Source organism: Ursus americanus, chromosome 21, assembly GCF_024610735.1.
Source record: "Ursus americanus isolate L20-20 chromosome 21, mUrsAme1.1.p, whole genome shotgun sequence".
NCBI lineage: Eukaryota > Metazoa > Chordata > Mammalia > Carnivora > Ursidae > Ursus > Ursus americanus.
The window spans coordinates 28,154,402-28,213,837 of NC_142147.1; the positions used below are offsets into that span (position 1 = coordinate 28,154,402).

The 59,436-nt window shown below is 42.2% G+C and overlaps 1 protein-coding gene and 1 pseudogene across 3 annotated transcripts; both read right to left on the reverse strand.

Annotated features, from left to right (window-relative positions):
• Positions 1-2,195: 2,195 nt before the first annotated feature.
• RFWD3 (ring finger and WD repeat domain 3) lies at positions 2,196-52,285 on the reverse strand. Of its 3 annotated transcripts, XM_045795984.2 has the most exons (14): positions 52,113-52,285; positions 50,575-50,792; positions 39,124-39,649; positions 28,489-28,691; positions 23,679-23,746; positions 21,804-21,995; positions 21,613-21,704; positions 14,331-14,445; positions 13,600-13,825; positions 10,875-11,025; positions 9,523-9,699; positions 7,611-7,825; positions 6,749-6,960; positions 2,196-4,670 (listed from the first exon to the last, which is right to left on the reverse strand). In XM_045795984.2, the coding sequence occupies exons 2-14, from the start codon at positions 50,576-50,578 to the stop codon at positions 4,527-4,529; spliced, it is 2,325 nt and encodes a 774-aa protein (XP_045651940.2). In that variant the 5' UTR covers positions 50,579-50,792; positions 52,113-52,285; the 3' UTR covers positions 2,196-4,526. The 3 variants fall into 3 exon arrangements, with proteins under 3 accessions (XP_045651940.2, XP_045651941.2, XP_045651938.2); XM_045795985.2 differs by lacking the exons at positions 50,575-50,792; positions 52,113-52,285 and adding an exon at positions 44,300-44,427; XM_045795982.2 differs by lacking the exons at positions 50,575-50,792; positions 52,113-52,285 and having other exon boundaries at positions 39,124-39,772.
• On the reverse strand, positions 28,699-32,339 carry LOC123791441 (small ribosomal subunit protein uS17 pseudogene; annotated as a pseudogene).
• Positions 52,286-59,436: the final 7,151 nt, after the last annotated feature.

The window sequence follows — 59,436 nt, forward strand, 5'->3', positions numbered from 1 at the left end:
TGCTGGCTAATCTAATGATTTTTTTTTTTTTTTTTTGAGAGGGCACAGGGCACCCAGATATGAACCAGGGACCTCTTGATGAACAATCGATTTTCTACACCATGTTTAAGAGAAACAATTGAGCCACACCAACATGCAACACCCCTACCATAGCTCAAGCCTAGGCATTTACCAGGACCTTTCTCGAAGCACTGCTTTAACCTAGTGGTGGCATTTTATTTTATATTTCTTCCCCTAGTGGTGGTATTTTAATCAGATGGCAAGGTATTTATCCAGAGGCAGATATTCCCTCCTTCCTTCCAGGAACAGGTGGTCTGCCAAGCCCCCACTTTTATTAACCCACAGTCCGTCCAACCGTTGGCAGCTCACACACAACTTAGCTTATATAACAGAACCTCCAGGTCTTTTTACCCAATCATGTTAAGTTCTGCACTTCCCGTTTTCCTCTCAATGGGTAACATTTCGTTTTAACCAAACCCAGATATTGTTAGTTTCGGCCCATGTCCAGCTTCGAGGTGAGCCCTTCCTAGTGTGGCTGTATTTGGCTAAAGCTATTGTTAACTTTTTAGGGGCGAGTGAGGGTTCATGGCATCCCTCCTCACATCCCATCTCAACAGCAGCTTCCTTATTCAGCCGGCCCTGCACCTGCTTTCGAGAGCAGACAGAGCAGCTCCACCACTCTTTCCCTCTTCAGCTGACCTATGAGCGCTGAACTGAGCGGTTCTAGCCATGGGTCACGGACCCTTGTACCGGGCAGTGGTGTTCCCAGCTTCGGCGTCCACAAGAGTGGAAAACTATGATAATATTCGGGACTGTCAGCTTTATTTTCATTTTATTTTATTTACCTTTTAAAAAAATTTTATTTGAGAGACAGAGTGAGCATGAGCTGGGGAGAAGCAGGTTTCCCGCTGAGCAGGGAGCCAGACTTGGGGCTCCATCCCAGGACCCTGGGATCATGACCTGAGTCGAAGACAGATGCTTTACTGACTGAGCCACCTAGGAGGCCCTTTATTTTCATTTTCAATGTAGGAGAACTGAGATGTGGGGAACCAGCCGAGGCTGCTGTGGAGCTGGAGATGTCAAGAGTGGAAGTGAGCTGTCACCGCTTTCCCAACTCCTGCTTCATGATCGGTAACGCCAAATATAGGATGTAAACATGAGGACATGTAAAATTTAATTAAATGCTATCTAATGCCACTCTCCTTTAATAGGATTTTTAACTGCTTCTTTCCCTGTAAATTAGAATAACAATACTTATTCCATAACATTGTTTAAAAATTAATCAATAGATTAGGAAGGGACTTTATAAACCCTAAAGGGATAAAAAGAAGCAATTGTTACCAACGTACCAAAGTTGACTCGTTAAAAGACAAAGACACACAAATGTCTGTTTCCAGAATTTCACCTGACAGCCGATCGGAGATGGGAAACGAGTACTGTAGAAAAGAAAAAAATGGCGTTGGGGTTCTTAGTAATGCAGGGGTTCCTTCCACCCCAGGACCTCTGTCATTTACTGTTGGAGCACGAGGCTCCGTGACAAGAGCAAGCCTCCACATATGGGTCCGGTCCTCCTCGAGTCTAGTATACTCCATTTGTTGTTCAGCCGGAAAACATTTTCAGCCTTTCCAACCTAATCCCAGAAGCATGATTTATGGCAACAGAAATTCCTGAACTAAACAGAACAAAGACACTGAGGCAAGAGGCCAGAACTCTGCAGAGCAGGAACCCGGAGCCCAGGCTTGCCCAGAGCTGCTGTCCCTGCCCCAGTGCTGCCAAAGACTAAAAGAAATAAAAGGGTAAGTCCTCTCTTCCACTCCCCCCTCCCCCACATTATGGTTTTCTGGCTTCAAAGAAAATACCAAGGAAGCCAATGGGCAAAGGGAGTCTGGGAAATGTAGTTTCCAAGATTAAGCCCCTTGGATTTGAGAGCAAACGGACAAATAACCACTGTAGGTTAAGTTCTTAAGAAACAAACATACAGTTTCCCATTAAGCAACAGTAGAAAAGAACTGCCAGTTAAAGCACCTCACCAATTTAAGTAAGATGTTTACTTCAGTCCAGAGACCCATCCTGTGTAATCTGGACCTAGTACTGCATGAAATGACGAAATCTACCAGGCTGAGATCGTACCACTTTCCCAAGAGGCAGACATGCTCTTGCCTCTGGCAGTCCAAGAGACAAAAGACACCAGGAGCTAGTACACATGGCAAATGCTTTATTTTCATGTTAACAGTAACACAAACATTAAAACACAGAACATGAACAGAGATCCGACTGCCCTGTTTGTCAAAGCAGGTACAAGGATATATACATCAATAAGGTTTCTGGAGTCTGCTTAACTCCAAACCCTCAAATGGGAGAACTACCTTAGAGACAGGGGTGAGGGGACATGTTGGGGCAGAGCCTGGTGCTACACGAGAGACTGGAGCCTGGGTCTACAGAGGGGATCTCCTGCGGGCTATGGGGGGCAGGGGTAGGGTGGCTGGGGGCAAAGTCTTTTCCTTTGGAGAAATCAGTTGAAGTTACATAAATTGGTTTCTGAAGCATTCATATTTACAGGAGGAATGCAAGGATCGGCAAGACCTGAGACTGATCCAGCCTCCGTGGTAATTAGTTCCCTGGTTCCTATGCTTGGTGTGTGTGTGGGGGGGAATCAATCAGCATGAGCTGAGTGTACTTCCAGGCCTAGTCAAATCCTAACCCCACTCCAGGTTTGTCCCTGCCAAAGACAAAGGCAGCCAGGACCGGCCCGACCGCATCCTCTCTGACAATCTGCTGAAACCAGATGAGTTCCGCTTTCAATTCAAATCCCTTCCTGCCACTGATGCCCAAGGCCCAGGCAGTCATTCTGAATCACCGACACAGTGAAAGGAGTATCTCCTCTGAGAAAACAGGGCTCTTTCCCAGGCTCGGGAAGCTGGCTTTTTGAAAGACGTACTAAAATAGAAGGAGGCCCTCTTTAAAAAAAGGCACAACTAGAACTTGGAACTCTGGGGAAATCTGCTGCGATAAGCCTTGCTGGTGAGAAATGCTGGAAACAGCTCAGGACTTGTCAGGCCAGAACTGTGCTACAATAAAAATAATAACATTTCCAGAACAATTATTTAAGAAAGTCACACTGCTGGCCATCCTGCTTCTAAGAACAGGGCACTGGCCACCCACGCCTGAGGCACGTCCTGCCGTGGACTGCGGTTTAGCAGAGCGGCCTTGGGCAAAGCAAAGAGACACCAGCTGAACCCTCTCCTGGAGAGAAGTGCAGCCCGCAATGTTGGACAGTCCACGGTCGGAACGAAAGCTGGTGGGCTTCCCCCTGCAATCCACGCAGGTCTCCAACCACTCTTATCTTCCTGAGATTAACTATTTTTCTAACAACTTTTAAAAAGGTTAGGAAGGGAGGCAGATCAGAGGAAGTTGAAGCCAAACCTCAGTTTCCCGTGAGGAAGGTTTTGCCTGGGAACCCCAAACACGCTCAAGAACAGCCCCCACTCTGAGAGCTTGGCTTTATTCAGATGGGAACTCTTTCCAAGTGGAAGAGACAGGCCCTCTCCCGTTCTCAGCAGTGGCCTGACAGCTTCTCTTTTGTAAGCCTCTCCTGGTTAGCCCCTTGCTCTTGATCTCTTTTACTGGGAGAGACTCAAGTATGAGCTTTCACGTATCACTCATCTTTTCCTAGTGTCACGGAAAAGGAGTGGTTTTCAGAGCACTGGCTTATATAAAACCAAGTCTGAGATCCCAAGCTAGCTAGAAAAAAACGAGGCTTCCCCACTGCTCAAACAACCGGTCTCTTTCCTCGGCTCCCACAATGTGATGAACTTAATGCACTCAGCATTAGGGAAGGCTCATCAGCCGCCTCCATCGCTGGGCTTGCCAACATCCCAGCACTGCACACCTGGAATGAATCTGTCGCTGCCACAAAGCAGACCAGATGTGCTCTACCACACACTTCTGTGCAGATGAGACCAAGTCACTAAAGCATTGTCAACACACAGGGTCAGAAGTAGATCAAATCCTCACCAGGTTGTATAGCGCCCTCTTGTGTTCAAATGAAGATTCGCCTGCATCCACGCTGCATCCAAGCAACACAAAGATGGTTAGTCCTTTCCGGGATGCAAGCGTTCATCCGCAAGTCACATAGCTCCAGTGACAAGACCACTTAGGTGGGTGTCACATCCTTCAGAAAATGCCTGGTGTACACTCATATCCTAAATGACTGCTTGGAGGATATTCTCTCAGGTCCAGCAGAATGTCTCATCAGAAACAGAGATTCTCAACAGATTCATGAAGGATTTTACCCCAAGACATGAATAAGATGGGAGAACCAGTCACTTACTCTTTCGATGGACACTGCAAATACACAATCTGTAGTGTTTCAATGACTGGAGTCTTTGAGTCACATCAACCCAGAGGAATCATGATTCCAGAAGTTCTAGGCTACAGACAATAAGCAGGGATCTTGCTCAGGGCTGCTAGCTGCTGGCAAACATTTAATGTAAACCAGCAGCATGCCTGCCAAGTTCCAGACACAGTCACTCCCACCTATAGATGTGGACCATCTTCTCTGTTAAGGTAGCCAAGTAGCTGCTGTGGTTCGCCTCAAATGGGCAGATGTCCAAGACAGGCTGATCGGCCTGCAGTTCCTGCAGCAACGAGCCACTGCCAGCGTCCCACAGCTACAGAAGACAGAGAGAAGGGTCAGGAGTCATTCAGTTCAGCGGGGGGACTCGCTTGCTTGGTCATCAGACAGCTTTGTGGGTTTTTTTTTTTTAAAGATTTCATTTATTTATTTATTTGAGAGAGAGGGAGGGAGGGAGAATAAAGAGGGAAGGGAGAAGCAGACTCTCCTCTGATCAGGGAGTCCCACGTGGGGCTCGATCCCAGCACCCTGGGATCATGACCTGAGCCGAAGGCAGACGCTTAACTGACTGAGCCACCAGGCGCCCTTTTGTTAAGTTTTTATTTAAATTCCAGTTAGTTAACATACGGTGTGATATTAATTTCTGGTGTACAATAAAGTGATTGAACCATTCCATACATCACCCCGTGCTCATCACAAGTGCCCTCCTTAATACCATCAGACAACTTTGAGAGAGCTGCAGAGAGGGCACTGCTGGGGAGGAAAACTGACTGTTCCTAACCCTCACAAAGCCAGGATACGCGACATAGTTTAGGCGTGGCCTCTGCCACTGTGATAGGCAGTTAGTCTACCTGTGAGTGGATCTGAAAACCAAGCTAGCACTCAGCCCTTCAATCAAGCCCTTCCACCGAGGGACGGAAGAGTCAACAAGACAAAAAGTCCCTGTCTCTGCCCTCATGAAATTATCATCTTTTTTTTTTTTTTTTTAAAGATTTTATTTATTTATGTGACAGAGAGACAGCCAGCGAGAGAGGGAACACAGCAGGCAAGTGGGAGAGGAAGAAGCAGGCTCCCAGCGGAGGAGCCTGATGTGGGACTCGATTCCGGAACGCCGGGATCACGCCCTGAGCCGAAGGCAGACGCTTTAACGACTGCACTACCCAGGCGCCCCCATCTTTTTTTTTTTTTTAAAGATTTTATTTTATTTATTTGAAAGAGACAGCCAGCGAGAGAGGGAACACAAGCAGGGGGAGTGGGAGAGGAAGAAGCAGGCTCATAGTGGAAGAGCCTGATGGGGGGCTCGATCCCAGAACGCCGATCACGCCCTGGGCCAAACGCAGACACTTAACGACTGCGCCACCCAGGCGCCCCTCATGAAATCTTCTAACTAGTGCTTTCTTATCCTTTTCGCAAACTTTTTATTATGAAAAATTTTTATTATGAAAAAATTTTTTTCATAATAAAAAGTAGGGTAATACACTGAACTACCCATCACCCAGATCAGTAAGCTTTTTACCATATCTGCTTTACTGATTCTTTTTTTCTTACTTCATGTCATTTTACCTTTACTCTACAGTGGTGCTACCCAATAAGGTGACCACTAGCGACATAAGGTTAAAATTAAAAAAATATTTAAAATTAAGTTAATTCACACTACTCGCGTCTCAAGTGCTTACGGGCTAGTGCAGTGATACTGGTCGGCAGCACTCTAAAGCCTGATTAGGTCTGGGCTCAAGGGCATCTCGTAGACAGTGCCATGCGCTTCATAGGGTCTTACATTAAGAGGCACATTATTTCTTGTTAACCACTTACAGTCACGTTAAGGTTGATCAATGTGTCCAGGTCGTCGTGACAGACTGACCCCCCCCCCCACTGTACAATTCCCCATCAACCATTCATTTGTCGGTTTCACCCTGAACTGATGGAACTGGTACCTGAATCAATTTATCTATCTCTTTATTGTAAAAGATTTTACTTATTCATTTGACAGGGAGAGAGCACACAAGCAGGGGGAGTGGCAGAGGGAGAAGCAGGCTCCCGATCCTAGGACCCTGCGATCATGACCTGAGCGGAAGGCAGTTAATCAGTTGAGCCACGCAGGTACCCCTGAATCAATTATTTTATAGGGGTTTCAGTAGTTCCTTTTTTTAAAGATTCACAAGATGCCCCATAGGACACTACAGCTCACATAAAAAAGACTGAGGTGAATCTACAGATATTTAAATGGAAAGCTATCCAAGCTAGGAAGTTAACGGGAGAAGGATCAATTACAGAGCAGTATGTAAACTGTGACTTGTGTAAAAGTAAACAACCCTACACACACACGTACACAGATACGTGCACTTACGGACAACTTTGGCTTATACACTTCAGTATAAAAAATAACAGGCTCACCAGGGCAGAATTTGATGCTTCATCCCCAGTACACACCAGGATGCTGCCATCATTCTCTGGGTTTTGGAAAATGGCACTTTTGGTGAGTAGTTTGCAGGTGGGTCCGCCAAGGAATGTTTGTACAGGACGGCAGGAACAGACTGGCTCTCCTGCATCGTTCAGCTTGTAGGACATCTCCATCAGCACACTTCGTAAAGTGTTGTGATTTTTATCTACGGGACACAGACATCAGTGTTGCTCCATGGGGATAATCCAAAGAAATTAATGAAGTACCTGAACCTCAGGTGCTTACAAACTCCCTGAGTGGAAGGGCCACAGTTTATTAAACCATTAACAATAGCTACAGAGCAACCACAGTAACAAGTGACACAGCACACACGAAATTCAGAACCCCAGGCTAAGAGAAAGCAAGTTAGCTACAATAGATTTTTGCCTATGAGGGAAACAATTCTGAGCATAAGTTATCCTTTTTAGTAAAATCACTGTATCCTGCCAGACCCCGGCTCAGGTTTTCATCTTCCTTAAGGGCAAGCAGAAGACACGAAACTGCACTGGGGGTGACTCACTGGTCTCAATACATGAGGCCTCCTCATTCTATTACTGTTCTAAATCACAGGGGCTCCTCAAGTGGCTGACTCACTGCACGGAGTACCTGGCAGAATCCTCCGACAAGTGAGAAGCAGAGGCAGGCGCCAGGGAGGAATGTAGGGCCACCAGCCTCCATGCAGTAGCAAGAGCCACTAGTCTGTGAGGGCCTTCCCAGTGCCACCTGAGGGGTAGGGCAAGCTCTCCTTTCCTCCCCTGAACCAATCCGCTCCCGGACAAACCACAGGAGGTCCAACAAGGACATCCCAACACTCACCAGGCCTATAGGTCACAAGACAGTGCCGGGTGCTGCTCTCTGTCTGAAAGTCTACGCAGCCCCCTGGCTCCATGGGCAGCACATGAGGCCAATGGGAAAAGCCCATTTTGAGCTCCCAGAAGGAAGCGTTCTCCAAGGTTCCAGCCAACACCCCACCATATGGAAATGCAGCTGAGGCAGCTCTCGGTATGTATGACAGGGATACCAGCGGGCATCTGAAGGGGAAGAAAGGAAACCATGTTTCACATTCCAATACTTGTACTGCTCCAGACCCCACTGCCAGGAGCCCGAGCACAGTCCCACCTCTACAGAAGAGGTTGAAGACCTTCTGTGGGTCACTATCCTGTGACATTTGATACAAACTACCAACCCACTCTGCAGAAACAAAAGAATATATACCTATAATCTCTGCACTCAATTTCAGAGGAGATATCACATGTGTAAAAAACAGTTAAAAAAAAAAAAAGGACAAGGAAATTTAATAATACAAGATCACAAATACAAGGAAGAGTGACCGGTGTAAACTTTCTAGTAATGGGGTTAGCCACATACACAAGAAAGTCAGAAAGGAAATGCAGCTTACACATCTAAGAAAGCTTCCAAGAGGTAACTGACAGACCCTTCAAATATTGCCTGAAGCAACTGCTTTTTTTTTTTTTTTTAAGTAACCTCTACACACAATGTGGAGTTCCAGCTCATGACCCTGAGATCAAGAGTCACATGCTCTTCCGCTGAGCCAGCCGGACGCCCATGAAGCAACTACATTTTAATTCAGAAACAAGATGGTTCCTTTAGAAATTTTCTAAATCTCTCTCTGCAAGCGTATGACCAGAACTGTATGCCAAGAATCCTGTCAGAAGTGTCAGCCTGCCAACTCTGTTCCAACGAACTTTGTTGCTGCTGGACTTGCCAACGTGGCCACTTTGCCTGCTTTCCTTCATCGTCCTGTCACAGGGAAGCAAACTGAAGCAGAGATGAACGCTCCATACAAATACTCTTTCCTGGCTCGTTGCTGTTTTACTGCCTGCTCGGCCCGGGTCCGTCAACATCAACGGCAGTCCCCATGTTGGCCAGGAGCTCACATCTGTCATCTTCAGGCCCAGAGACCACATAACTGAAGTATGAGTCTACCCACCTGAATGAGAAGACCCCAAAGTGTGGAGCCGAGGTTTAGTAACCTTTATTGTATCATTACTATAGTGCTATCTTTATGTTTAGGTCCCCATGCTCCCTTTTTAATATATATTCACAGTGGAAATGTCAATTATCTTCTAAGATACTTCTCATTTTGACCTACGTCAGATTCCACTTCATCTTTTGAGAACTTTATGCCTTCAGGACAGTATTACACCCAAAAGGTACTCAACAAATTCTGAGTCACCATGGTCCTGGTGGCCACCCACCCTCAGAATCTGGGCTGACGCTATAAACCTCCCAACTCTGGAACTGCATTATAAACATGGCATCTTTAGACCAACTTGGTTTAGCTAGAGATTAGGGAAATTTTGAATCATTTTTATAGGCCTACCCTTCACTGCTCTCTTCCTGTGCGCTAGACACGTGGCTATTAAAGCAAGTCTCTGTAACAGGCCAAGAACCGTGACCAAGGTCACACAGCTCCTAAGCAGTGGAGCCGGGTTTTCAACACAGATCTGACTTCATTTTGCCACGCTGGGTGATGAGTGACTATGAGCCTGGCTATACTTGGCACCAGGGCTTTCTACCATGCAGAAATCTCACAGACACAGAGAAAAGATCTTACTGAGTCCAAAGTGAGAACACATCACTGCACGCGGAGAACTGCCCTCATGAGGAATTCTGTCTAAATGTGAAATGCTCTCAAACGAGAGGATTCATATGACGGTCCAAGAGAAAGCAGCTGCCTATAGGCAAAAAGTAAGTGGCTCCCTACCTGGCTTTCTGGGGTACTAATTCCTGGATATGACAGCTCGTGTTTCGAAGGTCATACACCAGGATCGAACCGTTGACCAGTCCAGCATAGATGTGATTACTTTCATCAAGACACCAGCAGCAGCTCCAGACAGGACGTCCAGCATTGTAAGTCTGGACCACTGTATTTGTCTCCAGGCTGTGGAGACAGAAGACTTTTACAACTATGCATTAAGAAAATCAAATATATAACAAAGATACAAAAATTATCATTTCAGTGATAATCTTTTAAGAATACACCCACACACCCAAACTATTTGGGATTCCCAGTTTCCTCTAGGGACTGCCCAGGTAACCCCTTTCGATTCCAAAATATTTGTTTTGGAGGACACAGGCCTTCCTCTTGAAATGTAAGGAAAAAAAAAAGAGTAAGTTAAAGTGGTATTTAAACAGTACATTCCCCACTCTACCCCAATTCTCCATAATCGTCTATTATACAGGGAATCAATATTCACTGCTGAAAAATTAGAACATACCTATGAGAAAAACAAAAACTAACAATCCAACCACCCACAGGCAGTCATTAATAATACTTTGGTCCTTAACCTGCCCTCTTTCCACCTATTTTTTAACACAACGAGGAAAAAAAATCCTTTTATACCTACGTATAAACATAATGCTATGTTGACTTTTGGGGCTAATTAAACCGAAGCATTCTTGAAAAATCAAAAGGCTTATGAGGCCTGATAGTGGTATCATGATGTCCCTCAGATTTAACAATGGAACAGGAAACCAACTATCAGACATCCGATCAGAACTACTTTCTAAGATGAAGGCACTGAGTGCATTCAGATCTGGTTCAGAGCAGTCGCAGGGCACATGAAGGATAAAATGCAGTAACTGAGGGTTACTGACGAGAGAAGTTGGGGCACTCCAGGGCAGGGAGCTCCTCAGAGAGCATTTCTGTTCAGCAGGATGGTCCCGGTAACAGACCAGGAAGAAGCAGGTCCAAGCTGGTATGGTAACCCCACGGTACCCAGTACCAAGGCTCCCTCCACATTGTCATTCGACCATCTGTAGGGTGTTCCTCTCCTCTACCTGGCTTACGATGTATTTTGTAACACAAATAATTTTTAAAGAAACAGGACATTGCACATACTGTTGTGTAGCCTGTTGTATCAAAATGTAAAAAGCAACACATTTTAAATTCAATGTACCTGGACCTTAGAAGACAATGCCTCAGACAAAAAACAAAACAAAACAAAACAACAAAAAAACAACAAGCACTCTAAGGCCATCCTAACACAGACACTAATTTCCATGCTGTTCAACACCAAGTGGCGCAGGCCCCCACTTCCTCCCCGAAGCACTCACCTGGTCAGTTTAACAGTGCTGTCTAGGGAAGCCGAGAGCAGTAAGCCTTTGGACCGACTGCTGAAAGCCAGTCCGCGGATCTGTTTGCCATGCATGGGAACGTACTGACTGCTTTTCATGTTGGCAGTACTCAACATCTTAACACCAAAGCCTGCCAAAGACAAGAGAGCGTGAAATCACTGAAAGTCCATTTAAGGCAAAGCAAACTACCTTTTCAAGTAGTTCCTTTGTTCGGTTTTCCTGGCATATAAACCCCTGGAAAACAGCTGGTCAGACAAAGAAAATAAAAATTCCCCAGGGTTATAATTATTTTACAAAGTATATTCCACTCCAAATGTCCAACAGGTGAATGGTTAAACCACTATATGTACATGTGCACAGAACAAACTACTCCCCAGGAATACAAAGAAAAACTACTGATACAATAATATGGATGAATCCCCACAACTCGATGCTCAAAGAAGCCAGACAAAAAAGTTAAAACCGTATGATTATGTAAAATTCGAGAAACTGCAAACTGATGGATACTGACAGAAAGCAGATCAGTGGCCACCTGGGGATGGGGAGAGGAAGGAGGGGCAAATGGGAGATAGATTATAAAGGGGATGAGAAAACTCTGGGTCAATAGATATGTTCATTACCTTGATTGTGGGGATGGTTTCAGGGGTGTTTACATGTATCAAAATCCACCCAACTATATTTTCAGTATGCACAATTTATTGTATGTCAGTCAAATTTCAATAAAGCCATTAATATAGAGATCCACAGACAGTGAAGATGCAGAGAGAGTGAACAGTAAAGAATGGAGATAGGTGATTTCCATGTCAGGTGGTCGAGATATGTGACGTTTGTCTGAATGGAATAAACACTTCAATTTGCATCATTCCTGAAGGGGGAAAAAAATCCCTCCCAAACTTATCCTTTTTAATTTATTTGTTACTCTGTTCTCTTCCTAAGCTCTAACAATGTATTTATTTTTACTAAGTATCTACTATTATCCAAGTCATCCACAAACAGGATTTGTCAAATCCTAGATTCAGGATAGCCTCGAGTCACACTTCAGCTTCTCTGGGAAACGAAGTGGGAAAAGTTCATTGTGTTTTCTCCTGAAACAGAATTAGGAGAGCTAGAGAGACAAACAGGGAAACCATGGGCTTTAAATCAACATGAACACGAATACTGGCCTAGTTACTGATCAAGGGAAACAGAGAAATTAGCATCAACAGGCTATCAAGGGCTGGCGGTGCCGTGTGGAATAGATGCATTAAGGAAAAAGGAACAGATCAGACCCAACTGGGGGAACAATCCAAAGAAATGAATATTTTCCCAGTTTGCAGGGAAGGTTTTATTTGATAAACCTTTTATTAAAGATGTGGATGAGACACAGAAACATTATAAACAATCCTTTCATATTCCCCTTAATTTAATATGAAATCCTTTCATATTCTTTCAACTGCCAGCTATCAATGAATAGAAAAATATACAACCATCTAGGAATTCTACGTCTAATCCTATATACACCTAAGTTTAGGGGGACACAGTTTTGAAGCATTTGAATGGAACTTCTAAGTGGGTAAACAGGAAATCAGGCTGAAGCAAAAGGACCTGACAGCTGGGAAAAACCATATGCTGAAGATCGTAGAAAGAAACACCTACTACAATTAGGAATGATTTAACTGGGCATGTGAGGAGGTTTTCAACGTTAAGACAACCTAAAATTAAGCTTTTTAAAAAGCACAAGAGAAAATTTAGAATTTGCTGTATTATCAGTAATTAATCAATGTATTCCAAATTCTTTTATTTGGAATTTGTCAATTTGAATACTGAAAATAAGTATTAAATCTTGTTTCAACTTGAATTAGCCCCGGGATAGTATTTTTTGTTTTTAAGATTTACTTATTTATTTTAGAGAGACAGAGAGCGAGCAAGTGAGAGAGTGCAAGCAAGCAAGGGACAGGGCAGAGGGAAAGGGACAGAATCCCAAGCAGACTCCCCACTGAGCACGGAGCCCAACATGGGGCTCGATCCCATGACCCTGAGATCACGACTCAAACCAAAATCAGAAGTTGGACACTGTGCCAACTGAGCCACCCATACACCCCCGGGATAGTGTTTTTAAAAATACTTCCAGTCTAGGGGCACCTGTCTGGCTCAGTTGGTAGAGCATGCGACTCCTGATGTTGGAGTTCTAAGTTTGAGCCCCATGTTGGCTGTAGAGATTACTTTAAAAAAAAAAAAAAAAGAACAAAACCTTAAAAAAATTTCTAGTCTAAAATGAATCTGTGACCTTATTTAATTTACATTAAAATTTTTTTTCTAAGTCATCTTTACACCCAACATGGGGCTCAAATTCAAGTCTCATACTCTACAGACTGAGCCAGTCAGGTGCCCCCATGAATCTGTGACTTTAACGAGACATACAGGGAGTGCTGTCCTCCTTGGACTGTACCAGTAACCCATGCTTCCAAGTACCCCATCTTCTCTTACTTTATCACAGTTATTAACCAACATTTCTGCGCTCTTGGTGAATACATTTACAGAATGAAGCCAACGGACACTGAAGGTATCTTTGCAGCACCTTAGAGTATCTGCATTAACACATTAGGAACGTGATTTGGTGCGCTGTGGTCAGCGTCCACCCACTAGCGAGTCTTGGATTCTACAAAGACAGGAGAGAAATGAAGTCCAATAATGAACATGAAAGCTGAGGTTCTGGATTGTTCACCTGGCAGGAAGGAGGCCTGAGGAGAAGGCTGTGATACCACCAGGCAGCTCAGAGCATCACAGTATGTCATGATTCGGCAGTTTCCTGTCGGAGACACCGTGAAGGTCTTCTGGAAATGGTACTTGCGCTGGTTCTGGATGGAAGGCAGGCAGTTCAGGAAACGTGCTTGGGAGCCGCTGGGTGACTGTGAAATCTGATCCCGATGCTGCACAAGTTTCTGCAAGTCCTACAATGAAAAAAAGGATGTAAATGTGAAGCCTTTTCGTGTGATATTGCCCTCATGCACAATTCCCTCATTTAAATGGGACATTTCTTATCCATTCTATGGAAATGCTGACGCAAATCCCTGAGCACCGCGGCCGTTCTCCCTGTATTTCAACAAGCAACTGAGCCAACGAGAGCATAGATCAGAAATAGGAGGGCTCAAAGTCTTTATGGTCATCTTGGCCAAACCCCTCATTTTACTGGTAGATTCATGGAGGTAAATGACTTAAAATATGAATTATCAGCTGGCTCTTTAATTTGTTCAAAGTTCAAATTGCAGAATTCATCCTCAAGTGTCTACACTTCCGACAAATGCCCTAATCAAAAATAGAATAAAGAGCTGGTCTTCCCTACTTCCTGAAAAACTCGGTAAATCCTTACTTGTACCTGGGATGAACCGAAGTTCTATTTAGACTCCTTTTCCTTTCCTACACCAAAGTCCTCTGGATTAGGACGGGCAAACCTACCTGGACACGACTATGAAGCTTACTGCATTCATCAGTGAGGACTTGAAGTTGGAGCCGGCACTGTGCTGATTCTAACTCAGCCTGCTTCCTCAGCATCTGCTCCTTCAGTAAGGAACTAGAACGGGAAGCCAGCAACAGGTGAAGATCAGGAAGGCCACAGAAGACTTCCCAACAAGATGTCAGATTAAGTTCACGCTGTGATACACACGCTTTGCTGTAAATATGTCATGACGGTGAATAAAATATAACAGAAGAAAAAATTTTCACATCCAGAAACACTACAGAAAAGTAGCATGCAGGGCTGAACTCACGAATCACTGGGATTCAGTGTTAACGCAAGCAGTGATGACCAGGAATTTGGCTCTTACTAGGGAATGAGACTAAAAATGCAAAAATGCCAAGCAAGGGCACAGAGCCAAGCTCAGTTCTCGAGTTAGGGCCAAATTATGAGTAAAATGACGATGTTAAAAGACCAAGGTTATTTGTTGGATTAAAAGAAAATAGTAAGTTACCAGCTGTTCATCAGATACTGAAATTAAATAACACTACAAAAGCAAGGCTGAAGTTAAGAAGAGAGAAGGTATATACTGGGAAAATGCTAAGACCGGTTAGAATTAAAAAGCATGAATAGGCATTAGGAGGAACAATGCATAATGAAAAAAACACATTCACCAAAAATAAAAATTACAAATTTGCATGTAAAGACACTTTCAAAATATGCAAAAAAAAGAAAAAAAAAGAAAGAAAGAAAGAAAGAAAGAAAGAAAGAAAGAAAGAAAGAAAAGATTTCCACTTAGTAAGATAGGATAGAAAAAAGATGAAAACTGGAAAGGAAGGGATAAAGCTGCCGTATTTATCTTCATGGAAAGTTCAAGAGAACCCACAAACTATTCAGCAAGGTGCAGGAATTAAGATCAAGAAAATTAGATTGGGGCCCCTGGCTGGCTCAGTCAGAGAAACGTATGACTCTTCATCTCAGGGTTGTTGAGTTCAAGCCCCAGGGTGGGCATACAGAATACTGAAGAAATAAATGAACTAAAAAAAAATTAGATCAATAGCATTTCCCATATGCCGCATAACTGATTAGTAAATGTAATAGAAAAAAAATCATTCACAAGAGCAATTCTAACAATAGCAACCTAGGAATAAAGTTAAAGAGCATGCAAGACCTTATGAAGCAAAGCACACTGGTAAAAGGCACACGAAGACCGTGAGCAAGTGGAAGGATATTATATAATGTTCACAGCTGGAATGACTCAAAACCATGAAGATAGGCCTTCTCAAGTTACTCTAAAAATTTAATGTAATTTCAGTCAAGATTTCAAAGGGAAAAAGTTCTCTTTGAAATCTTGATTGAAATTGCATCAAATGGAACTTAGGAAACTAATTTTAAAATTAAGAGCAAAATGCCAAGAATATCAAAATCAATTTGAAGAACAAGGTGGGAGGAGGTATTTTATTTATTTTTTATTTTTCTAAGATTTTATTTATTTATCTGACAGAGATAGACAGCCAGCGAGAGAGGGAACACAAGCAGGGGGAGTGGGAGAGGAAGAAGCAGGCTCCCAGCGGAGGAGCCTGATGTGGGGCTCGATCCCAGAACACTGGGATCACGCCCTGAGCTGAAGGCAGACGCTTAACGACTGAGCCACCCAGGCGCCCCAGGGAGGAGATATTTTAAAACTAAAATAAATTATAACTTCAGAATACTGGGGCAAGAATTAACAAAGAGACCATGGACCTAAAGTGGTCCATTCATACACAAAAACAATCTAGGATTGAGGTAGCAATGAAAACTTATACAGGAAGAACATATTACTTAATAATTATGCTATGACACCTGGTTATCCATAAAACTATACTTAAAAAATATTTAAAACCTACATAAAAGACAAAATTTTTAAAGAACCTTTAGAAGATGCTATGTCTTTACGACCTTGAAGCAGCGGAGACCAAAAAAACACAAAACGAGATAAATGACTGCATTAAAATTTAAGACTCACATTCAACAAAAGATAACATAAACAAGTTAAAGAGACAAGCCACAGACTGGGAGACGCTATTTGCCATATACACAACCAGCAAAGAATCAGTACAGGTGACCTGACCCCTGAGCAACATGGGTTTGAATTGCGTGGTCCACTTACTGTGGATTTTTTTCAATAAATACATTGGAAAATATTTTTTAGAGAGTTGCAACAATTTGAAAAAACTCATAGATAAACCTAGGAATGTGTAGCCGTGTAGCCTAGAAATGTGGAAAACATTAAGAAAAAGTTAGGTTTTATTTTAATGATAGAGTGCATAATACATGTAACATATAAAATATATGTTAATCAACTGTTTATGTTACCAGTAAGGTTACTAGTCAAGAGTAGGCTATTAAGTTTAGGTTCTGGGGAGTTAAAAGAGTTATATGTGGATTTTTGACTGGGTGAGGGGTTGGTGCCTCTAAACCCCCGGTCAACTATGTAAGTAAAACACAATGAACTAATCAATAAGAAATAAGTAACATATCTTGCACAATACAAATGAAAAAAAGATAAAAACGAAATTCATAGAAGAGTATGTCCAACTTCATTAATAATTGAGGATATACAAATTAAGTAAATATTACTTGACTCCGCGAAACTGTCAAAATTAAGTCTGATAATATAAAGCAAACGAGGGTATGAAAAAAATGAGAAATCTTACTTTTGCTGGTGGGAGTATAAATTGGAAACAGCTTCTTGGAAGAGCAATTTGACAGTATCTAGTAAAGTTGAAATTACATGTGACCTATGATAAAGTAATTCCATTTCTAGACCTAAAAAGACTCTTACCCATCTCTCTGCACCATGGCTTATATTCATAAAAACTGGAAACCGCCTTAACTGTCCACCAATACAAAACAGGTATAGGGAAATTCTAAATTAGAGAACTAGAACACTCTACAGGCGTTAGAATGAATAAGCTAGAGCTATCCCAACTAGGATATGTACCCCAAACATAATTCTATTTTTTTTTTTAAGATTTTATTTGACAGAGAGAGACAGCCAGTGAGAGAGGGAACACAGGCAGGGGGAGTGGGAGAGGAAGAAGCATATTCTTTCCTGCTATGTCAAAGATTGATTGTGTAATTGTGGATTCATTTCTGGGTTTTCTATTCTGTTCCATCGAATTGTGTCTATTTTTGTGAGAGTACCACACTGTTCTGACTACTACAGCTTTGTAATATAACTTGAAATCTGGAATTGTGATACCTCCAGTTTTTTTCTTTTATGATTCCATACAAATTTTAGGATTGTTTGTTCTAGTTCTGTAAAAAATGCTGTTGGTATTTTGATAGGGACTGCATTAACTGTGTAGATTACTTCGGGTATCACAGACATTTAAAAATACTTGTTCTTCTAATCCATGAGCATGGAATGTCTTTCCACTTGTGTCATCTTTAATTTCATTCATCAATGTTTTATAGTTTTCAGAGTACAGGTTTTCCTCTTTAGTTAAGTTCACTCACCGGTATTTTATTAGTTTTGGTGCAATTGTAAATGGCATTGTTTTTTTAATTTCCCTTTCTGCTGCTTCAATATTAGTGTATAGAAATGGAATGGATTTCTGTACACTGATTTTTCGTTCTGTAAATTTGCTGAATTCATTTAACAGTTCAGCAGTTTTTTGGTGGAGTCTCTGGGTTCTCTACATACAGTATCATATCATCAGCAAGTAGTGAAAGTTTTACTGCTTCCTTACCAGTTTGGATGGCTTTTATTTTATTTCTCTTGTCTGATCACTGTGGTGAGAGTGGACATCCTTTTCTCGTTCCTGACCTCAGGTGAAAAGCTCCCACTTTCCCCCATTAAGGATGATGTTAGCTGTGGGGTATTTCATATAAGGCCTTTAACTATGTTGAGCTATGTTCCCTCTAAACCTACTCTGTTGACTTTTTATCATGAGTGGATGTTGTACTTCTTGTCAAATGCTTTTTCTGTACCTGTTGAAGTGATTACATGGTTTTTATACTTTCTCTTATTGAGATGAATTACTATCACATTAATTTGCAAATAATGAACCACACTTGCATCCTGGAAATAAATCCCACTTGATCATGGTGAATGATTTTTTTTTTTAAAGTACTGTTGGATTTGGTTAGCTAATACTTTGCTGAGGATTTCTGCACCTGTATTTATCAGAGATATTGGCCTGTAGTTCTTTTTTTTTATGGTGTCTTTATCTGATATCGGTATCAGGGTGACACTTGACTCATAGAATGAATTTGGAAGTTTTCCTTCTTATTCCTTTCCTCTTCTATTTCTTTTTCTTTTTTTTTTTTTTTAAGATTTTATTTATTTATTTGACAGAGATAGAGACAGCCAGCGAGAGAGGGAACACAAGCAGGGGGAGTGGGAGAGGAAGAAGCAGGCTCACAGCGGAGGAGCCTGATGTGGGGCTCGATCCCAGAACGCCGGGATCACACCCTGAGCCGAAGGCAGACGCTTAACCGCTGTGCCACCCAGGCGCCCCTCCTCTTCTATTTCTTGAAAAAGTTTGAGAAGAATTAGGTATTGGGGTGCCGGGGTGGCTTAGTCAGTTAAGCGGTCGAATCTCGATTTTGGCTCAGGTCATTATCTTGGGGTCCTGGGATCAAGCCCTGCGTCAGGCTCCACACTCAGAGGGGAGTCTGCTTCAGGATTCTTTCTTTCCCTCTGCTCCACTCCTAAAATAAATAAATAAATCTTGCAAAAAAAAAAAGAACAGGTATTAACTCTTCTTTAAATATTTGGTAGAATTCACCTGTAAAGCCAACTGGTCCTGGATTTCTGTTTGTTGGGAGTTTTTTGAGTAATCAGCAAAGTTTTAAAAACAATCATACATTAACAAACCAAGCCTAAAAGTTAGCTTTTTCAACAAAATTACCCTGTTCACATAGCTGCCACGTAAAAACACTAAATATTTATTGGACCAAGTAAGTATTTGTTGGACCAAATGAGAAAAAAATAAGGACGAAAATTTAAATCATCTATAATTCCACCACTCAGTGACTACCTGTAGTATTTTTTCTACTTCACAAAAATATAATCACCATAATGTGCTTTCACATGACAAAGTATTACGTGCACTTTAACATCAGTTTAAATAAATGTGTAGTATTCTACCATATGGATATGCCAGAGTTTACTCAACCAGTTAATCCTTTCAGTTTGGATTAACAATGTTTAAATGAAAAGTCTCATGAAGTAAATCTTGTTTTTTAAAAATATGATTTCATTTATTTATTTATTTTTAAGATTTTATTTTTTATTTATTAATTTGAGAGTGAGTGAGAAGAGCCAGCATGAGTAGGGGGAGGGGCAGACTCCCTGCCAAGCAGGGAGCCCAACCTGAGGCTAGATCCCAGAACCCTGGGATCGTGACCTAGTCACGGTATAGGCTTAACCAACTGAGCCACCCAGACGCCCCTATTTATTTTTTAAAAAGATTTATTGATTCATTTTAGAGAGAGAGAGAGAGCACGTGCTCATGCAGTGAGGGAAGGGGAAGAGGGAGAGAATCTCAAGCAGACTCCCTGCTGAGTGCAGAGCCTGATGTGGGGCTTGATCTCTCCACCCATGAGATCACGACCTGAGGTGAAACCAACAATCAGTTGCCTAACCAACTGAGCCACTCATGTGCCCCTCAGGATTTTACTTTTAACTAATCTCTACATCCAATATGGGGCTCGAATCCCGAGGTTAAGAGTTGCACAGATTACAATCCTGAGATCAAGAGTTGCACACTCCACCAACTGAGCCAGCCAGGTGCCCCCCATTAATAAATCTTTGCACACATTTCTTCACAAATTGTTTCTTTAGAATAAATGCCTGAAGTAGAAATACTTTTAAATGCTTCTGAAGCATAGAGCCAAGGGTCTCTCTAAATATTTGTGTCAGTGTACATTCTTACCAGCAGCTTTGTGAGACAACCCATGTCCCTGAGCTCTCTCCGCGGATATTTTTATTTTTTAATGTTCTTCAAGTTTATTTTAAGCAGTGTTATTAGCAATTGTTCTTGGGCTTCCAAAATCCGGATACTTTCTTACATTGCACCACATGTGCAAAGCTTCACTTACGAATCTTCTGTGCAGCGTGCTGTTGTAGGAGGGCTTAGGGACACGAGGAGCAAAATAAGGCAACACTTAAGTAATGTGCCAGATCCTCTTTTTTGTTGTTGTTTTGTTTAAGGTATCATTAAGCCTATTGTGCATAAGAGGAGACTAAGACTTGGAAAATGTTCCAAGTGGTTATAAATTGTCTATAAAGAGTAAGACAAGGAATCCCTGATTAAATGTTCACGGTATTTAGAAGCAGAGGCAGGCAGTAAATGTAATCCCTAGGGAAGAATCTTTAAAAGCTACAAAAATTCCAGGGAACCTTTCTGCTTGGGTCCGCAGCCCACACCAGGTGTGAGGTATTACTGGAGGGCTGTAGGTTTTTCCATGACTTTTGATTTGGGGAGGCCGTAAAACACCACAGTCTCGGCTTCCCTGGGTCCTGTTATGGCTGGCTTAAGTATTAGAGCTGATTCTAAATTGGCGGGGGGAGCTAAGTGCTCCTGCAGAAGGAACAGCTGCTCTGTTCCTTCTCAATCTGCCTGTTGCAATCAGCATGCAGCGCTCAGGCTCTGAAAGCAGAGCCTTATAAGAGGTAGAGAAGACAAAAAGGAGTAAGTGGCACAGTCCACCACCTGTCATCCTTCTTCTATCTTTCCCTTCTTTCAAGGATAGAGTTTCTCATGACCCAGGTGTCAGTCTTCCTAGAATGAGAATGTTATGCGGTGAAACATCGGTCAGTACTCCCTAGGTTATATGCAGAAACTTCATTTAAGCTGGTAAACTAAAACTGAAAACCAACGTACTGACTTATGTAACTGAGAAATCCCCTGGAGTCTAACTTCAGGCATGGCTGAATCAAGGGCCAGGAATCTGTCTTTCCCCACTTCTCAGCTCTGCTTTCTTGTGCATCAAACTTCATTGTCAGGGAGGCTCCCCCATTCAATAAGCCTGGGGCCCACACTCATTGAGCTAGCTGAAGTCACACTTAGTTTTTACTGCAAAACCTCATTTTTAATGCTGTGTGGAGAGCAAACTATGCAGACTTCCTTCAGAAGAGAAGAGACATGTATTATAAATCACGATGTGAGACAGATTGCCAGTGATCCCCCAGACATCCCCCGTCACAGTCCAATTAAAGCCTTAAAACCACATTAAGAGTGACTCATACCTCCTTTTTCAGATTTGCCAAGTAGGTAGATTCTTGCCACCTACCTTTTCATGAGCTCATGTTCACTGGTGTCCAGAGCTCTCAGGGTTCGGGCATAAAGAACAACGATGTCACTGTGCTTGGCTTTCTTGTTGCACTAAAGAGCCCAACAAGATAAAATCAGTGTGGTTTTAGGAATCCTCCTGACTTAACATGTTGACTGTGCACACGCTCAGTCCTTATCTATGGTTCTTACCTGGGGACATTTTCGTGCCTGGCCCTTGAGCCACTTAGAAATGCACTTATACCCAAAGAGGTGCCCACAGCGTAATGCTGAGAGTCGGTGATCCCCAGCATTGGTCCAATGCTCAAAACATATTGTGCAAGTGTCCCCTTCTTCATCATCCATAGAAACAGAAGGTAGGAGAGGGTTGGTCTTCTGGGGAGACTGGATGGAAACCAGAATACATTCAAATTAGAGCAAATATAAAATCGGTCTTGAAGAGGATGTGCAACTCTATCAAATCAACAAAACCACACAAAAACAATATAAACCCAACTGAAGACACTGTAGAAAAACGTCACCTCCTCTGAATTGCTTCTCATTCTTTGTAAAATGCAATCTGGTCAAATGTTTTATACAAGCCATGAAAATATTACTTCCCTTTAATCTTATGAAATTCTTGGGATTTTTTTCTCATTCAAATGAAGAAAAGGAGCTACCTTAACAAATACATAAAAATAAAAAATAAAAAACTAGTAGTTACCTGGATAACCAACAACAGGGAAAAGTAGGTTTGTTATACATTCAAAATTAGGTTAATAATCAAGTCAAGTAGTTATAAAATACCTGAATAGAAAATAAATAAAAGAAACCCAGAAAAACAAAGACAGGCTATAAACAGCTTACGAAAACAACAACAACAACAAATGGTTCACAGGTGTTCATTTATAATTAAAAAATGCAAATTAAGTAAGAGACCATTTTTTCATTTATTAGATAGTATAAACTGATGTGTGATGACACCAAGCAATGTTGAGGGTTAAGGAAGAAAGAGGCATGCTTCTATATTGTTGCTGCAAGGAGAAAGTGACACAAATTTTCCAAAGGGCAATTTGGCTTTATCTTATCAAAACTAAATACATCTATCTTTCCTTTCACAGAGCAATCTCTCTGCTAGAAATATACCCCATGAACAGTCACAAGACAACTGTACAAAGATGCTTATTAGTGCAGCATGATTTGTACCAGGAAAAGAACGAATGAAAAGAAAGGGAGAAAGGAGGAGGGAGGGAGGGAGGGGAACAACTCTAGTGTACACGACAAAATAAGAGTTAACTAAAAATTTATTTATGATTGAACACTAGGCAGTGATTAGTAAGAATGAGATTCCCTTTTGTGTAAATTTAAAAAAATAGAACATTTATGTACACAAATAAATTTACATGCACACAAAATTTTTCTAGAAGAAAAACATAAAAACATGGAGGCCATATAGAAACAAGCAAAAAGTAGGTCAATGATGTTTTGAGATTGGCGGAGTCCATGGCCGATATAAATAACTCTTATTAAAGACTATGTGTTGGGGCGCCTGGGTGGCTCAGTCGTTAAGCGTCTGCCTTCGGCTCAGGGCGTGATCCCGGAATCCTGGGATCAGGGAGCCCCTGGGATCCCGGAATCAGGGAGCCCCACGTCAGGCTCCTCCGCTGGGAGCCTGCTTCTCCCTCTCCCACTCCCCCTGCTTGTGTTCCCTCTCTCACCGGCTGTCTCTATCTCTGTCAAATGTATAAATAAAATCTTTAAAAAAAAAAAAAAAGACTATGTGTTATCTTTGTAAATAAAAATTGTTTAACACATAGCAATCATATTGTACCAGATATTTCATAAACTGCATTCATATCCACTATTTTAATCAACACTTAACTTTGTTAGGTAGGCAAGACAAGTTATCCTCACCTCTATCCCTGCTTTTCTAAACCTAAGAGGAAGCAGTCACACAAACTGCGTAGGATGGACGGGACTCACGCCCTGACCGCCTGCCTACAAGGTCTGCAAGCTTTCCACTTCAGTCCGCAGCCTCTTCTTCAAAGGCAAATCCAAACATTCCATTCAAAAGGATGTTCATATTACCTGTTTGGGGAGGGTCTCTCCTCCACCGACACATGTAACTTCTTGCTCTGCTGCGGTACCTCCTTGCTCTGCCAAGTCATTTCCAGGAACGGTAGAACAGGTAATGCACAAAAGAAGACAGAAGTCAGGTATGAGAGGCTAGCAGGAGAGCCTAGCTCACCATAGCTTTCCATTTCTAATTGGTAATAATGCCGTAAATTTCCCCAAGTAGTAATAGGGAATTTATTTTTTAATTTATTTTGGATACTTTCAAATATAAATAAAAAGTAGACAGAACATTATAATTAACACACAAGTACTCCTCACCCAATTTCAAAACAAATCAGTATTTTGCCAATCTTGTTCAAAGCTCCCAACCTCATTATTTTCTTTTGTAATGCTTAATAACACTCTAAAATGTCATTTCACTAATAAAAATTTTTGTAATACTGGTAAGGATTTTTTTACGTAAATACTATCATTGTCATACCTAACGAAAGTAACAATAACCCCTTACTAATATCCACGCAGTTCATACTCAAAATTTCCCAATTGTTTTCAAGCTGCTCTTTACGGCGCATTTATTGCAATCAGAATCTAAGCAAGGCCTTCGCAAGGAGCTTGATTGTTGTATCTGGTTTTTTTTCACTCTAACAATTCTCCTTCATTCATTTTTTTAAAAAGATTTTATTTGTCAGAGAGAAAGAGAACACAAGCAGAGGGAGTGGCAGGCAGAGGGAGAAGCAGTCTTCCTGCCGAAGAAGGAGCCCAATGCGGGACTGGGATCATAACCTGAGCTGAAGGCAGACGCTTAAGTGACTGAGCCACCCAGGTGCCCCTCCTTCATTCATTTTTATTCCCTCCTTGTCACTGACTTGTTGCAGGATCCTACATCCCACATTTGACTGACTGCTTCCTTGAGGTATTGCTTACTTATTTGTTCTATCACCTATATTTCCTATAAACCGGCAGTTAAATCCAGAGGCTTCAGTAGATTCAATTTTGTTGTCTGGCAAGAAGAGGGGCAGCAAGAATCCGTCTCTGGTTGTTTGCTTCTGACTGCAGCACGTGAGGCGGCTCACGCCGGGTTCGGGTGGTACCAGTCTGACCCCTGGACTGATTATCAGGTGCCTCACCAACCTTTCAAAACTTCCATTAATGGTCAAGGAGGTATTAATTTTTAATCATTTTGCTTTTTGAGGCTCAGTGTATCCTCAGTATTTCATTCAGTGAATTCTCACAAACTGAACTATACACCAGAACATTACCAAAAACCCCAAGGGTGCCTTTTATACCTTATGATCTCCTTACTTCTTGGGGGTAGAGGGAAGATGATTTGCCCCCACCAAGGGTAACCACCTTAATAAATTCTAGGATCATCTACTGACTTTTGCCTGTTTCTGTTTATAAATAGCACTTCAGCGTTATCCAACTTTTTTGTGTCAGCCACTTTTACTTTACATTGTTCGTACAATTCTTCCACAGTAACATATGGAGCTGTGGTTCATTGATTTTCACAGCTGTATAGTGTTTTATTGGCAAATGTATCAAGTTTATCTGTTCTGTTGCTGATGCGTATTTGGGTAGTTTTCAGTTTTTTGCCATTACAAACAATGCTGCTACATTGTTTCTATTGAACACGTGTACTCCTTTCGTACATACCTAGAAGTGGAATTGCTGAGCCATAAGTTTTATACATACAGATGAGTTTGTAAAAATACCACGTGAATATTTGTACCAATTTACACTCCCACCAGCAGCATACGAGAGGTCTGGTTGCTTTATATTCTTTCCAATGCTCGATATTGTCCGTCTTAAATTTTAGCCCTAGTGGTGAATGCTTATTAGTTACCACACTGGGGTTTTAATTTGTATTTCCCTGATTGACTAATGAAGACTTTTTACATGTTTAGTGGCCATTTAGCTACCCTCCTTTGGAAGTACCTTTTGCCCATTTTTCTGTTAGGCTGTAAAAGTTATTTATACATCCTAGATATACGTCCTTTCCCAGATGTATGTATTATGAATGTTTTCTCCAGTCAATGCGTTCCCATTTCATTGTTCTAATGGTGTCTGTCGATGAACCTAAGTTCTAAATTAAAATTCACCTCATTTGTCCTTGATTTGTTTGAGAAATCTCGTCATTTGTCCTGTAAAATGTCTACATCCTGGATTTGACTGATTGCTTCCTCGCAATATTAACTTTTATTTACAGTAAATTTACAGAGTTGTGCAACCAATACCACAATCCAATTTTAAAACATTTCTATCATCCCCTAAAGATTACTCATGCCAATTTAGAATCATTTCCCATCTGCACCAGCAGCCACAGGCAACCACTCATCTACTTTTTCTCTATAGATTTGCCCTTCCTAGATTTTAGGTAAGTGGTATCATAAAGTGTCTATGCTGGCTCACTGTCATGAACTAAAACAGAATTTTTTTTTTTTGAAGATTTTATTTATTTATGTGACAGAGAGACAGCCAGTGAGAGAGGGAACACAGCAGGGGGAGTGGGAGAGGAAGAAGCAGGCTCCCAGCGGAGGAGCCCGATGTGGGACTCGATCCCGGAATGCCAGGATCGTGCCCTGAGCCGAAGGCAGATGCTTAATGACTGCGCCACCCAGGCGCCCCTAAAACAGAATTTTTTAATGCAATTTTCTTATATTGCCTCTAAATTTCAAAGTACTCCTTACTTTTGGGTTTTATCACTTACATATTCTCCTAATACTAGGATGGTTTTTTGTTTTACACTAGGTCTCTGAGCCACTGGTATCTTATTTTCTAGTATGAGGCATGAATCTAGTTTTGTTGTTTTCCAGTTAGCAATCCAGTTTTTATAACAGTACTGATTTAAAAGTCTATCTTTTCCCCACTGATTTGAGATATTCCCTTTACAATATATGAAATTTTTTTTCTAAGATTTTATTTATTTGAGAGAGAGAGTCTGTGTGTGCAAGAGCAGGGTGAGGGGCAAAGGGAGAAGCAGACTCCCTGCTGAGCAGGGAGCCCAATGTGGGTCTTGATCCTAGGACCAAGGATCATGACCTGAGCCGAAGGCAGATGCTTAACTGATTGAGCCACTCAGGCGTTTCATATACATTTAGATCTTTTTCTAGATGTTCCATTTGTAGACTGTCCCACATTTTTAGATTTGAATGGTTGCATCTTTCACTTACTTACTTTGTTCCTCTACTTCCTGTACACTGTGCGACCCGGTTAGTATATCTAGAGTCTTAAGTAGATGCAGGATCTTTTGGGGGGCAGCAACAGTACTTCCTAAATGCTATGGATATTTTTCTTTTTTTAATTTTATTTGAAGTCATCTCTACATCCAACGTGGGGCTCGAACTTACAACCCCAAGATCAGGAGTTGCACGCTCCACTGACCGGGCCAGTCAGGCACCCCTCTGGATATTTCTGATTGCAACACATCAAAATGCATGTAAGGTCTGGTGGCGCCAGCCTGGTCCCTCTATTAAAAGGAATCCCAACAACCTTTCAACCTAATGGTTTTAGGATCCACTGCTGATCTTTGCCTAGATATGTAACTTCATTAGGAGTCAGGAAATTACGACTTTTTCCTATCATTCCTGCTCTAATACTAGCTGGAATTTTTCGTTTAAAAAAATTTCCCGAGCAGTAGGTGGGAGGAAATAGCCAGAGCAAAGAGAATTTTTAGGGCAGTGAAAATATCTATATAATGATGGATTATGTCATTATACATTTGTCCAAACCCATAAAATGTATAACCCAAGGTGAACTCCTAAGGTAAACTATGGACTTTGAGTGATTCTGCTAACAGATCACCATTCCGGTGAGTGATGCTGATAATGAGGCAATGCACGTGTGGAGACATGCATGTGGGAAATCTCTCAGCCTTCTCAATTTTGTTGTGAACCTTAAACTACTCTAAAAAAAAAAAAGTCTTAACAAAAAAACAAACCTCCTTCATCAACTATTTGGTTTTCCTGAATACAGTTCACACAGGAAAAACAGGATAAATGCTCAACCCTTTATTTACCAGTTTCCGGAGTAACGAGTCAGGGCTCTAGTAACTTAGGATGCTGATAAATGAGGTTTTAAAAAGTACATAATTAGGAATTCATAGATTTTTCACAGATTTGATGCATTTTAACCTACACTTCAATCCATAATCCAAAAATACATTCATTATTCATTTTGATGTTTAAACTGTCCCATCTTAAGCCACAAGGAGCCCTTTTAAGGTTGCTCCCATGCCTATGGACATGATGACTCCATGAGAGATGGCTTCCTTGCTTTCTGGCACAATCAAATGCCCTAGGCTCACCTTGTTTATCTCCTATCCCAGACTTGGAAAGCCGTTTCTCCAAGAAGCCCTGGGTCCTTTAAGTGGGTAAAGACCACCATCTGGGGTATCAGAGGACATATGCTCTAGGGGCTCTGCCCACTACTGCTAAACAAAGTTCTACCTGCACAATACATAACATTATACAGGACTTCAAAAGTGGCAGACTAGACAGGGTACTGAATTTATAAAGCTTTTCTTTTAAATAAAGAAGCTATTTCCTGCTCAGACGTTCATTCAAAGAAAATGAAAGAAGATGTAAAATGCCATTACAAAGTGACCAATTCACTGGGTCACAAATCACATTAAATTTCAAGTTAAATCAAATCCTCTATATAGGACTATGGCCAGTGAAAGCTCTGTACTATATAAAGCAGGAATCTATGACATCTGGGGGGAAAAGGGAAAGTATCAAAACACAAGTCGAGAGTTCCTAGCCTTCTGGAGGCTAAGCTTCCCGGGTGTTAGCCTTGTGAGTCCAAAACGGAATAAAACACTCACCTTCTGAAACAACAGCTCTAGTGTCCTCCGCCTGGACAACAACCTCTTCGTACTCTGCGGAGCTCTCACTGTCAGAGCTGGAACTACTTGAGACCTGCAAGTCTTCAGAGACAGGATTCCTGGTCTCTGAATCCTGAGATGTGCTTGGCAAATGAGGCTGGGTCCGGCTCACCTGAAAGTAAGCATCCAAGGGTGCTCTCGACCTATGTAGAAAGACAACAAAATGACAGTACAATGGACCATCATCACAAGAAAAATGCACAGTAATCCGAAGGTAAATCCTAGTCACTTCAACCCATCTCCAGGCAATTAAATGCTGCCTTTCAACACTGACGCAGAAATAGCAGTTTCAGGCAGAGCTGGCTAGTCTGGATATTCTCTTTTCCACTCAATTATTACATTAGCCACATTGGAGATTGACTCTTGCTAAAAGCAAATTCTACTTTATTGGCTTTTGGCCATGTGTCAATATCTTTTAAAAGACGCAATGCAACAATCTGTCTACTGGTGTTAGGGGGTTGAAAGAGAGTGGACAAGGAAAAAAAGGGGTCTGTTGATCAAGTATGGCCTCATAGGATTCTGCTGCTGCAACAACACAGACCACGGTCTTTCCGGGTAAAAATGAAGTCTGGCTTCAGTCACCATTGCTTTACCTCTCACTTTAAAACATTTTCTTTTTAAGTTTAAATAATGTCATGTTTAGGTTAAAAACACAGCATGATATCCAAAAATAACTCAGGATGAGAAGAGCTGGGAGCAGATTTAACACTTCAATCTCTTCTGGCTGGCTGAGTTTTAACCACACCCACTACCTTTTTGCAGTTACCCCGCACATTCAAGCTAACACACCACACCCTGCTTCCTGCACAGAATAACATTCAATATTAAAAATCAAAAAGGTGTTCTGTACTTTAGAACATACTGCCTAGCTATTAGTTACAAAGTATTACCGAAAGGTGACCTACTTTTAAGTTTTAATAATTGTCTTTATAACATTAAGATATTCCCCAGAAACATCGATGGAGACTGTTCATACAGAAAAAAATTGATTTCTCACAGTTTGGCTGCAATCTATGGCAAACCAGGGCTTTCTATTAAAAAATGAGGATAGAAAAAATAAATGTTATTTGGTGTCCAATTCAACAGTTAGAAGATTCACCTTTGTAAGAAAAAAAAAAGAAAGGTGAATAAATTGAAATGAGAAGTAGCAACTGTGAATCCTTTTTGACTCACAATTTAAGTGTACAATTCAGTGGTTTTTAGCATAACCGTAGGTTATACAACCATCATGACTATATTATTCCAAAACATTTTCACCACACCTAAAAGGAACCCTGTACCCATATTAGCAGTCTTTCCTTCTTTTCCCCTTTCCCCGACCTCTAGCAACCACTAATTTCTTTTCGGTCTCTATGGACTTGCCTATTGGACATTTCATAAGGATGCAATCATATGATATATAGCCTTTTGGGTCTGACCCCTTTTATAATTTCATGATATATACAAAGACCACGTCATCTGTCTATAGCTATAGTTTTTCGTCCTTTCTAACTGGAATGCCCTTTTTTTTTTTTTTTGCCTAACTGCTCTGGCTAGAACCTCCAGTACAGCAGTGAATAGAACTGGTAAACAGACATCTTTGTCTTGTTCTTGATCTTAGGGGTAAAGCTTTCAGTCTTTGTCCATTTAGTATGTTAGTCAAGGGTTTTTCATTGGTGGACTTTATCAGGTTGAGGAAGTTCCCTTCTGTTCCTAGTTTGCTCAGTGTTTTCTTTTTATCATGAAAGAGTTTTTGTCAAATGCTGCTTCTTCTTCTTTTTTAAAAGATTTTATTTATTTATTTCAGAGAAAGAGAGAGAAAACGAGTCATGGGGAGGGGCAGAGGGCAAGAGAGGCAGACTCCCCACTCAGCAGAAAGCCCAATGCGGGGCTCGATCCCAGGACCCAGATATCATGAACTGAGCCAAAGGCAGTCACTTCACTAAGCCACCAAGGCTCAAATGCTTCTCCTATATCTTTTAAAGGATATGCTCAATCAAATGCTTCCTCTGTATCTATTGAGATGTTCATGTTTTTCACCTTTATTGTATTAATATGGTATATCTCACTGACTTTTTTATATACTGAATCAGCTTTGCTTTCCTAGAACAAATCCTGTTTGGTTATAGTGTATAATGATTATTCAGTTTGCTAGTACTTTGTTGAGAATTCTTTTATCTATATTCATAAATGATATTTGCTTGTAGTTTTCCTGTGATGTCTTTATATGGTTTTAGTATTGGAGTAATACTGGCCTCATAGAATCAGGAAGTATTCTCCCGCTTCCATTTTCTGGAAAGGTTTATGAAGTACTGGTATTATTTATTTTATCTTTTTTCTTTTTTGACTGGGAAAATAAGTTTATTTTCTTCAGGCATGTGGGCAGAAGTCTACTCTCAGAACTTCTGGAATTGCTTCCTGGTACCAGTGGCCTTCGTGACTTTGGGCACGTTGAAGCACACAGTCTTGTTCAATGGCAGGCATTCACACACTGTGACAATGTTGCAGACCTGGATCTCCCTGAAACAGGTGCACGGACATGCTCTTGTGGATTTCTCAAAGTGGTTGTACTTCTGGATGTAGTGGCGGATGACAACGTCCTCTGAATCTTCATCTTGGTCACAACACCAGACAGAATCTGCCCTTGGATGGAGACATTACCAGTAAAGGGGCATTTATCAATGTTAGTGCCCTCAATGGCTTCCTTGGGTGTCTTAAAGCCCAGACCAATGTTTTTGTAGTATTGTGGGTGCTTCTCCTTGCCAGTTTCTTGAAGCAGAACCCTCCTTTTACTTTGAAAGATGGTTGGCTGCTTCTGTCAGGCACGCTCAGTCTCAATGTCCTCTATCTACCTGGCTGCCTGAATAACGGAGAGCACCGAAGCCATCTGGGTTTCCTTATCCACTGCCTATTTGTTTCATTTTTTTTAAAGATTTTTATTTATTTGTCAGAGAGAGGGAGGGAGAGCACAAGCAGGGGGAGCAGCAGGCAGTGGGAGAAGCAGGCTCCCTGCTGAGTTGGGAGTCCGATGCCGGACTCGATCCCAGGGTACTGGGATCATGACCTGAGCCAAAGGCAGACACTTAACCAACTGAGCCACCCAGGCGCCCCCTATTTATTTCATCTTTAAACATCTATTTCATTCTGCTCTAATGATCATTATATCCTTCTGTCCACTTGCTTTGAATTTTGGATTTTTTTCCTTTCTTTTTCTAGTTCCTTAAACTAGGTTATCGATTTGAGTACCTTCTTCTTTTTAGAAGTTTTATTTATTTATGTGATGTCTACACCCAGTGCGGGGCTCGAGGTCATGACCCCGAGATCAAGAGTTAGATGCTCTACTGACTGAGGCAGCCAGGTGCCCCTGCTTTCTTTTTTAGTGTGGCATTTAACAACTATAAATTTCCCTCTAAGCATTGCTTCTGCTGCATCCTGTAAGTTTTGGTATGTTTTCCTGTTCATTCATCTCAAACAAAATATTTTCTAATTTTTCTTGGGATTTCTTCTTTAATCTATTGGTTTTTTAGGCGTTGTGTAATTTCTACATACTTGTGAATTTTCCCAAATTCTGTTACTTATGTCCAGAACATACTTTGTATGATTTCAATCCTTTAAATTTACTGAGCTTGTTTTATACCCATATGTTAGCCCTAACATATGATCTATCCTGGAAAATGTTACATGTGCACTTGAGAAATAGGTATGTTCTGCTGTTGAGTGGATGTCCTATAGATGTCTATTAGGTCTAATAGGTTTACAGTGTTTTTCAAGTTTTCTGGTTCCCTGTTGAGTTTCTGTCTAGTTATCCTCATTGTTGAAAATGGGGTACTGATACCTCCTACTATTACTGGAGAATTGTCAATTTATTCCATCAATTATGACAGTTTTTGCTTCATGTATTTGGGGGCACTGTTACAGGTATACATAGGTTTATAATTATTATATCTGCTAAAGAGATTGAACCTTTTATCATTATACAACATCCTTCTCTGACTCCTGTAACAATCTCTGTCTCAGAGTCTCTTTTGTCTGATATCAGTATTGCAACTCCTGCTCTCTTGTGGTCACTGTTTGCATGGCGTATTTTATTACATCCTGTTACTTTCAATCTATTAATGCCTTTCAATCTAAATTGTGTGTCTTGCAAACAGTATACAGTTGGATTAAAAAAAAATTCTGTGCTGATCTATGCCTTTTGATTAATGTTTAATCCATCTGCATTTAAGGCAGGATTTATATCTACCATTCTGTTTTTTTTTTTTTTTAAAGATTTTTTATTTATTTATTCGACAGAGATAGAGACAGCCAGCGTGAGAGGGAACACAAGCAGGGGGAGTGGGAGAGGAAGAAGCAGGCTCCCAGCAGAGGAGCCTGATGTGGGGCTCGATCCCATAACGCCAGGATCACGCCCTGAGCCAAAGGCAGCCGCTTAACTGCTGTGCCACCCAGGCGCCCCCCATTTTGCTGTTTTCTATATGCCTATGTCTTTTTTGTTCATATAGGAATGTCTCTTACAAATTCTCGTAATAGAAATGTGTAGGGGTGCCTGGCTGGCTCAGTCAGTGGAGTGTGTGATACTGATCTTGGAGTTACACAATGGAGCCCCACACTGGGTGCAGAGATTACTTAAAAATTTTTAAAAATCTTTAAAAAATGTTTATTGCTCCATCATTGCCTTCTTTTGTATTATTTTCAAGTGCACCATTTTAATTCTCTCATTTCTTTTACCACATATAAAGTTAATAGTTCTATTCCCTCCCCACTTTTGCTGATGATTTTATGTCCATCAACACAGATTTATAGTTATTTCTTTATGCTTTTTCTAAATCAGAAAGAAAAAAAGGAATTATAAATAAAAAATACATGTGTATTGTCTATTTTATTTGCCTATGTAGTTATCTTTGCTAGTGCTCTTTATTTCTCCTTGTGAATTCAATTTATTTATGTCTGGTATTTTGGCGGGGGGGGGGGGTTCTTTAATTTCAGCCTGAAGGACTCTCTTTAGTAATCTTGTAGGACAGGTTTCCTTTAAAGAATTTTTTTTTTTTTTTTAAATCCTAGAATGCCTCATTGTTCCTTCATTTTTAAGGGGCAGTTCTGCTTGACATGGAATTCTTAGTTGAGTTTTTTTTCTTTTTTTTTTTTTTAAGATTTTATTTATTAATTTGACAGAGAGAGAGACAGCCAGCGAGAGAGGGAACACAAGCAGGGGAGTGGGAGAGGAAGAAGCAGGCTCATAGCAGAGGAGCCTGATGTGGGGCTCGATCCCAGAACGCCGGGATCACGCCCTGAGCCAAAGGCAGACGCCCAACCGCTGTGCCACCCAGGCGCCCCGAGTTTTTTTTTTCTTTTAAAACTCTGAACAGGTCAGGGGTGCCTGGGTGGCTCAGTCAGTTAAGGGTCTGACTCTTGATTTCATCTCAGGTCATGATCTCCGTGCTGGACATGGAGCCTACTTAAGATTCTCTCTCTCCCTCTGCCCCTCCCCATCCCTGTCTGCCCGTGCTCTCTTAAAAACAAAACAAACAAACAAAAACAACCCAATGAAACCTCTGAACAGGTCATTCCACTGCATTCTGACCTCCACTGTGTGTGATGATAAATCGGCTGTCAAATTTACTGAACACCCTTTGTATATGATGAGTCAGTCACTTTATTGCCGATTTCGAGATTCTTTGTCCTTGGCACTAACGGTTTGATTATGATCTACGTAGGTGTGGATCTCTTTGAACTTATCCTGTTTTATAGTTTGTTAAGCTTCTTGTAGATTAATGTTTTTCATCAAATTTGGCAAGTTTTTGTCATTTCTTCAACTATTCTTTCTGCCCCGTTCTCTCCTCGCCTAGAAGGACTTCCATTATGCATGCTGGCATACGCTTGACGCTGTTCTACGGGTCTCCGAGGCTCTGTTCATTAGTCTTCATTTTCCCCCTGTTCTCTAGGCCAGATAACCTCAATTCATCTATCTTCAATTTTGCTTCTTGACTCTTCAAAGCCAATTCTTTCTTTTGCCTGTTCAAACTTGCTGAGCCCTCTAGTGATTTTTTTTTCATTTATTGTACTTGTCAACTCCACCATTTCTATTTTGTATATTTTTATAACTTCAATCTCATTATTAAAATTGTCTATTTGGTGACACAATGTTTTATACTTGCTTTAGTTCTCAGAATATATTTAAAAAGGAGTTTTAGGGGCATCTGGGTGGCTCAGTCGTTAAGCATCTGCCTTTGGCTCAGGGCGTGGTCTCGGAGTTCTGGGATCGAGCCCCACATCAGGCTCTTCCGCTGAGAGCCTGCCTCTTCCTCTCCCACTCCCCCTGCTTGTGTTCCCTCTCTCACTGGCTGTCTCTCTGTCAAATAATTAGAATCTTAAAATAAATAAATAAATGAATAGATAAAAATAAAAAGCAGTTTTAAAGTCTGTTTGATTAAGTCCAACATCTTGGCTTCTTTGTGTAGTTTCTGTTTTTTCTTTTCTTCCTATGTGTGGGCCATACTTTCTTCTCATGTCTTGCATTTTTTTCTTGACATCTGGACATTTCAAATACTATAATGCAGTAACTCTGGAAATCAGAGTCTTCCCTTTACAAGGTTTGTTGTTATTGTTATTTCCTACAGTTGTTACTTTTTGTTTAGTGACTTTTCTAAAGTGATTCTGTAAAATTTGCATTCTTTGTTGCATGTGGCCATTAAGTCTATGAGGTTAGCTTAGGGGTTAGTTCATGCCTGGACAGATTTGCTTAAACACCGGGGACCAGTAAGTCCCCTAGTCTTTGCTGAGTGTGACTGTGTGTGTCTGTTGGGGCACACCCAGGAATCAGCCAGGCAAGTGACCATTCTTCCTGATTGTGCAGAGCCTCAAGGCCAGCCAGAATTGAGAAATTAGTGCCTTCTTAAGTCTTCCCTGGGCATGAGCACCGCTGTACACAGCCCTAGGCATGTCTGTGGCCTTCTAGATTTCCAAGAATATGTCAGAGTTTTTCAAAACCCCTACGAATATCTCACTCCTCAGCTTTTCCTTTTAAGCTCTTTAGTTAGTTTGCCCCATGGTTATGCACCACCTCAGGTAGCCTCGAGGGAAAAGGCTTTCAGCTTTTTAGACTGGGCATACTGCTAAGTCAGAAAGAGCCCAGCAAGTGGCATCTTCCAGGAAACCACACAACAGGACAAAGAAAGAATTCTCTGGGAATGAAGCTTTGAAGGAGCTCCAATCCCAATCTACTCCTTCTTGTGGCTGTCAGGCTGCTGGTTTTCACTGTGACTGCAGGCACCTGGTTTTCACCGTTACCATCAAGCTGAAGTTGGATATGGGAACAGAGAATGCCAGGAAGCTTACTGTTCCGATATTCAGCTGTTTTTTAAATATTCACTCCCTGAATCACTTTAAGCATCTGCTTAATTTCCACAGTCCTGAAAGTTGACTCTGATTTTGCAGTTGTTTTGGAGGTCCTAACTCTGCCATTTTTTATGTCACTCAGGTTTTCTTTTTTAAAAATGCTAATAAGCACATCTACCAACTAATTTTGGCAACTGTGTGCTAACAGCAGCTATAGCTAACATGAGAATATGCACATAAGAACAGTGTCTCCTAATTATCATTTTAATCAAATGAAATCCACACTAAAGTTAGGCTAATAGTTAGGCTACTGGCATGCATATTGAGCATTCTGCAATAGAAACTGGTAAAAATTTAAGTGATTAAAAAAACCCATACTCATTAACATTGCTTTAATATAGCAAAAGGCATTTCCAAGATCAGATGGGGACAAAGGAAAGGGGAGCTACCATCATCAGGAGGCAGTGCTAGGGTTTCCCTCTGGGAGTACAATCTTGAAACCCAAGAAATCCTCCTCTTTCCCTGCACTTATCATAGCTGAATTAAATAACAGTATAATAAGTTCTTGCCCCTTGCTTACCCTCTGTAGTCCTAGATTCCATAAGCTCCATAAGAACAGGTACCCTGATCTGTCCTGTTCACAATGTATCTCCAAGGCAAAGTTCAGTCTCTCACATAGTGGAGTATTAGAAATATTTGATGAATGAGTGATGACGCTGACAGCCAGAATCAAGCAGCCTCAAACAAAGAAACAGCAAAGGAGTCTGTGACCTTGGCTGAGAAGCCTGTTGGGAAAAATACCTCATTACTCAGCTCCCCCCAACTTTGGCTTCTCAGTGGAGTCTAAGGCAAAAGCTGCCCACCCTCGCCAGGCTCTCAACACCTGACCCAGAGATAGGCTGTCAGGCGAGTCAATGCCAAACACCATAACGAGAAATTCCAGTTAAGAAATTCAGAAGGTATAATAAGCAATCAGTCCTAGAAAATCTCCTATTTTTATATGAATTTAGTGTGGAATTTGCTCCCAACACAGTATTTAGGGGAAAAAAGTTTTAACACCACATTTATTTGGCTCCAGAATCCATGTTTTCTCCACTAAACTGCACAATCCCTGGCTGTTTAGGTTTATTCCCTTTTGTAGAAAGAAGCACAACCGTCAGTCAAAGAGCTCAACTGATATCCTTTCACATCTAAACTCCATAACCCAGTCTCTGAGCACAGATTCTACACACGTCAAGCAATTTTCTGATTAGAGTTTAGCTTCTCTGTATAAATTTCTTCCAGGAGAATCATGCTGACCATGCCAGCAAGAGACTTTGGTCTCTGTAGCATTTCTATTTCTCTCCGTAAACGGGGATTTGGTTTCTAAGTGTCACTCTCCTGTGAGTTGGTTAATGGAAGTCTCCCACCAAAAGCAATCAAATCTGCCCCCACTCCCCCCTGCCGAAAGAAGTATATGAACAACCAAGGCTGAGGAATACTGAGGTCTCTTGGCAGTCAGCCAGTTCCTGTGGACGTCATTTCAACTCTCAGCCCACAGACTCTGAAAGGGCTCCCAAGCTGCACTATAAGGTGCCTTCACCTATGACACTGACATGTAAAATCTTACTCTGCCTTCATAACCAGAAGAAATGACACCTTCGAGTAACAGTAACATGCAGCTGAAACGCTTGTCAACACAAAACCAAGCACATCATCCCTGACGGGTCACACCCAGAGATGACCAGGCTAGAGACTAGAGCCAAAGGAACAGCAGCATCCCCCTGCTCCTCCCCCTACGGTAATCAGGAGCATCCATGGAAAAGGATGCTGAATCTGGGATCAGAAGGCACAATCCCAGGGGTGCTTGGGTGGCTCAGTGGTTAAGTGTCTGCCTTCAGCTCAGGGCATGATCCCAATGTCATGGGATCGAGCCCCGCATCAGGCTCCTCCGCTGGGGGCCTGCTTCTTCCTCTCCCACTCCCCCTGCTTGTGTTCCCCCTCTCTCTGGCTGTCTCTCTCTGCCAAATAAATAAAATCTTAAAAAAAAAAAAAGGGGGGGGGCACAATCCCAATTCCAGAGTTACCCTAGTCAGAACACGAATTATTCCATCAGCTTCCTCATTTGTAAAACATAGTCAATAGATGGCGTAGCTATTGCTTTTTAGTATATCTCATTATTTTCACAATGTTAAGAAAAGAAATGGGTATGACTGACGCTTCCTCTATGTGCCTGGATAGAAAATGAGTCAGGGGGCGCCTGGGTGGCACAGCGGTTAAGCGTCTGCCTTCAGCTCAGGGCGTGATCCTGGCGTTATGGGATCGAGCCCCACATCAGGCTCCTCCGCTATGAGCCTGCTTCTTCCTCTCTCACTCCCCCTGCTTGTGTTCCCTCTCTCGCTGGCTGTCTCTATCTCTGTCAAATAAATAAATAAAATCTTTAAAAAAAAAAAAAAAAAAAAAAAAGAAAATGAGTCAGATCCAGGTTCCAATACCAACTCAACCTTGTCCCTCACAGTAGCTATGAAACCCTGAACAAAACACTTTCTCAAGGTCCAAGTTTCCTTCACATATAAAATGAAGATGTTGAATTCAATCTTTTTAAGCATTATGAAAACATTTAGGAGGCCAAATGTAAAATAAAGTATTTCAAATAAAGCAGGAGGAAGTTAAAAAACAGGCAAGGCATAGCCAGTGGTTATTTTTTATAGTAACCCTGTCAAGACTTGACAGCTAAGCTCTTCAAGAGGCAAGTTCAAATGAAAAATTATGAAAGAAAATTATTTTCTGCAACACATTCTCAGGTGAGGAGGGCTGGAATGTTTCCCCACTAGTCAGATAAGTTCTAAATTAATTCACATTTTACTTTTCACAAGGCTTCTCTAAATCCAGCCCACCTGTCTACCAAAGTCTACTGCACCATTACATGGAGTGCCAACGAACGATGGATACTGGGTAACTAGAGTGTGGGCTTCTAGGTTAAAAGAAACACTTTTCTGATATGCAAATGATCTAAAGAAGAGCCAGCCCCTACAGAAACCATCCCCAACAAACTACCACCTATTTTCAAAGCACATCAGTGTAACTTATTCCTTCAATGACTCTGTGAAGTAAATAAAGCAAGCACTTTTTTTTTCATCTGACTTGTGAGGAACTGGGGGTTCAGAAAGGCTACCTGACTTTGCCAAAAGTCATACTGTCAAGCCTCGGTAGCACTGGGTCATAACCAGTGCTCATAATTCCCAACTTGGCACTAATCCCAAGATTGTAACATATTTTTACCTGGCACTGTCTGTCCTCTGAGACCCCGCAGTTCTTGACCTGCGTGATGCAGACCCCCTCCTCCTCCTCGATCTCACTGGTCCCACATTGTGGTCTGAAGGGGGTCTCAGGAATTCCAGCATGCCATGAAGTCTCTGCAGCCCACTGATGAAGCTGTTCATTGAATCCAATGAAGACACTGGGATGGGGCGGTTAACACGAGATCGCTGCCTATGTTCCTCTGAAGCTCCTGGATTAATGTTCTCCACACGATCTTCTCCCAACAGCTCCGCTTCCTCGGTCAGGTCAACAGACAGCTGTGCAGCAGGCTGCAGCAGGTGCGGTCCCACCTGGCTGCTGGTCCCTTCAGCAGGAGCAGGCTGGAGCAGGGGTGGCCCCCCTTGGCTGCTGACCACTTCAGTAGGTAGAGGCTGGAGCGGGGGTGGCCCCCCTTGGGTGCTGACCACTTCAGCAGGAACAGGCTGCTCTGCAGCACGATGCTCTAATTGCTCGTCAACATTATATTCCATTGCTTCCTGAGCCATCTCTGGAGAAGATTCGTAAAAAGTATCAGTAAAACAGATAAAACATGCCATATAGCTGATATAATCATATCTAAGTCTTCTAGAACTTCTATTTCAGATCATTCTTGGCAAAACTGAGAATCTTAAAATAAGTAACTAAAATCTCCTAAGTCACAAGTGTTTGTTAATCAGTAACTTTTTTCTCCGTAACAAGTACTTATAACTAGTCTTCCAGTTTGCCCTTTGAAAACATGAAGGCATATGATCATAGCACTAGCTTCTAAAACAGAAAGATCTAAGAAAAAAAAGGGGACTGAACTTTTGTGTCTTAAATTTCCCAGACCTCTAGCAGTTCTTTGTTGTGACCCAAATATAGACATTTACCTAAATATATGCTGTATTTGATTTTAGTAGGCATAGGCAATATTCATCTTTCACAGCACCAAGTTACAAAGGATAAACAAAGAAGGGACATTTTTACAGTTGCAAAATTAACTCAATACTAACTCAAAATAGAAATTTACCTAATTTCTCCAAAAAGGCTGACCAAACTTTATTTGCTCTGTCCTCTTCAGTATTTTTGTTTCCCATCTCTAATGCAATTATTAGCCCATTTACCATATTTATCAAGCACCTGGCACGTCCCCTTCATTGTTTCTTGTTTCTAATTCCATTATGTTAATCCACTCAAGAAATATTTACTAAGCACCTGTTAAGTAGTCAGATACCCCACAGAGGTGATGACAGGATACAACTGTGTAACAGATTTTACATTCTAGCAAATGGGAAAATAAATAAATGTGGTAGTTATACATTGTGATATCCGGTCTTGGGAGTAGGAGTGAAGGAGCACCATTTTATTTTATTTTTAAGATTTATTTATTTATTTGAGAAAGAGAGAGAGAGAGAGAGAGAGTGAGAGAGAGAAAGCACAGAGGAAGAAGCAGACTCCCCGCTGAGCAAGAACCCAGATTCGGGGCTCCATCCCAGGACTGTGGGATCATGACCTGAGCTGAAGGCAGACACTAAACTGACTGAGCCACCCAGGTGCCCCAAGGAGCACCATTTTGGATACTCTTTCAAAGAGTGAAAATTGAGCCCAGGCGTGAAGGATTAAAAGAAGGTGGCCATATGAAGAGCCAAGGAAGAGTTTCAGAAGGAAATCAGTACAGAGGTCCCTGATGAGCATGGGTTTGGTGAAACTGAGAAACAGGGCAGATGCAATGAGCACAAGAAGGAAGAGTGCGAGGATGGGATGAGGTTGAGGAGGCAGAACACTAACACGAAAGGCGTCGGTAAGGAGTTGCTTCTGTGTTAGGAATGGACTGCAGGGGGAGCAGGAGTGCAGGGGGAGCAAGGCTGTAAGCAAGCCAACCAGTTCACAGGCTCCTTACGGGGGTGTAAACCAGTGGTCACAGACGCTTGGGCCAGAGTGGGAGCAGGAGATGGCAAGCAGCAGACAGCTTTAAGAACCCTAAGGGCAGACATGCTACTTAAAATCACGGGACAGATTAAACTACTACAGAACAGAGATAGAAGAAAAGTGGGCCAAGGACTCGAACCCAAGACACACGTTATAAAAGGCCAAGAGTTAGCAGGAAGAGAACCCAGAAAAAAGACTATGAAAGAGGAGGAAACCTGGGAGAGCATGGGGTCTTGGAAGAATGTTTCAAGAACGGAATGGTCAAGTGTGTCTAATACAGAAGAGCGATCACTACATTTAACAACATGGAGATGACCCACAGCCTAGAAAAGAGCAGTTTCCCCGAAGTGATGGGCCCAGAGGCCAGACTGGAGCGGGCTGAGTCAGTAACAGGAATTCCAATAAACATGGGGGATGCAGGCACACTTAGCTTTCTTTTTCTAGTCATTCCCGAAAACCCATGAACATGACACATAGCCCACAAAGGCATTTAAGAAAAGATAAATTACAAGACAACTTAAAACAAGTTAAGAGATAGGCAATTTTTACTGGAACTGGTAACTTCTTAGTAGAGCTGAAAAGATCAAACCCAAGTGCCTGCAAAGAAGGGCGGCTGCAGCTCCTGAGAAGCAAGCTGATCCCACTGAGGGGAGTGCAGACACTGGGCACCACAGAGGACAGTGTTGAAAGATGGAGCTGAAAGACAGGACCGGTTGAAAGCCTGTCTCAAGCAAACAAAAAGCCAGCCAAACACACACCTCGTCCGCCTATGCTGTAGAAAACGGGCGGTCCGTGCCAGCCAGGCTTAATACCTTCATGGGTACAGCACAGCAGCGAAAATAAGGAGATGAGTGCAAGTCTACACACTGAACAGTGTGAGCCCTTCCAACTCTTCTCCCCAGCTTTTTCCCTGCTCAGATCCACGACACAATATGCTGGTTTATACACATTCTCTACCCAGGGCAGGAGATTAGAGAGCTGTTCACTAGAGAAAACCAGCTCAAGAAAAAAAGATCTATAAATACTGACTGTTGTGAATCCCTCAATAAAATGGCTGAGTCCCTGTCCACCTATTTAACAGTAAAAGCCTACTGGTTGATATGGTTCAGCCACTCATACAGAGTTTCCAATCTGTTTTCTGGGAGAAGGGGACCCTCTTTAAAAACAAACAGCCAAGGATCAATTGACATTTGAGCAAAGCCTCCAACATGAGAGACAGACCAAAGCAGACAAAACAAAAGAAACTTGGAGGGAAGAAGAGAAAACAATGGAAGAAAAACTGTAAAAAACAAAAACAAAAAACCAAACACAAAACAAAAAAACTCCCTCAAACTTAAAGTAAAAGAATGCACGGGGGAAAAAGGACAAATTAAAAAACAAGAGCTCTTGGAAATGAAAAATCATAGCCAAAATAAAATATTTAATAGGAGGATTGGAAGAGGGGCGCCTGGGTGGCTCAGTCAGTTTAGCGTCTGTCTTTGGCTCCAGTCATGATCCCGGGGAGCCTGCTTCTCCCTCTCCCTGCCGCTGCCCGTTTTGCGCGCGTATGTGTGGGTGTGGGTGTGTGGGCGCGCACGCGCGCGCAAAATCTTAAAAAAAAAAAAAAAAAGGGTCGAGATAAAATCGAGGAACTCTTTTAGAAAGTAAACTAAAAGACAGTCAAAAAGGACAATAAAATTAAAATGTCAAGCCAGGATACCTGATTAACTGAACTACCAGAAAGAACTCAAGAAAGTGGAGAAGAGAGTAAAGCAAAAATACGGAACCATAAGCTCTCTTCCCATTAAGAACCCCAACACAGTAAACCTTCAAAATTACATCAAACAAAAAAAAGCAGGTTATAAAGGAATCCGCTATAATTCCATTTTTAGGACACTTAAAAACATGCAAAACCATGCTACTACTTGGACTTATAAATATATGCATTGTAGTATGAAACAAGCCCGGGCATGAAAAATTCCAAATTCTGGAAAAGGAGAGTTCAGATACACGTGGGGCTTCAACTACATACATGCATATACATATATATATATTTTTCTTTAAAAAAAAAGGATGCGATTGTAATTACAGCAAAAGGTCAAGGACAAGATCTGTCAGATCTAGATGGTGAGTACACAGGTCTTTTTTTTTTTTTAAATCATTCTGTGTACTTTTCATATGGTTAAATATTAGAAAGGAAATTTCATCCCGTCATAGATTAGATCTGATTAGAACAATAAGGCAGACAGCCGAATCCAAACGATTCATCTTGGTATCCTCCATAGCAACAAGTACACAGCAGGTGCTTAAATACTTACAGAATTATCCACCATATAGCTAAAAAAAGAAATCAAAACCAAAACCACCAACCAATCAACTCCCCAACATCTAAGAACATAACAGCACTGGATAAAGACAGAGATCTAGGAAATAAAGAACATTCTCATCCTGGCAGAAAGTTCTTTGAAACAGCGGCGGTCTAGAGCAGAGCTGGCCGATCCATGTGGGCAAAGATCTATCCTCCAGCCCTTGGGCTAGCCGAGAAGAGCCAAAAAGACCGTCGGCTGGGCACGCCAAGCTTGGAGCAGCCCCGTCCTTGACCTCGGCGTGCCATACTAACGCTATCTTCTCCGTGTGACAGGAGACTGGCCGCTTCAAACGTGAACCTCCCCCGTGTCATCTTTCCAAACTTTGTTACTCAGATCAATGTCCGCACCAAGCGGGACGACGGCCGCCAATCACCAGGATAAGGGGCCGCAGCACCGAGTCCAGCCGACCTCGGCTCAAATTCCCGCTCTGTCGCGTACTACCTGCGGCATCTTACGCACCCGGGTTTCCTAGCCTCTCGGTTCAACTTGTTCACTTCTAAAACTGGGATAATAAAAGTATTTACGTCACAGTGCTGCCGGAAAGCAAAGATAGGAACGGGCGCTCAGCGGGAGAGCACTCACATTTGCACATGAAGAGTTGGAAGCTCGGCTCGCCCGAGAGCCGCCCGCGGCGAACTCAGCTCCTGCCTTCGCCGCCCCCCGCCCCCGCAACCACAGGCGCCCGCCCCGAGCAAGTCCGAAAAAGCTTGGGTTCGGGCGCCTCGGGCCCGACGGTTGGGGCAACCCGCAGCGGCCGAACCTCCCCAGGCCGCCTGGTTCCGTGCCCGCCCGCGTAACTCCCCTCGTGGGGCATCCCCAGGCCCCGCAGCCAGGGATCAAGCCCGGGAAGTTACCGTGGAGCCAGGGGCCCAAGGCCTGCGCAGTGGCAAACGCCGCCTTACCTAAATTCTGGAGGACACCGTGGGGCTTGGAAAATCGCCACGGTCGCGGCCGTTTTTTGGAAGAACTCGCACAAACCCGGGCCAACAGCCACTTCCTGAGCAGCTCAAGCGGCCCGCCTGAGTTGCGGGCGCGGCCTGCTCCTATTGGGCAGCAGTCCTAGACGGCGGCCAGTACCCTGCTTTCTTCTTCTTTAGGTCGCCGCTGACTGAAAAAGCGGCTCTCTCATTGGCTGAGCCTCGTAAACTGACGAGGCGGGACCATGCGCGAGGGGGCCTCGTACAATTGGTAGAAACCTTCGTCAGTCACCTCGTGCCCAGCCCACAAGGAGGAAAACAGAAGTAGCGTTTCACCGCTCTTTATTTGAACTTTCTGGCGGGGTAAAGTTGTCAGGAAAAGATCTCTCGGATCTTTCCGGAGCCTGAGGCGTGGGACAATCGCGTTCATGTATATTCTCTCCTGAGGTTGAAGAGCTCATGCAAAAGAACTTGCCTACACCATCTCTTTAATCCAAACCATTGCAATAAATTGCCTGCTACTGTATCGTCGCTTTACTTGACAGCAAACATTTTTGAAGAACCTCACTGAAAGTCGAAATCTCACTTCTAGGAGGAAGACCTAGAAAATCTAAACCTCAGACAGAGACAGCACATTGCCAACATTTTATTTACTCAGCAGTCAATTTTCAGTGGAATTGACGGCATAAATAATTGAAAGTCATGGATAATCCAAGTATTTTCTCCTCTGAACTTGTTATCAAAGCCAGTATCAGCATTTGTACTTTTTCCTCTTTTCCTGCCATCTAAGAAAACTACTACTGAGCTATAGCATGGCTAATATGAGGAGAAACGAAACTTTCTTTTGTAAATAAACAGGTATGTTATAGAATAGAATGAAAAACGTCTGTACTCTTCTATAAATCCTGCATGTTCAATACAGAAAAATTAGAGGATGCAAAGAAGCAAAAAAGAAAAATTGTCTCTATCTACAGAAGTCATTATTAACTTTGCTTAAAATCTTCATCTACCTAAATACAGTGTTTTAATCTTAAAATACATATCGAATTGCTTTCCATGTTAATGTATGCATAGGCACATCATCAAACACTGAGCGATTCTTTGAAAACATTTTAAATAAAAATAGGTAAAATATCACATGGTAAAAAAAACTGAACAGGAAGGACTACTTGGTGGGAAGTATACAGAATGTTTCTAAATGATTCTGATATTCATTCATGATTCACTTAACGGCCATGTTTACTAGCTAGGAGAGAAACAGAAAAGACACACACCAGAAATTTATAGTCTTGTCTCCAACTTCCAAAAGTTATATATAGCTAGAGGGAAAAGGTGTTGGCTGTGTTCCATTGTAGGGGTGACATTACCACCTTTATGGGTGATTACTTAAATGCCAATGTGTCTCTTGGCTCATTTGTAAAAAGACTGAAAAATAAATGCACTAAGAATGAGTTATTTGGACGGATGTCTTTTTCTTTTTCTTCACCAAAAGAGATGACCAATGAGTTCTTCTATACTGCATGATAGTAATTAGGACCTGCATGTATAATTTAAAATGCAGAATTTGAAAGAATTGTCAAGGTTAAAAGATGCCAAAGAAAGTTTTATACTTGTGGAAAGCCTTATCCTCAGATTCTGGGGAAAGTCATTAATTTTCCTCTACCATTAGGAGTACCATCATTCATTCATTCACTCATTCATTCAGTCAACAAGTATTCAACAACTATTGCAATCCTGGCTATGGTCTGTATGGTATGGATATGGTATATAAGACAGAGAAGATCTTGGGACCCCTGGGTTGCTCAGTTGGTTTATCGCCTGCCTTCAGCTCAGGCCATGATCCCAGGGTCCTGGGATCGAATCTCACGTGGGGCTCCTTGCTCAGTGGAGAGCCTGCTTCTCCCTCTGCCTGCTGCTCTCCCTGCTTGTGCTCTCTCTCTCTCTCTGACAAATTAATAAAATCTTTAAAAAATAAATTAAAAAAAAGAGAAGACCTTGACCTAATAGAACTTCTATCCTCCATGGGGTGCCTGGGTGGCTCAGTTGGTTGAGCTTCCAATTCCTGATTTCGGCTCAGGCCACAATCTCAGGGTTGCAAGATCCAGCCCTGCATCGGTCTCTGTGGTCGAGCCTGCTTAAGATTCTCTCTCACCCTCTCCCCCTGCTCCATGCCCCCTTCATGTGCACTCTCTCTCTCAAAAAAAAAAAAAAAGAAAAAGAAAAAGAATTAGCATCATAAATGATGTTTGGAGATAGGAAGGTAGAAACAAAAGAAAAAGGTGGGAATTTCACCCCTAAAAACAGAACAAAGACACAAGCCAGAAAAATAAAACAAAAAACCCTTCTAGCCTCCTAAGGAGAGGCAGATCATAAACCAATAATCAAGAATAAATAAGGTAATTTCAAGTAGTAAGTATCATAAAAACAGTAAAACAGAGGAATATTAGTGGGAAGTGCTTAGGAAAGCTACTTTTAATTGAGGGGTTCAAGCAAGGACTCTCTGAGGTGCTGATATTAGAGTTGACACCTGACCACCTTAGAGCAAAAGTTTGAGAAATGATGTAGAGTCCATAAATGACCATAATAAAAAACAGAGTCAGTTAAGTGCTGTGATAGGCATGGTAGTGTCCCAGACAATGCAACTGGGTAGGACTTCAGGACACCCGGGTTCTGCCTCTCCTCCCACAACCACCACTAATATCTACAAGGTGCTGCCCATTTTTGGATCTCTTTCTTTTTTTTAAGACTTAACAATTTATCTATCTATCTATCTATCTATCTATCTATCTATCTATCTATCTATCATCTATCTATCTAAGAGAGGGGGAGGAAAAGGGGCAGAGGGAGAGGAAGAAAATCTCAAGAGACTCCAAGCAGAGCCTGGTGTCGGTCGGGGGCTCTATCCCATGACCCGGAGTTCACGACCTGAGCCAAAACCCAAGAGTCTGACACCTAACCGACTGAGCCACCCCCTGGATCTCATTTTTTTGCCTGGCAAAATCAGGTAGCTGGACTCAAATGAAAACCTCTTTGTTTAAAGTGCAGCAAATCTGTGAAACTACAAAATGACGCCAAGCTTCAAAGCAGGTTGGGGAAAAAGAATGATCTCCTCCACCAAATCCTGACAACCAGAACAGTGTTGTCCTGAAGTGCTTTTGCTAATACCCATAGCAAAGAGATCATAGACTTAACTGTAAATTCTAAAACTATAAAACTTCTGGAAGAGAGCAGGAGAAAATCTTTGCGACCTTGGGTTAGGAAAAGATTTTTTTTAGATTTGACCCCCGAAAGCATGATTAATAAGGCCAAAATTGATAAATAAATTGATAATCACATCAAAATTTAAAACTCTGCTCTTCAAAAAGGTATTGTTAAGAAAATGAAAAGATGAATTGCACACGGGTAGAAAATATTTGCAAATCATTTATCTGATAAAGGACTTGTATCCACAATATATAGAGAACTCTCAAAACTCAACAATTAGCAAAAAAAAAAAATTAAAATATGGGCAAAAGGGGACGCCTGGGTGGCTCAGTTGGTTAAGCATCTGCCTTTGGCTCAGGTCATGATCCCAGGGTTCTGGGATCGAGTCTGGTATCAGGCTCCCTGCTCAGCCGGGAGCCTGCTTCTCCCTCTGCTCCTCTCCTGACTCATGCTCTCGCTCTCCCTCTCATAAATAAATAAATAATTAAATAAAGAAAATCTTTAAAAATACAAAAAAATAAAATATGGGCAAAGGATTTGAACAGACACTTCACCAAAGAAGATGTATAGATAACAAATCAATTGAAAGGATACTCAACATTATTATTAATCATTAAGGAGATGCAGATTAAAGTCTCAGTGAGATAGCACTCATAATGTATTTATTAAAATTGCCAAAATTAAAAAGCCTGGCCATACCAAATGTTGGCAAGGGTACAGAGGAACTAGAACTCTCATACACTGCCGGTGGAATGGAAAATGGCACAACCATTCTGCAAAAACAATCTGACAGTTTCTTAAAAAGGTAAATGTACCCCTACCATATGATCAGCTACTAATCTACAGTGACAGAAAGCAGGGGTGCCTGGGTGGCATCGCGGTTGGGCGTCTGCCTTCGGCTCAGGGCGTGATCCCGGCGTTGTGGGATCGAGCCCCACATCGGGCTCCTCCGCTATGAGCCTGCTTCTTCCTCTCCCACTCCCCTGCTTGTGTTCCCTCTCTCGCTGGCTGCCTCTATCTCTGTTAAATAAATAAATAAAATCTTAAAAAAAAAAAAAAAGAAAACAGGTCAGTGGTTGCCAAGGGGGTGGGGGCAGTAGAAGGCAGCGATTGTAAAGGAGTGTGAGGACACTTTCGGAGTTGATGGATATATTTACTATGTTCATTGTGGTGGTAATACACACACATCAAAACTTACCAAATCGCACACTTTAAGTATGATAGCTTATTGTGTAACAATTCTACCTCAAAAATCAGAATTGTGGGGCAGGAGGGGATTGTATGGGCATAACAGAATTTTCTGGCATGATGATAATGTTTATTATCTTGATGGAGTTTGGATTACTCATGTGTATACATTTGTCAAAACTCATCAAGTCATATATTTAAGATTTGTGCCTTTCACAACATGGAAAATTTACCTGCCCACCCCCCAAACCCATAAACAATTATTGAATGATAGAAATGCTGAAGTGCTTAGAAACAAAATGTAGTGATGTCTGATATTTTCTTTTAAATGCATAAAAATAGGCACCTGGGTGGCTTAGTTGGTTAAGTGTCCAACTCTTGGTTTTGGCTCTGGTCATGATCTCAGCATTGTGAGACTGAGCCCTGTGACTGGCTCCGTGCTGGGCGTGGAGACTGCTTAAGATTCTCTCTCTCCCTCTCCCTTTGCTCACCCACTTCCTCTCCCCTGCCCCTACCCCCTGCCACTCACGTGTGCCCATGCTTGCTCGCTCTCTCTCTCATAAAAAAAAAAAAAAGATGGATTAAAGGGTAGAAAGGGGCATGGATATATGGGTAAGTATATGCTAAATATAGTACATTGCCAGTTGTAGAGTTTAGGTGATGGGTACACAGGTATTCAGAGTATAACTCTCCTCACTGACTTTTCCGGGTATTTGAAATTTTTCATAAATAATGTTGGAAAAGAAAATTAGGTACAGGGCCTTCGAAGATAGTCTGTGCAAGAGAAGGACCCTGAATATTAAGGTTTATTAGTTTCACAGTAAATTCACCTCTGTCTGTGGGTCTGCCAGAGTACAAATAGTAAAGCTACAAGAAAGATTTTTGTTGCACTCCTACAGCAAAGACAACAAAGGGTTTTAAAGATGAAAACAGTAGTACCTGAAAAGCTCTAGAAAAGAATAATTTGTCTTTAAAGCAGGCTCCACGCCCAGCCTGGAGCCCAGCACGGGGCTTGAACTCAGGACCCTGAGATCAAGACCTCAGCTGAGATCAAGAGTCAGACACTTAACCGACTGAGCCACCCAGGCACCCCAAAGAGATTAATTTACTTTTCTCCATGTTTTTATTTACAGAAAAAATATGTTCTAGGTTTTTAAAAAATCAAGAATAAGTAAAAGGTAAAAGAAAAAATAGAAATCAGTCACAATTTTTTCCCCCAGAGATGATTACTAAAATAGAATATAAGCTCCAAATGTGTTTTGTCTGTTGTTTCTTCAGTGATTGGAACAATGCCCAGCACGTCTAATGTTGAATGAGTTGGGACGAGTTCTGGGGTAAAAAAGCAACATGCAGAGGTAAGTGTTAGTGTACCCTAGATAAAGCATACGCCATGAGCAAAAGTGTAGAACTTTCGGAACAAATGGGCCACATGCAGGAGGCACAAGAGACATGCATCTGAGTCTGGCAGGGTTTAAAATTTGAGAGCTCCTAGGCTAACATACTGTGTCTGTCCTCTGCAACATTAGAATAATTTTTAGATGCCAACCTTTAAAAAGATGAACAATTTACAGAAAAATATGAATTTTCACCCTTTTTTTTTTGGCAAAATAGAAAGCTCTGGAAACATTGGAATCCCATTCCTATGTGATAAAAATAGGCTGGAGCAAAGTGGAGGCTGTCTTTTTCACCAAGTTCATCTGTTCACTTAAGTCCCTTCCAGGCTCAGCTCACTCATTGAGATCTCCCCCTAGACACTTCAGACAACCAGAATTTGCAATCTCTGGTAGGAGAGCTCTGGGACCTGATAGTGGAAATCAGGTTTAGGTCTGAGATACAAGGCCAGCTGTATCCAAATGAAGAGTTTGTACCCATGTCTAAAGGCTAGAGGAAGGCTTGAACAGCGTTTGCTCAGTTACTACCGTGTGCAGCTGTTCATCCCAACACTTGGTGGCTTAAGACAACAATCTGCGTCGCTCACGATTTTGATCACCAACGATTTCCTGCAGCTGTGAAGGGCAATCATCACCCAGGGGCTCCTGGTGCTGGGCCATGGATGCCAGGTGGCAAATCTTCTTAGAATCACAGCCTGGCGTGAAAACAATAGGATGGGAGACTTAAAAAGTTGTTCTGGTACTCACACATCTCTCTGGAAGCCGAGGGCGGGCATCAGAACTAAGGACTCAAAGTAATGAAGAACTAAGAGCTTCCAGGGACCCTACAGACCAGCTCAGGCAGTGCTCACACTGAAGAACAAAGCTCCCAGGACAGCACTAGGCACCCCTAGTTATTACGGTTTTTAACGTATTTTAATATTTTGTATCTAAGTCACCTTTTTAAAAAAGATTATTTATTTATTTGAGAGAGTGAGTGAGATAGAGAACACGAGGAGGGGGCGGGCGGAGGAGAGCAGAGGGAGAGGGGTGCCTGGCTGGCTCAGTTGGTAGAGCATGCAACTCTTAGTCTCAGGGCTGCGGGTTTGAGCCCCAAGTTGGGTGCAGAGATTACTTAAAAAAAATCTTTTAAAAAATTGTAATAACTAAAATATAACTAAAATTATTTAGGGCTTATTAAGTACATTATAAAGATATCAAAAAGATGAAAGGGCATACACATATATACTTTGACTCAACAATGTGAATTTCTAGGAATTTGCTCTGTGAAAAAGCATGTGTATGTGTATATACTGTTTATTGCAGGGCTATTTATAATAAGTAAAACTGCTAACGACCCTAACAAGAACATGTTTATGTTACTTGTAGTAAAACAATAAAGGAAAAAGTTACCAATTTTAAAAGTGAAAAATCCTAAATGGGTAGTAACAATATAAACCCATAAAGAACTCTAATGCCATTTCTTTCTCTCCTCCAAAACAATGGTATCGGACAGCCCTTTAAGGATGAATAGTCTCCTCGTGCCTTAAATGGGCCCCAGAGGGGTGCCTAGTGGCTCATTCAGTTAAGCATCTGACCCTTGGTCTCAAGGTCATGAGTTCAAGCCCGCCTTGGGCTCAGGCTGGGCGTCGAGCCCACTTTAAATAAATAAATAAAACGGGCCCCCGAAAAGGAAGATGGCACTCATGGTTAGGAATTGGAACGTCTATTTCCCACTGACAACCTGGAGTTCGTCTGACTGCTTCTGCTTGGACGATTTCCCCAGGCGCCGCCTCCTCCGCCCCCACTCCCCATCCCCCGTTCTGTTCTGCGCCTTCCCTGGCCACAGCAGGCAGCTCCTGCATCCGCGCGGAGGAAAGGATACCAAGTCGGTCCCGAGTTCCCAGAAATGGGGCTATGGGTCACCCCCACTTCCCACCCCGCGTCCTTCCCTCGCTCCCCAGGATCCGTCTGCAGCCTCCCTGCCCAGCCGCCTCCGGGGACCGCGGACGCTCCGGGCCAGCCCCGCGACTCACCCTCGTCCCTCCCGAGGGCGTCCGATCCGTCCCGTGCACAGTTCCGGGAAGACGCCTCCCGCCGCTCCGACCGCGCGGGGCCAAGCGCGAGGATCCAGTCCCGGCGCCTCCTTCCCTGGGTGCCCTGCGCTCTGCGCTCGGGCGGGTTCTAGAGCTCCGCGCTCTCGCTGGTCTTTTCCCAGCGAAGCGAACCCAGGGGCAGCACCCTGGGCCTGAACCCCACCCCCACACGCGGGGCCCCGCCCACCCAGGCCTGCCGATCGGACGGCGTCCCTAGCTGGGATGTGGGCAGGGAGGTCTCACAAGCCTCCCCCGCGCTTTCCACGTTGTTCGCTGCCAACCGCCAGGCTCACGGTGCCCTAGCTCCCTAGAACCCCTTTCTCGGCGGTTCCGAGCGAAGGCTTCTTCCTTCCTCCTGCCTTTTCCACACTTTCCCAAATTCACTCAGTAACTATGTATAGAGCGCTCACCAGTGCCGAGGGCTGGGGACTCAGAAAGGAATAAGGTCCAGAGAACTATTACACCCAGAATACAGTATGGGAAGGACTGGATGAGCAAAAACACTGGAGAGCTGGAGAAAAGGTTCCGTGACTGCTTTTGTGTGCTTGAAAATATGGGGGTGGGGGTGTGAGGGTGTGACCCCCTCTTAGGTCAGTGCTCAGCTTTCTTTGATAGCATGAGACGTGTTTTTCTAAAGCTAGCTGTGTTTCCAGCTAGAAAAGTCTTAGTGATGTCATTCATTTACCTTCGGGCTGTTTTCCTCTGAAAGGACAGAATCGGATGGCAGTTGGGGTTGGGAAAGCGGAGGCGGAGGATGTCTGTGGTGTTTGTTCATTTATTGTTCTCCGTCTATTGTGTCAGGTTTTCTTCTGATCTGAGGTTCGGAAGAAACAGAATCCGAGAAAGAAATTCAGGTACATGTGATTCATGGAAGGAAGGCTCTCAGGACAGAAGTTAAGATAGGACAGAGGGAAAAAAGAAAGCTAAGCAAGGCTGTGGTCTCAGTGGAGACTACCTCCACCAGATTCCGTGGGAAGGTCTGGAGCTTGAAGCTGTGGAGCAAGAGGCAGTTTCTGTTCTGCGCAGGAAAAATCACACGTTAGGTCATAAAAAGCCTTAACAAATTCAAGAAGATTGAAATCATACCAAGTATCTTTTCTGACCACAGCGGAATGAAACCAGAAATCAGTAGCTGAAGGGAAACCGGAAAATTCACATATATGTGGAAATTAAACAACTCTTGAACAACCATTGTGTCCAAGAAGAAATCAAATCAAAAGAAAACTACAAAATACCTTGAGACAAATGAAAATGAAACACAACATACCTAAACTTATGGGACACAGAAAAAGCAGTACTAAAAGGGAAGTTCGGGGACGCCTGGGTGGCTCAGTGGGTTAAGCGTCTGCCTTTGGCTCAGGTCATTATCTCAGGGTCCTGGGATCGAGCCCTGCATTGGGCTCTCTGCTCAGCAGGGAGCCTGCTTCTCCCTGTGCCTACTGCTCCCCCTGCTTGTGCTCTCTCTCTGTCTGTCTCTCCGACAAATAAATAAATAAAATCTTTAAAAGAATTAAAAATAAAGAGAAGTTCATAGTGATACATACATTTAAAAAAAAGCTCAAATAACCTAGTTTTACACCTCAAGGAACTAGAAAAAGAACAACAAATAAAGCCACAGTTGGCAGAAGAACGGAAATAAATATTAGAGTAGAAAGAAACGAAATAGAAAATAGAAAAATAATAGAAAAAGGGGGATCTGGGTGGCTCAGTCAGCTAAGTGTCTGACTCTTGACCTCAGCTCAGGTCTTGATCTCAGGATCCTGAGTTCAAGCCCTGTGTTGGGCTCCATGCTGGACGTGAGGCCTACCTGAAAGAAAAAAGAAAAGAAAAGAAGAAAGAAAAGAAAAAAAGGAAAGGAAAGGAAGAAAGGAAGGAAGGGAGGGAGGGAGGAAGGAAGAAAGAGAGAAAATAGAAAAAAATCGATGAAACCAAAAGCTGTTTTTTTTTAAAGAAAAGGTAAACAAAATTGACAAACCCTTAGACTAAGAAAAAAAGAGAGAAGAGTCAAATAAATAAAATCACAAATGAAAGACATTATAACTGATATTACAGAAATAGAAAGATCATAAGAGACTAAGCAACTATATGCCAATAACCTAGATGACCCGGAAGAAACAAATACATTCCTAGGAACATACAACTTAAGACTTCAAGACTAAGTCATGAAGAAATACAAAGTCTGAACAGATCTATAACTAATATGGAGATTGACTCGGTAATTAAAAACCGCCCAACAAAGAAAAGTTCAGGGCCAGATGGCTTCGCTGATGAATTCTACCAAATGTTTAAAGAATTAACACCAATCCTTCTCAAATTGTTGTGAAAAATTGAATGAGAACACTTACAAACTCATTTTTTTGAGGCCACATTACACTGAAACCAGAGCCAATGATACCACAAGAAAACTAGACACAATATCCTTGATGAATATAGATGTAAAATCCCTCAATAAAATATTAGCAAATCAAATCCAACAGCACATGAAAAGGATCATACAGCATGACCAAGTGGAATTTATTCCTGGGATGCAAGAATGGTTCAACATTTGAAAATCAATGTGATACATCACATTAACAGAATAAAAGATAAAAACACATGATCTTCTCAATAGATGCAGAAAAAAAATTTCATAAAATTCAACATTCTTTCATGATAAAAACTCTCAACAAACTATATAGAGAAGGAAATTATATCAACTTAATAAAGACCAAATATGAAAAGCCCACAGCTAACATCAGACTCAATGGTGAGAAACTGAAAGCTTTTCCCAGGAATAAAGCAAGGATGCCCACTCTCACCACTTCTATTCAACATAATAACGGAAATCCTAGCTGGAGCAGTTAGGCAAGAAAAAGAAATAAAAGGCATCCAAATGGGAAAGGAAGAAGTAAAGCTGTCCCTGTTTGCAGATGGCATGATCTTACATATAGAAAATCCTAAAGACACCATTAAGAAAAAACCTTAAATGTCTATTGACAGATGAATGAATAAAGAAAAAAATGTATATACTTACAATGGAATGCTATTTGGCCTTAAAAAGATGGAAATTCTGCAACATGTACCAGCATGGATGAACCTTGAGCTAAGTGAAATAAGCCAGACAGAAAGACAAATGCTGTAGGACCCCATTTATATGAGGTATCTAAAATAGTCAAATTCATAGGATCAGAGAGTGGAACGGTGGTTGCCGGGGGCTGGGGTAAGGGGGAAATGGGAAGTTACTCATTAAGGGACGTAAAGTTTCTGTCAGGTAAGATGAAGAAGCCCTAGAGATTGCTGTACGACAGTGTACCTACAGTCACAGTAACATGTTGAACACTTAAAAACTTGTCAAAAGGGTAGATCTCATGTTAAATGTTCTTTCCACAATTAAAAATAAAAGAAATGGAAGTACTGTAATACTATGAATAAGTGTATGCCAACCAATTAGATGACCTAGATGAGACAGGTTCCTAGACACACACAAATTTCCTAAAGGACTGAAGAAGGAGTCCAAAATCTGAACAGACCTCTAAAAAGTAAAGTGATTGAATCAGCAATCAAAACCCATTCAACAAAGAGAAGTCCATGTCAGATGCTTTCACCGGTGAATTGTACCAAACATTTAAAAATGAATTAACAGGGGATGCCTGGGTGGCTCAGTGGGTTGAGCACCTGACTCTTGGTTTCGGCTCAGGTCACGATCTTGGGGTCATCCATAGGGTCAAGCTCTGTGTCAGGCTCCACGCTCAGTGGGGAGTCTGCTTGGGATTCTCTCTCTCCTATTCCCTCTGCCCCTCCCCCTATTTTCATTCTCTCTCTCAAATAAATAAAATAAATCTAAAAAAAAAAATTAACAGCAATCCTTCTCAAACTCTCCCAAAAATAGAAAAGGAGAGCATACTTTCCAACCCATTTTAGGAGGCCAGCCTTACCCTGATACCAAAGCTAGACAAAGACACCACAAGAGGGGCGCCTGGGCGGCTCAGTCGTTAGGCGTCTGCCTTCGGCTGAGGTCATGATCCCAGGGTCCTGGGATCGAGCCCCGCATCAGGCTCCCTGATCAGCAGGAAGCCTGCTTCTCCCTCACCCGCTCCCCCTGCTGATGTTCCCTCTCTCGCTGTGTCTCTCTCTGTCCAATAAATAAAATCTTCAACAACAACAACAAAAAGACACCACAAGAAAAAACTACAAACCAATGTCATTGATGAATACAGATGCAAGACTCTTCAAAAAATTTAAAAACTGAATTCCAGAACATATTAAAGGATTATATACTGTGACCAAATGGGATTTATTCTAGAAATGCAAGCCTGGTTCAACATATAAAATCAATGGAATACACTACATTGATAGAACAAAGGGGGAAAAATCCACAAGGTCATCTCAGCTGAGGCAGAAAATTATCTGACAAAACTCATCACCCTTTCATGATGGAAACATGAATAGAAAGGAACTTCCTTACTATGATCAAGGACATTTATGAAAAACCCACAGCTGTCATCATACCTAATGGTGAAAGCCTGGATGCTTTCCCTCTAAGATCAGAAACAAGACAAGGATGCTCATACTCGCCACCGCTATTCAACATTTTACCAGAAGTTCTACCCAGACCAATTAGTCAAGAAAAAATAAAGACATCCAAATTGGATAAGGAGATGTAAAACTATCTCTGTTCACAGATGGCATAATCTTGCACAAAGAAAACTCAAAGAATCCATAAAATATGTTTTACTAGAGCTAAAAAAGAATTCATCAGAGTTGCAAGACATAAGACTAACACAAAAATCAGCTGTGTTTCTAGAAATCAGTCATGAAAAATACAAAATGGAAATTAAGAAAACAATTCCATTTACAATAGCAGCCAAAAGAATAAAGTAGGATTAAACGTGACCAAATGGGTGAAAAAACTTGTACACCGAAAAGTATGAAACATTGCTGAAGAAAACGGCAGAGCTGTGGGAGTGAATACCTGGATTCCGCTCCTCTCCATCCTGCCAGTACCTTCAGCTACCTCTACTTGCAGCCGATAAGCAAAGAACACAGCAGTGCAGCTCACAGAGGGTACAGAGTGGGCTGGGGAAAGATGCACAGTGAATGTGGAGAACAAATGGAAAATAACTAGCACATCTCATGATACCAGTGTGTGATGTCTTCGTGAGTGCGTTTCCGTGGCATCTTATTTCTATCAGCTTTTACTCATGGTGCCTTTTTTCCTTGTGTGTTTTGTTTTGTTTTTACTGTGAGTTTATAGTCCTTGGAATTTCATCTGTGGGACTTTTTGGAGGCCTGACTGACGTTACATTTCTCCACAGAAATTTGTAAATCCTTCTTCTGAGAGCCTTGAGGTCTCACCAGTCAGGCATACTTTACACTAAATTTTTGACTTGAGGTGTCTGGGACCACACGGTTTGCATAAATTCAGGCTTCGGACCTCCGTAAGGGCTATGCCTGTGGTTCTACGTTCCCCTTTCTCCTCACCATGCAGGCGATGCCCGGGGAAGGTGGGTTTATTGCTGGTTCACTCTCGTGTCGACAATACAGCCCTTTGGCTCTGTGTCAGATACGTATGGTGATCCTGGTCATATCCCTTCTGTCCTCCTCTGGTCTTCACTTCAGTTGTAGGGGAAGGTTCTTTCTGAACACGGCCTCAGCTTTGATTTCGGCCACAGTTCTGGTGGATATTTCCTAGCAAGCTCTCACTCACCTTATCCCGACTGCACCCCACTTCGAGTGCACATAGCCATCTTTCTGCTTTTGCTCCAGGACCCGTGTCAAAGCCAAAGACTCTGGTCGGCTTGCACACCTGGACAGCTCATATGTGAGGAGGGAGCTGACACCCCTGAGTACAATCCTCAACCAAGAGGAGAGGAAGCTGGTCGATAAATGTTCCAGCCTCTTGTCCTTTAGGTGGACAATCCTGGTAGGTATTCTGTCTGCGTCTCAGGACGCCCCTGCAGAATCATCTGCATGAGAACCTCACATACTCATCCTTATATGGCCCCCCACTTTCCCTTTCTAATCCTTCCCAATTTCTCATGATTTCTGAAATTGTCTTCCGAATTAACTACTATATCCATGTTCTCATTTTAGGGTCAACCTAAATGAAAACCGGATCTCACCTTTATGCTTTTGCTAAAACAGGATTTCTTCTTCTCTTTCGTCTCCTCCTTCCCCTCCTCCCTCTTCTTCTCCTTCTCCTCCTCCGCTTCTTTCCCTTCCCCTTCCTGCACCTTCTTCTTTTTAAATAATTTCTTCTTTCTCCCTGCTACAAACTTATAAGGTATCTGGGATGGAGTGAAGATGAGAGTTCTGGCATTTTCCAAATTTCACATTCAACTTGTAGCATCCTTAGTAGATAAAAGTTATTCGTTGTGCTATTATCAGCTCACTGTAATGAAAGCTCCAGTCGAATTTCTGCAACCATCATATCTTCCTGGAAAATTAGAACCGGAAATTCATGCCCATAGTTCCAGATTTCCCTCAAAAACGGTCAACAAGTCAAAACAGTAAGTCAAGAGAACAGGTAAAGTGGAAAAGTGCTGGAATTTTACAACCATAGACATCTGATTTCAAAGCAGTCACTGTGAGGGCGGTCATAAGGGGCAGAGCCTCATGCTGTCACCAGAGGGCAGCAGAGGCCAGGGAAGAGGTGCAGAAGCATCTATCAAACAATGTCACCTGCCAGAGATCTGACAGAGACAAGACTAACATTTATTGAGGTCTGTTACAAGTTGAGCATTGTGCTGGGCACAATTAGAAATGGTACAAAGTTCAAAGGCAGAGATCAGACGCCAGAACCAATGAGCAACGGAACAGAGTGGAGTTAAGAGGGCAGTTCTTCAGGTCAGCCAAGAAACACCCAAAGACAGCATATCGGGAAGTACAAACACAGTGCCAGAAATAAACGTAATGGCCATGGGCCTGTCGTCTGCCAGGGCAGCTGGGCTGTTGTGACAGAATCAAGTAAGGTAAATTTCGAGGATCCCTGAGAGTCAGTCAGCCTGGATATTTACACCAACCAGAATTTAAATGGCCCTTTGCCCGAGCAAACATTAAACTTTCTTGATGATTTGTGAGTCTTCTCTCACTATAGAAATAAACATAATCAGGGGCGCCTGGTGGCTCAGTCAGTGGAGCGTCCAACTCTTGACTTTGGCTCAGGTCAGGGTCTCAGGGTCGTGAGACCAGGAGATCCAGCCACATCAGGATCCCCACTCGGTGGGGAGTCTGCTTCTCCTCCTTTCTCTGTCCCTCTGCCCCCGCCCCGTGCATCCATGGGCTT

Bases quoted from the DNA above. Each gene is read 5' to 3' on its own strand.
- RFWD3 (XM_045795982.2), bottom strand. From the start codon at position 39,698: ATGGCATGTTTTATCTGTTTTACTGATACTTTTTACGAATCTTCTCCA. The intron at 21,705-21,803 runs GTAAGAACCATA...TGGGCTCTTTAG, and splicing joins AGGCACGAAAATGTCCCCAG to TGCAACAAGAAAGCCAAGCA. The intron at 14,446-21,612 runs GTAGGTGGCAAG...TTCCCGTTCTAG, and splicing joins GAACATGAGCTCATGAAAAG to TTCCTTACTGAAGGAGCAGA.